This window comes from Rhodnius prolixus, unplaced genomic scaffold, assembly GCF_049639745.1.
Source record: "Rhodnius prolixus isolate KJV_2025 unplaced genomic scaffold, Rpr scaffold_10, whole genome shotgun sequence".
In the NCBI taxonomy this organism is placed as follows: Eukaryota; Metazoa; Arthropoda; class Insecta; order Hemiptera; family Reduviidae; genus Rhodnius; species Rhodnius prolixus.
Window position 1 is genome coordinate 4,315,766 of NW_027411615.1, and position 66,898 is coordinate 4,382,663.

At 34.0% G+C, this 66,898-nt stretch overlaps 1 protein-coding gene and 1 long non-coding RNA gene across 2 annotated transcripts; both read left to right on the forward strand.

The window, feature by feature from the left end:
- Positions 1-10,956: 10,956 nt before the first annotated feature.
- Positions 10,957-12,284, forward strand: LOC141457162 (uncharacterized). Its single transcript, XR_012460223.1, has 2 exons — positions 10,957-11,390; positions 12,084-12,284. It is a non-coding gene; the product is annotated as an uncharacterized lncRNA (long non-coding RNA).
- A 31,709-nt stretch (positions 12,285-43,993) lies between these two features.
- On the forward strand, positions 43,994-60,269 carry LOC141457070 (uncharacterized). The gene is made up of 3 exons (XM_074133584.1): positions 43,994-45,752; positions 59,950-60,057; positions 60,157-60,269. The coding sequence occupies exons 1-3, from the start codon at positions 43,994-43,996 to the stop codon at positions 60,267-60,269; spliced, it is 1,980 nt and encodes a 659-aa protein (XP_073989685.1).
- Positions 60,270-66,898: the final 6,629 nt, after the last annotated feature.

The following is a 66,898-nucleotide window of genomic DNA, read 5'->3' on the forward strand; positions in this document are numbered from 1 at the left end:
CTAATCTAACCTAGCCTAGCCTAGCCTATTCAGCTAAAAACTGGTTAACAAAGCAGCCTGCCAGTTTCGCCGATTAACTAATTGACCAATTAAACTAGCCAGCCAGTAAAACAAATTACCTAGTTAACCAATTTAACGAATGGAACCAGTTAGCCAGGTTAACCGATAAACTAGTTAACCAGGTAAACCAGTCATCCAGTTTAACTGGTTAACTAGTTAATCAGCAGAACCAGTTACCCAGTTCAACCAATTAACTAGTTAACCAGGTAAACCAGTTTAGCTAGTTAACCAGTTGGCTAGTTTGACTAATGAACAGTCAACAAATTCAACCGATCAACTGGTTACCCAGTTATACCTTAACCAGTTAGCCAGTTTAACCGATAAACTAGTTCAAGCAGTTAGCTAATTAAACTAGTTTAACCAGTTACTAGTTAACCAGGTTGACTGGTAAACCCATTAGCCGATTAAACATGATAACTGCGTTAAATAGGTTATACTATTTAATTAGTCAATTGTGTAAACTGGATCAGTTTATCAGTTAACCTTTCTAACAGTTTCAGTTAATTAAATTGGTTAGCTAGGTAATCGTTTTTACTGGTAACAAAATAGTTTATCTAGTCAACTAGTTAATCGGCTAGTTACTTTGTTAACCAGTTTAACTGCTTAAGTACTTAATCGGTTTAACAGGCTAGCTAGTTTAGCTAGTTATTCCGTTAAACTGGTTAATCTCGTTCAACTGGTTACCTTTGCCATTTATCCAATGATTTCTCTTCACCCATCAGTTATTTTCTTCACCTATCAACTTATTGTATTCATCTATCCACTTATCGATCTACCTTCCAGCCTATATATGTGATATAAGTGGATAGGTAAAACAATAAGTGGATAAATGAAGAAAATAAGTTTTAAGGAGAAAAAATGAGTGACAATGGTAACCAGTAAAACCAGTTTAACCGATTAATCAGTTTCAACCGATAAAACCGATTAAGTATTTAGTTTAACCAGTTAACCGAGCATAACTGTTTTAACTGGTTACACTGGTGTAACTGTTTGAACTAGTTAACTAGTAAAAGCAGTTAGCCAGTGTAACCTATAAGAATCTTTAATCAGTGTACCAGTACAGTATAACAAGTATAACCTGTGTTACAGTTAGCTAGATTAACTGGTTAAAAGATTAACTAATTATATTACTTTAGATACTTTATCATACCTGTAACAGTGCATAATAGGCCAATTGTGCTCTTCTGTTTTAAGGCAGTAGTTGGATCCAGTTCTACATCACTTTCGGACCCTGATCTATATTCTGTGTCTTGCCTAGAGGAATATTATGAATAATCAAACAACAATAAATTAGTTTGAATTATATTAATTATAAGAAAAATGATAATCTAAAACTAATTGTAATTTATTGTAGTTGAAAAAGTTATAATAAAAGCTATAATGAACTAATACTTTGTTCTTACTGTTTGTTTCCCTACACCTACTGATTAAGTTACTTCATTAAAAAAAAAAAAAAAAATATTGAGTAAACTGAAATCTTGAGCACTTCAATAAATTGCTCCCATCCCTTCACTAATACATTTTTCTTGGCAAACTTGATGTTTCAAGCATGAGCTGGCATTTTTTTTTTTTTAAATGAAGTAATATTTGCACGTTTGCATGTTATTATTTATTTATATTTCAGGTACTCATTACATTCAAATTATCTTATCCTCGTCAACTCTAATTTATTTCCTTTTCAAGTTAGTTTCCTTATATAATGGAATAGATTGCTAATAAAACATTTAAAACAAAATTTTTAAGCATTGGGTGTAGAAAAATTTCATAAACGAATTCATTTACTTAATTAAGTGAATGAATGAAGCTAATGAATTTTCACACCAAACAGAAAAACCGTCTGATATTCACCCAAAGGGGAAGAAGACCTTCGTTTGTTCATAACGAAAGTTGAAGTAGGTATCAATTATTTATTTCTGAATCTACCCCAAGGATCTACTAATTAATAAGGGGCGAGTTATGATGTAGAGATTCTGAGTTTGGACATAAATATTCTACTTAGAGTCCTATAAAAAGAACTAATTAAAATCAAGACACGTGAGAAAAGGAATCTTTAGAAATTAATTCCAAAAAAACAACATAGGTACACTGGGCCAAAAAAGTCTGTGAAAACTTACCTAAATTTTATTACTTTTCCCACTCAAATGAGATTATACTATTCGGTAGAGAGAAACCAGGGTTGTTTATTTATAAAAAATCTTTTATTTTTTCAACAGGAATATCATAATGAATCGTTGAACAAATCAACACCATACACGATTGCAAAAAAAGTCTGTGAACAACCCCATAAATGTGCACAAAAAAAAATTTTTACATAGATAACAAACAGAAAAACAGTTGAATATAGTTCCAAAGAACCCTATTGAATTGAGAAATCATAACAGTCAGTTTAGAGAATAATAAACTAATTAGTATTATATAACCACTTATATGGAAGTTCCTAGACCGATTCGTGAACTTATTGTGTAGTTGCGAAATGAAAGAAAAAGTATTCGTGAAATAGAGAAGATAGTTTTAAAAAACCCTCATCGGAGCATAATGTAGTCGAAATTTTTACTTAGATAACAAACAGAAAAACAGTTGAATATAGCCCCAAAGAACCCTATTAATTTATGAAACTGTAGAAATCATAACAGTCAGTTTAGAGAATAATAATCTAATTAGTATTATTTAACCACTAATATGGAAGTTCCTAGACCGATTCCTGAACTTATTGTGTAGTTGCGAAATGAAAGAAAAAGTATTCGTGAAATAGAGAAGATAGTTTTAAAAAACCCTCATCGGAGCATAATATAATTAATAAGAACTAAAAATACGGAAGTGTGACTAGTAGGCCAACGCAGTGGACAGCCACCAAAACTTAATTCCGTACATTAAGTAAATTCTGAAGACTATTCGAGAAGAACCCAAAACAATTGCTCAAAAAATTTAAGATACAATTTAAATGAATGTTCAATGAAATTGGGGCTTGATGGAACGTTTGTCTTCCAACAAGAAAACGACCCGAAACATACCGCACTAAAAACTAGGGAATGGCTTTTATATAATACAATCCGGCGCCTAAAAACGCCTAGAACTTTTTGAATGAAATCATTCGCCAAAAAATAAAAGAGAAATAAGAAACTATGAACAATTAAAAAACGCTATTTTAGACGAATGGGATAAAATTCCAACGTTGATGGCTACAAAATTAGTAGGATCGATGAAAGGTCCCTTGTTGGAAGTGGTTAGAAACAAAGAAGGTCCGACAAGTTTTTAAAATTTATAATACATGTACAATGTGAAGGAATAATTTATTATGTTCATGGTGTTCACAGACATTTTATGCATTCGTGTGTGATATTGTTTTGTTTAACGTTTCATTAAGATATTCATGTTAAAAAAAAATAATGAAAGATTCCATCTAAAATAAACAACCCCGATTTCTCCCTACCGAATAGTATAATTTCATTTGAGAAAAAGAAGTTTCTACTAAGATAAAAGTAATAAAATTTAGGTATGTGTTCACAGACATTTTTTGGCCCAGTGTAAACCAAGAATACTAATTTTGAGCTCACAGTCGATTAAAAAGAAAAGATCAAAGAATTCATCAAAAAGTTTTAGAAATCAATTTAAATACTTTTTGTAGTGATCAAAATTAAAGAATTAACCAACACTGAGCATAGTCAAGAGGAAGCAATATTTATTTTTAAGTAACAAGTAAATGATAACATGCTGTTTTCATGCAAGAATAATAAAAATATTATTAAATAATTGTTAATAAAGTCTTACCTTGTTTAAAGAATATCCAAGTTCATCAGCATCTCAATAGATCTCCAGTCCAATAGCACTTGACACTTGACACTATTTAAAATAATTCACAATACTATTTACACTAAAACTATATATCACGCACTAAGTATAACTTAAACTCAATTTATAAAATCGAACTTCACTTTTCCACGCACTAATATTCACCTAAAAAATCACGTAAATAAAGAGACACCACGAACGAGTTAAAGATGGCCGACGGTAACTGGCCAAACTGATCAGCTGGTAAGTGAAGGTTATCTGAACAGCTGATTCCAGCTGTTTTTTTTATTTTCATTCATAATCTACTAAAATAAAATGTAATTAATAAATTAAAAATTTTTAAATCTTACCTACAATAGTTAGGTCTTCTAAAAAAGATAGAATGATTTGAATAATGTAATTAATTCTAAGTCTACCTAATTTTGCACAGCAGTCCAACGTGTCAAAATTGTCAGATTAATCAAGAAATATAGCTGCTGTGTACTTACTTTTTCTACTTTATGCACGATATGTTCAGTTATTCGTTCAACTTGATGTTATTGATAAATACTTTGACCTGAACCCAAATTAGTGAGATGGTATTTTGTGAGTCAGTCAACTAATGTAGTGGATGTTAGCAGATAAATTAGTTCGACCGTAATCATTTAAATTAATAAATAAGTTAATAAATCCGATCTAATATTGCTGCGGATGTACAGATTATATTTTGACATGAAAAGATGAAGGTCCACTCTTGGCATTACAAAAGAAATTACTTTTCTCTTTCTTAATGAACTAGTAATATTTCGTGGATTTCTACTCTTAGACGCTTTCAGTGAACTAAAGAAAACAGAAAAGTTAATTCCTGACATTTTTGAAAATGTTCCAAGTTTCTGACGCTATTTACAAAACCACGAACAAGCCTCAAACTGGATCTGTATAAATGATAAGGAAAGAAAAAGCACAGCGCCAGTAAATTAATAATTAGATTATTTAGCTAATAGCTCGATGTTAGCTATTTGAAAACAGTATAACAATTTCAGAAAAATAATAAAATTCAAATCTTTTTAAGAACTTACAGTTTTGGGATCACTTCTACAGCCTCTTTAGTTCATAATATTATGATTCAAGAAAATTCATTTAAAACAGTCATTAGATATTCTACTATTAAGTCGTTTATGGTAACCGAAAATGAACACATTTCTCAATGAAAGAAAAGAGAACATACCCGAAATCACACAAAATTAAAAAATAAAATAAATTTAAAATTATAATTAACAAAAACACGGAATTAATGCCTGGAATATAGAAATAAGGTCACTAGTACTGGATAGCTTATGGTATTTCAAGTAGTGAAATAGTATTTCAACTGACTTGTGCAGGTTTACTAACTCTTATCTAACTTACTATGTATTCGTGTGTGGTGTTGTTTTCTTTAACGGTTTTATATAAAATAGACAACCCAGGTTTCTCTCTACCGAATAGTATAATTTCATTTGAGAAAAAGAAGTTTCTACTAAGCTAAAAGTAATAAAATTTAGGTATGTGTTCACAGACATTTTTTGGCCCAGTGTAAACCAAGAATACTAATTTTGAGCTCACAGTCGATTAAAAAGAAAAGATCAAAGAATTCATCAAAAAGTTTTAGAAATCAATTTAAATACTTTTTGTAGTGATCAAAATTAAAGAATTAACCAACACTGAGCATAGTCAAGAGGAAGCAATATTTATTTTTAAGTAACAAGTAAATGATAACATGCTGTTTTCATGCAAGAATAATAAAAATATTATTAAATAATTGTTAATAAAGTCTTACCTTGTTTAAAGAATATCCAAGTTCATCAGCATCTCAATAGATCTCCAGTCCAATAGCACTTGACACTTGACACTATTTAAAATAATTCACAATACTATTTACACTAAAACTATATATCACGCACTAAGTATAACTTAAACTCAATTTATAAAATCGAACTTCACTTTTCCACGCACTAATATTCACCTAAAAAATCACGTAAATAAAGAGACACCACGAACGAGTTAAAGATGGCCGACGGTAACTGGCCAAACTGATCAGCTGGTAAGTGAAGGTTATCTAAGCAGCTGATTCCAGCTGTTTTTAATTTTTTCTTTTTTCATTCATAATCTACTAAAATAAAATGTAATTAATAAATTAAAAATTTTTAAATCTTACCTACAATAGTTAGGTCTTCTAAAAAAGATAGAATGATTTGAATAATGTAATTAATAGCGTAAGTCTACCTAATTTGTACAGTAGTCCAATGAGTCAAAATCGTCATATATATATAATCTAAATCAAGAAATATAGCCTCTTGTGTACTTACTGTTTTCTACTTTACGCACGATATGTTCAGTTATTCGTTCAACTTGATGTTATTGATAAATACTTTGACCTGAACCCAAATTAGTGAAATTCGTTAAAGTTGTGCAGGTTTACCAACTTTTATCTGTACACAAGCCAGTCGTTTATTCTACTTAAAATTACTGGAACAATTATATTATTATTATTAACAAGTGATTTCACTGCTAAAAATCTATTCAAATTAATTGGATTTGAAATACTTAGGTGCTATTTGATTCAATGCATCAAGGTTGATAACTAATTGGGAATAGTAAGGTGGGGAGTCAGGTTACTGGGTGGAGAACCGAATTGGTGGAAAGTAGATGGAGACTGAGAGAAAATTGGTAGGGTTTGGCACTGAGTAGAAGCGTGTTAAGGATCAAGTAGTTAGGAAGAAGATACCAAGGTTCGAAGAAGCTTTAAAGGATATAAAAGTGTAAAAAATTATAAAGTATTCGGGTGTTGTCTACCTACTTTACTTAATCAGAAAACGTTTTCGCCACAACCTTTAAATGGAAGTAGAAAATTGTGCAGTGATTGCAATGCTTCTTCTTAGTGAAAGAGATAAGATGAAAGAAACTCTCCGAATGAGTTCTTTCCATTAGCTGAAGTAAAAGGAATGAAATTACGATTACAGTTATTTCCTTATATGTAAATGGTATATATAACATATATACCATTTACATATAAATATATAAAATTGTATATATATACAATTTTCCAGTTCATTTCTTACAATTATCTAGATATTAGAATTAAAATACAATTCTGTAATATATGATTAACAATTGAATCACAATGAAAGCGTTTATTTTTCCATTGGGCAGATGTTTTCCAGTCTTTTCTATTTTGTCTTAAATTGATGAACAGTTTTTTGCAAGCGCTACTCCAAGTACACAATATTGTTTTCTTTGTAAGGTTCTTCGACACGGATAATAGTATTCAATACTGCTCTAAGATTGAACATTTCTTTGTTGTTGCTTTGTGGTTCTAAGTCCACAAAGAACAGAGGCAGCGGGTACTTTGTTATTGGGTGGTAAACTAATGAGACTAATTTCTCACCTTACGTGACATTTCTTGTTTAATATCTTCAGCTGGGACACTTTGGCGAAGGTTACGAATCACCACTCTGAAGAGTTTGTCCTGTTTTAAACTGGTAAGTGTGTTATGTATATTTCTTATCTTTCAGATAATGAACAGTGCTTCTGTAGGATTCTTTAGGTTAGCGCTGTCAAAATGGTTTCTGAGAGGTTCGTTTTGCATGTGTAGTTGCTGGCTCCAACTAAAAGTGTGATTTCTCTACAGAATTCCATTGTAATTCTATAAGTTTTTGATGTAAATTGGAGGAGGTTTGTATTCTTTTTGTGGCTTTTCCGTGGTATTCGTTTCCATAGTGTCGTCGTCTATTAAGTTTTCGAAATTATTTGCGAAGATAATGCCCGGAGGGGCTGATATTGCGGTGGCCGGCAAAGAGGCAAAATTTTAAATAAAGAAATGAAAATGAATACACTATTTGGCCATTTTTCAAGCAAAATCAAGCTATTTGAATTAAAATAGAATGTATTTAAACGTGATTTATGGACGTAGTGTTAAACATAAAGGTAGTACAGTACTAACTTAGTATTAACACTCAACCGCTTCTTTGCAGTGGTAAGTTTGATGCTCGAAGCTTAAGTAACGCTTAAGTTACCCGCATACGTTGGATCTTTACGCGCAATAATTCCCATCCACCCACAAATAAATAAATAAATAAAAGTATAATATAAACCTAAACTCGGATTGAAATTACGAGTATTTTATACACGACGACGTTTTGCCCAATCAGATAGGCCTGTGTCTAGCATTTCGATTATTTTATAGCAGGATACGTTTCAAGGTATATTTAAAACAAATGGAAAACACAATAGCCTCGTTGCAACATATAGAGGAATAAGGCCAGTTCCTAATTAATAAATGCATTTTCATAAACCAAAAAATAATCATTCGTGAGCGTGCTTAAAACATTTGAAAATAATCCAATCCGGCGCCGGCTTTATGCTTTGTCTTGTTTTACATTAAATATGGCATGCTGAAACTCTTATTAGGTTAAAGGCTTATCAAGAAAATGTGGAGTATAATTACTGGAACCTTTATAAAATGACTGGGCTAGTGTTGTTGTATTTATTTAGAGTACTTACATGGGCCCAGAAGGGTTTGGTCTCTCTCTTTCTCTCCAGACCCTATTACAGGAAAACTGGAGAAGGGAGACTGGCCAGACATCCGTCCAAATTGTCATTTTGGAGTTAAAGTAAAAATTTTTAACTAATAAAATACTAACGAAGGTTAAATACGTGAAGTAGCCAAAATTCCGCATTTTAAAGAAAATAACAAGCAGAAAATGTACATTTTCCAAATAATTATTCCGAAAATTGGATGTTACGCTGAAATGGAGCTATCAGTAGATATAGTACCCGTCGTCTAGGTTACACCGGCTTCATTTACAGCATCATCAACCTATGAAGGAACTATTAAATGATAAAACAAAATGTGCCATCATTGCATTGTAGGAAATGTTATGTGCGTACAAATGTTTTATATTTTATATTTAAGAGAACATTCTAATTTCAAATGACATCGTAAGAGTTTGAAACTTATCTGCTATAGCTACTTTGGAGAATAACAAAAAATTTAACTTAATACAAACATATGCCAACTTATGGAATAACGTCACATGTGCAAAAAATGTTACTAAGTTGTAGAAACAGAATTCAGAATGACAACTAACGACACTACAAGCGAATATGCCTCAAGAACCAATTATCAGCTAGCAATCTTGGCAGGTGTATTTGGTATTATAGTAATATTGATAATTTTAAGGTGTGTTTGCTCTGCTTTTATTAAAGTACCATTTTGAATGAAACTGTGACCAGCAGATAATATCTTTTATCCATGGTGAGTTTTTTTTTTTCTTTTTTTGTAAAATTGAATTGAAAGTTCGGTATCGACCTGCATTCGAGAAAATAGGATGCGAGTAGTGCCATTTCTTTCTCCTTCTTCTGGAGTTTAGTGGCATGCATTCGTCTATCCAGTCCGCAGTGCCACGACAACCTGCGATCGACCAAACAGTCTCTTGGCATTGTCGCAGAAATACCGTAGTGAACCAAATTGTTAATAATGAAATTTTCCACACGTTCTTAGACTTGGATTTCGACTACCCTCAGTTTCGACTGTTTGTGGGTTCTCGCTTTGTTGGGATTACACTTATTTTACTTGGTCTTGAACATTTTCCTACGCTGAAAAGCCTTTCTAATCGCTTAACTCTTCTCAGCTCCAACTACTTATGAATTCTCATATGAAATAAAAGAAACCACAAGGGAGTACTTAATGTATGTCTCTTACCAGATGGAAGGAGCACCAATACCATCATATTTTAGCTTCGCCGGAATGCTCGTTGGATTTTTTAGCCTTCGCCAATAGTAGCACATTCGGTGGACAATTTGATTAAAACTGGGATTCTCGATCAGTAATTTCGCACTCATAAATCTTATACGGTTTTTCAGGTCCAATAAACTGACATGGAGGAGAGCATAGTTCCATTCTTCTCAAAGAATCATCTTTCCTCATAGCGATACACTTATTTGGAAAAAACTAAAAAATTTATGGAGTAAAGCAGTTTTTCTTTGCTAACCGATTTTCTTAAAAAGTGTCATATTTAATTTATATATTACAGGTGCTGAACCCACATTACAGTGAAATAGTATTTAGGAGAAAAGCCAGTCCTTAAATTTCCTCCGTAATTGCCCTTAAAATGGTTTTTCTAGGAAAATGTTTCAGATTAAAATGAAAGATCTATATTATTTGATTACTACAAGTTAAAACAAAAAATTGTTAAACCCATTATTGAAAAAGAACTCGATGCATCAAATTCTGTCATCTGATGCAAACAACAAATTTAATCACTCTCTAAGATTTTTAAATTTGCTAATATGCACAATAAGATCAATAATTTGTTAAAAATCCCCCAATTTTTCATAATCATGGAAACTCAAAACTAAAAACAGATGATAACTCAGAATGGAAAATCTGCACGAACGCAATGAACTAGAAATATATTATTTTTTTTCAACTACCAAATTAGTTGCTGTTGGATGGACAATGAACTAATGTACCATTATTTAGGTTAATGCCAATCCACATGACAATTTAGATAGCCAAGTCACCTGTATACAAATATATTTGATTTATAGCAACAGAAAAGAGAATGACCACGAATAAAACCATCGAGGAATACACAGATTTAAAATATAAGCAAGCACTCTTAGCTACATTATTTGGACTGTTCTTGCTAGCAATAATTATTCGATGCATTTATGACCAATGGTCTAAAAAAGCATGTGCAGTGAAATTGAGGCCAGTTGTATAATATCATGGTAAGCATTTTCGTGTCTGCTTATTTTGAATTCTATTCTTTTTCCATTTCATTCTGAAGTGACGAGATTCACTCTTACTCATTACTGGGTTGTAACATGTTTTTGGTTGTTTCAACTTAGATCAGTACAAAAAAGAAGTAAAATACTCTTACTTTAATTTATTATCTAAAGTTTAATAGAATTATTGGCAGTAGTTATGTCTTGTATTTAGCACGAAGGAGGCAAAGAATTCAATAAAATAATTCTTCCATTTCCTATTTCGTATATTTGCCCCGCAATAAAATTAGCAATAGAAAAAAGAAAAGATAAAATGTAATACCATAGTTCAATAATTTTTTCAAACAGTCTGTAGTCTTGACATAAATCTTGTCTGCAGTCTGTTGTTTATCAAACTGCAGACTTTTTTTCTTATCGACTAAAGATGGTTAATTTTCGGCCAGAAGAACATCATAGATCCAATTCAATTGCATGGAACCCTCACGTGATATAGGATAACCAAACAGTTTTCTGGTTACAGTTAGTTAAATTTTTCTTAATAAAAACATATGCCATGTTTTGTAACAAAGTCACATGTGCTTAAAATCATATCAAGTTATAGTAACAGTACACAGAATGACAACAAATGACACGATGGACGAGGATACAGTGAAAAGAATTAGTCAGATTCCAGTCGTGGCAGCTATATTTGGCATTTTAATAATATTGATAGTTATTCGATGTATTTGTAACGCTTGTGTTAAAATACCATTTGCATTGAAAGTGAGACCATTTGCATAATTATTAGTTTCATGGTAAGAAACTATTTATTCTGAACGATAACTAGAATTCTCTATTCTTACCACTTAATTCTGAATTTGTAGTATTTTTCTTTTATAACTATAACTGGGGTTGTAAATAAAATATTTGCGTTCACGTTGCCTAACTTTTTTAGTATACTAAAAAATAGAACACTTAAATTAGTTCTTCAAATCACAATTCCCTTTTTCTTTTTTTTTTTGTCTTAATTTCTCTTTGGTTCTTGGAGAAATTTCCAAAGTTCTTTGGAGGCAAAGAATTCAATATAACCTGCGTTCATTTCCTTCCAAAAACAAATGAGCCAGTTGGATCAGTGATAGTTCAAAGTAGTGTGCTCTGGGTTATAAATAGAACGAAAAAAGAAGTTTGAAATTGCAGTTCATTTTTCGTGGCGATCTGCAGCCCGATTTTGCATTAAAACGCTCTAAAACGTTTCCACACTGAATAAAGAGAGTTACGTATGAAATAGTGTAGGAGTTCAAATAATGTTAGTTCGCCTATCGTTACCAGCTCGAAATGCACGATTACTTGAATGTTCTACCATTATTTGTAGAAAAAAAAAAAATGTCTTGTCATAAGATAAATATTCTTACTTGTTTTTAATAACTTTAAGATATTACTTGGCCTAATTAAAAACACATTTTTAAATAATATTTACTTACTAAAATATTTCTCCTGGACAATTTTAGGTTGACAATAACCGTGAGCCAAATAGTTATTTGCGATTTAGTAGCCAGAGACGGATTGGTATTGTTGAAGAAACGTTTGCAATAATCCATATTGTGTTCAAGAAGGAATCGAGGACAATGCTTTCAATTTTTAGACATGTATCAATAATGTTATTAAAAGAAATGAGTTTTTAATTTTTAATAAACTAAAATAAAAATAAATTTTATTTTCAGTAGCACTAAATAATGATGTAATTAAATAAATAGCGTTGAAACTCAATTTTAGTCATTTAACATTGGTTACTTGGCGTTAAACTTTCAATAACAGTATTTAGACGAGTTTTATAATTGACTTTAAAAATGATAAAATAAGAGAATTTAATTTTGAAATGCGGGCAATATTAAAGCATCAAAAGGATTATTAACAGCAATAGGCGCAGCACAAGAAATTTATAAAATTATGGCAGCGAATGCTTTGTCAATTTGTGCTCCACAGTATTGGTTTAAAATCTTCAGGGAAGAAGTTGTGAGCCTTAAAAATAAGGCAAGGCCATGGCGTCTACAGCCAAACTAGAAGGAACCGATGACTAACAGCCTCATTGAAGTGAAAACAGCCTCGACACCCCACCAGCTATGCGCATAGTCAGCTACACAGGAACTCACAGTCAAAGACCTGGTTTTTAAGAAGGTTCATTTACCTTTTTAAGAAACAGATAACAGTTTTTCTGTATTAATTAAATATCAAAAAGTTTCAAGTTAGTGTCCCAAACTTAAAGTAAGTATCCTACCAGGAATAAGCTACTAACTCTAGATATTCGGTGAACATTTTATCTCTCTCTGCTCTTTAAAGAGAGAGCGAGAGAACAATATCGCTAAGAATATACTTAAGAAGAGAGAGAGAACACAATAACCATGATATGAGGGTGAGACAGACAATAAACTCCGCAAAGATTACAAATGATTTTATTACAATTTATTGCAAAACAGCTCCTGTTTTTCTATTTTTATCAAAATAGAACCTTTAAAATAGAGTGCAATATATCTTCAACAAATATTACCAGCTTTTTCAGTAAATCAAATCTTTTTTTTAGACTAATTCGTCTGGAAAATGTCGCAGTTAAAAATATGAACGAAATCTTGCTTATTTATTTTATCGAATATTGAATTTTGCATGGAATAAATACTTTTGAGAGCATTAAAATATATTTAAACAAGTTAATATTTAGAAAAAACTTAAGTTATCAAATCACTTACTATTTTAAAAAGAAAAAAATCTATGACGTGTTCAAACATTCATCTAAATGTTGGTTAATATCATCTAATTTGCATAATCTATCACAGTTAGGACAATTGACATTTTTATTATTACTATCGTGGTCTCATCTACCGGAATTATAGTAAAATTAGTGAAGATTTCTGTTCGATCCTCGAAGGGAGGTGCGCCCCCCCCCCCGACATAGAATTTATCTTTTAGTGCTTTATTGCCCTGTTGGCAGCACTGGAAAAGAGAACGGAGAGGGGGGCTCCAGCTTGTGCCTGGGAGCTCGAGCCTGTTGCCGTTGGGCATCTCAAGTGAGTAGCGGGTGCATACTGATTTTGTCTGTGTATCCGCCATTGCCAGGTTTTTAGCGTCGGTCTGGCTGGAACTGTTTTCGCCAAGATCTGGACAACCCTTTAGCCGCCCGGTTGAACGATGTACTTTTGTTGTCTTGTGATAAATCAATTTGTGAGTGTTATAATAAGTTTAATTAAGTCAGAAAACCTGTCGGTTTAATTAAGTCAGAAAACCTGTCGGTTTAATTAAGTCAGAAAACCTGTAAGTCTAATTAATTCAGTTTTATGTATTTGGATCATGATCCGTTTTGTATATGTTAAAGAGTCAAATTGAAGATATTTAGTCGGCAGCGGCAGCACTGCAATGTATGCGAGAGTGGGGAACCAATGAGAAGGTGACACGGTGGCGTGCCTTAGCTTTGGCTTCTCTTGGTGAAAAAGAAAAACGTGTCGGTGTGTTGCGAACTGATTTTGTGTAATTTGGTGTTTGAAACAGAGCTTTCCTTTTATATAAAAATATTTACGTATTGTTTAACCATTCTGTGTTTATGTTGTTGCCTTATTTTTCTTCTATTGAGTTTTAGAATCGGACAGATTATTGTCTCTGAGTGGGACCTGGAGATTTATGTATTCAATTGAGTGTTTATAATAAAACTGAGTTAATTAATTTGATTTTTGAGTATTATTCTTGTATATATATTTTTTTATTTTCAGAGGTTAACTTTACCCAGAGTGGGATCAAATTGTAAGTTAACATTATTCAGAAGTGGGATGGACTGAAGGACATTATTTTCTTTCTCTCGTTACCTGTGTGCATTTGTTGTTTTTTTTTTTTCGTTTAAATAGAACTGTAAGTCATTAGTTAATACTTTTTCTCTTTTTCGTGTGTGCGGTCGTTTTTGGTGTTTATTTGAACTTTGTTTGTTTTCTGTTTACGGTATATGATTAATTGTATTTGTATTTTTTTTTTGTTATTGAAAATTTTGTGAAAATAATGAACATGACGGAATTGTGTGGGCGTTGTAGTGAACCTATTACTGACCAACAAAATGCTATTCTGTGTGATGGCTTTTGTGAGAAGTGGTGGCACGTAAAATGTGATCCGGCGCTGTCAGAGGAAGAGTTCAAAATCCTAGGAAGATCTAAAGCGAAGTGGTATTGCCCGAGTTGCAGGGCAAAGAACCAAGGGCATGGTGAGAGAGATTTTTTCTTACGTAAAATTATTGAACAACAGGACTTGATGTTAAAATTAATTGAGCGGCAGACTCCAGAGTATAGGGTTATGCCCGATCTGAACGCAACCATCCCAGAGTTTAATGGTAAGGAGGCGCCACATTTGGCCAAGGATTGGTTAGCCTCATTAGAGAGTGTAGGTGATGTCCATGGGTGGCCTGGGCATTTCAGATTCGCTACAGCTAGGTCCAAGTTGAGTGGAGCTGCAAAATTTTGGTTACTGGGAAATGATATCACGGACTGGAACCAATTTAAAACAAAATTTAAAGAGACCTATGTACATGAAGGAGATAAAATTGGTCGTTGGCACAGAGCGACTTCGCGGACACAAGGAAAGATGGAGCCCACCGCTGATTATTTTCATGAGAAAATTTATTTGTCTAGAGGATTAGGTCTTATTTTCACTGAAGTTAAGGAACTTGTGTTACAGGGGCTGTGGTCTAGAGAGCTAGCCACCCATCTGTTAAGCCAAACTCACACTGATGAAGCAGGGTTACTCACATCAATAATGGAGTATGAACGTCTCAATGCAGGGCGTTTGGCGCGGATTCGCCATATGCAACCTCAGACCACGCAGCGCAGTGAAAAAGGAGGTGAGGAGAAGGTTGGTCAAAAATTCCAGAAGCCAATTGGTGCTCCTAAAAGAAAGGAAGTGCGCTGTTACAAATGTGGAGACTTGGGACATATTTCCCATGACTGCCCAGTAAAAGGTAAGGAACCTGTTTGCTTTAAGTGTAGGAAGCCAGGCCATTTGAAAACCGAGTGCCCTACGACTACGTCAATCTTAGCCCAGTCTGATGGGGCAAAGAGAACAGTACTCAGCTATATGAAACGGGCTATAATTAATGGAAGATATCCTATAGAGGCATTTGTAGATACAGGAAGTAGTGACTGTATCATGAAGGCAAGCACTGCAGTTCAGTCATGTCTCAGAATCGAGACCAGCGAGGTAAGCATTTGGGGTTTTGGTATTAACTCAAAGTCAAAGACAATAGGAAAGGCAAAAACAGATATCGAGATAGACGGAGTGGTGGTGCGAGAGGTGGAAGTGATGATAGTACCGGATGCATGCCAGCCTTATGAATTAATAATTGGAAGAACTTGGCTAGAATCTCCTGGAGTCACTTACAGGAAGGGTAAGGGGACAATTGAGTTCATGCGTACTAACACATTGTTGTTTCAGGATCTTGACCTAGAGCCACGTAGATCAGGCATAGTACTGGCTGCCGAGAGAGCAGAAATTCCTCCATTTACCTCAATGATGCTCAAGGCACAGCTGGATGGAGTGACGGTAGATGCACCTGTCACGAACCAAGGAGGAGAAACGGAACTTGTGGAAGTTGGCAAAGTCTTGGCGAGAGGTGTTGATCTGGAGAAGATCAAAACGGAACCGGAGGTTATGAAGGTGGAAGAGGACAATGCAAGAACCCCCCTGACAAGTCAGCATGTGAACATCGCTGAAGAATTATCTGACAGAGAGCGTGCGCAATTACTGCTACTGTTGAATGAACACAGAGGGTGCTTTGCGCTCGATCTAAGAGAGCTCGGATTGGCAAATTGTACTGAGATGGATATTATCTCCAAACCTGGAAGTCAGCCTGTGGTGAGCAAGCCTTATAAAGCAGGATGGAAGGAAAGAGAGGAGATCCAGGAAATAGTGGACAACTGGAAACAAAATGGCATTGTAGAGGAAACGAAGTCGCCATATGCTAGCCCAGTACTTCTAGTGAGGAAGAAAACCGGAGAAGGAAGACTGGTGGTGGACTACAGGAAGGTGAACCAGCAGACTGTGAGGCAGACATTTCCAATGCCTCAACTTGATGATTTGCTCACAAGCATGGTAAATTGTAAATTGTTTTGTGTGTTGGATCTTGCTCATGGCTATTTACAGGTACCTCTTAAAACCGAGGCAAGAGAGAAAACGGCGTTCGTGACACCGGACGACAGTGGACAGTTCACTAGGATGGTTTTCGGCTTGATGAATGCTCCGTACGAGTTCACGAGGCTGATGCACACCGTGTTGGGAACTTTGAAGCGAAGAACCGCATTATGTTATATGGATGATGTTTTAGTACCAGCGAGAGATTTTGAAGATATGATAGGTAGGCTGAAACTTGTGCTGGAGGCGATACAATCCGCAGGCCTAACTCTGAAGCCTTCTAAATGTTACTTTGGGATGTCAAAGGTGAACTATCTAGGCGTACAGCTGTCTGCGGAAGGGATCAAACCTGGAGCCCAGAAGGTGGAAGCTATCTCCAAATACCCGCCGCCGCACAATGTGCATGAAGTTCGACGTTTTATGGGACTGGTCGGATTTTTCCGGCGGTTCATACAAAATTTCGCTAGGGTGACAGAGCCCATCACCCGCCTGACTAGAAAAAGTGAACCATTTGTCTGGGGATGGCAACAGGAGGACGCTTTCCAGGAACTGAAGGAGGTTCTGGTACGGGAACCAATATTAGCTCTATTTGACCCACGGAAGTACACGGAGTTGCACACTGATGCATCTGCGATAGGTCTGGCAGGAATGCTATTACAAAAAGGAGAGGATAAGAAGATGAGATTGGTCTACTGCGTGAGTAAGAAGACAACGGATGTGGAGAAAACTTACCACTCGTCGAAACTGGAGCTGATGGCCGTGGTATGGTGTTTGGATCGATTACGCTCCCTAGTGATGGGAATACATGTTGTGGTTGTGACCGATTGCCAGGCGCTTGTCTACTTGAACAGTTTCAGGACCAAAAACTCGCAGATAGCGAGGTGGAATGAACTGTTGCAGGAATACGACATAGAAGTCAAACACCGAGCAGGTGAACGAATGGAACATGTAGATGCGTTGAGCAGAGCCCCAGTAAGTGAACCATACGCAACATGGGACGAGATCTTGGAGAACCGCCTAGAAGTAGTGCTGACCATGAGTGAAGAGGACTACGTTTTGGCGATGCAGTACAGTGACCCCGATTTGCGACAAATTATCGAAAAGATGAAGAAAGACGACAGCGAACGGAGTGAAGCACAAAGAACACGCCTAAAGAACTTTCGGCTGAAGGAGGGGATGCTATATCATTGCCACGGGGAGACGGGGCAATTGCGGTGGATGGTCCCCAAAAAGATGCGGAAGGCTATTGTGGTCAAATTTCACGATCTTGCGGGCCATTTCTCGATTGACAGGACCGTTAGTAACATAGCGAGGCGTTACTATTTCCCGGGAATGAGACGTTTTGTGAGGTACCATATACGCACGTGCCCAGAATGTATAATCTACAAAATTCCGAGAGGCAAGAGGCCAGGCGAATTGAACCCTATACCACCGGGACGTCAACCATTTAGTGTAATCCATCTGGATCATGTCGGACCCCTGGTGAAGAGTACAAGAGGTAATAGTTATATTCTGGTGATCATCGACAATCTCAGCAAGTATGTGAAGTTGTATCCTACACCAAATACTTCTGCGCAATACATCTTGAAGAGCTTGAGGTCCTTCGTACTGGCTTATGGATTACCAACTAGAATTGTATCTGATCGAGGAACGGGATTCACGTCGAAAGCATTTGAGGAGTACTGTCGAAGTAATGGGATTGTGCATAGTGTGATATCAGTCCGTCACCCTCAATCTAATGGCCAAGTGGAGAGAGTCAATGCGACCTTGATTCCTGTTATACAAGCCACAACGAAAACTGAGAGGAATTGGGACCGATGCATGGAGGAGGCGGAGTGCCACCTGAACAACTCAGAGAACGCCACAACTAGACAAACACCTTTCGAGACCTTGATGGGGTTCCGGCCTGTTTTCTTCGACGGAGCCCTTAATGTTTTAACCAATACCAATGACGCCACTGCAAGAAAACCAGTGATCCTGCAAGAAGCAGCGAGGAAGAAAATTGAAATGGAGCACGAGAAGTGGAGAAAGCGGTATAACGAGCATCGTTCGAATGTGAAGTATAAGGTGGGGGATGTCGTGTTCATCCGGAGTCCACCAACGTCGACCGGCGAATCCACCAAGTTACAGCCCAAGTTCAAAGGACCATTAGTAGTGATGCAGTCTCATGGTGATGTATATAGAGTAGCAGCATTGCAAGACAAAAGTGGAAGGACATATGCTACCACTGTACATGTGTCTCTGTTGAAAGGTTTTGGCGGAGCAGGACGGGATGAGGAGAATCCAGAAAGCGACCAAGATTCCGAGAGCGACGGAATTAGCGACAACCCAGAAGACGTACCACCGAGTGATGCTGACGAGGGTGAACATGGAGAGCCTTTTACACCGGTTGAGCAAGGGGCAGAAGTAGGCTCAGAAACGCAAAGCAGACCAGTCAGGAGCAGGAAACGCCCAGTTAAGCTCGCTGACTATCACCTGGATGCCTAAGTGGAGAACCCTGAAGCTAAGGAAGATACGGGATTTGAGGACAAATCCCCGCTAGGATGGCCGAATGTTAAAGAGTCAAATTGAAGATATTTAGTCGGCAGCGGCAGCACTGCAATGTATGCGAGAGTGGGGAACCAATGAGAAGGTGACACGGTGGCGTGCCTTAGCTTTGGCTTCTCTTGGTGAAAAAGAAAAACGTGTCGGTGTGTTGCGAACTGATTTTGTGTAATTTGGTGTTTGAAACAGAGCTTTCCTTTTATATAAAAATATTTACGTATTGTTTAACCATTCTGTGTTTATGTTGTTGCCTTATTTTTCTTCTATTGAGTTTTAGAATCGGACAGATTATTGTCTCTGAGTGGGACCTGGAGATTTATGTATTCAATTGAGTGTTTATAATAAAACTGAGTTAATTAATTTGATTTTTGAGTATTATTCTTGTATATATATTTTTTTATTTTCAGAGGTTAACTTTACCCAGAGTGGGATCAAATTGTAAGTTAACATATATAAGTTTAAAATTATAAATATATAAATATATTTGTTCATTTTTATGAAGGTATTGTGAGTGTCAGTGGCGTCCCCACCCATCCATTTCCTTTAGTTTTATTTTATTTCATAGTCATAGATTTTTCAATTTCTAAGTTTTCCTTACTTTTCTGAATCACCACATCCAAAAATAGCTAATCTAATCTGTATAATATAAACTTCGCAACAGAATGAAATCTAAGAAATAGATAATAAAAGAAAAGTCAAACAAGGGATAATCTTTTATTTATTCTATTTTTCTGAATCTCTAAATAAAACAAAAGCCGTTCTACTCAGTTTAACCTGAACGAGTAATAGAACGATAACAATAACTAATAAGATAATTCCAGTCAAACTAGCAATAGTGCCCTGGCATAAGAATTTTGAACTATAGAAGTAGCTAATTAAGAAATTCCGGTAAAACTAAGAAAGATATTGTATTCTCCACTTTCTACTGAAACTCACATCCAAATCTAGCCAATCTAATATTTATGATACACACTTCGCATAAGAATGAACTGTAGAAAGTAGAAAATAAGAAAATTACAGTAAAAGTAATGAAGATTTATATATTTTCTCTTTTTCCTGTACCACTATGTCTAAAATTAGCTACTCTAACGTGTATAAACATACGACTGGCATACAAATTGAATGTTAGAAAGAGGAGGCTAGGAAAATCAACTAAAAGTAATGAAGAATTTGTATATTTTGCTTGGTTCTGAATCTGTAAATCTAAAACTAGGCAACCTAATATGTATAATACACGCTTGGCATAGGAATGAAATGTGAGAAGTAGTAAAAGGAAACTCCAATAAAAGTAATGAAGAATTTGTATATTTTGCTTGATTCTGAATCTGTAAATCTAAAACTAGGCAACCTAATATGTATAATACAAGCTTGGCATAAGAATAAAATGTGAGAAGTAGTAAAAGGAAACTCCAATAAAAGTAATGAAGAATTTGTATATTTTGCTTGGTTCTGAATCTGTAAATCTAAAACTAGGCAACCTAATATGTATAATACACGCTTGGCATAAGAATGAAATGTAAGAATTGAAAAACAAAGAAATTTTTTGTGAAATAAGAGAAGATTTTTTTATTTTTACTTTTTTTCTAACCCGACAAGAGACGCCTTAAGAGACAGTGGCCTCGTGAACTCCTCTCAAGTGAAGAGAGCGACTAATAGCCTAATATTTTGGAGTGTTACCACTGGGTAACTTCTCCACTCGTATACTTCTGTTATTCAATGTTACTTTGTAATCACTGTTACTTATAGCGCCAACGCGCTAATTGTAGCATAAATAAACGCAAACGCATAATCTTTTTTTCTGAAATTCGACATCCAAAAGTAGACGACCTCCTTTGTCTACTTTAGCGAGAACTAGAATGATGAAAAAAGAAGAAGATACTTCTAGCCAAGATTTCCAATTCATTTCACATTTACTTATCGTTCACTCTACAACAAGAACTAGCCGACCACATATGTATGACTTATCCTGGCATACGAATAAAATGTAAGACGCACAAAATAAGGAATTTATAAACATGTAAACACTATAAGCTCATCTTTTTTCTGAATTACTACAACCAAAACTAGCCCGCCTAATGTGAACAATGTAAGCTTCGCAAAAGAATGAAATGTAAGAAGCAGTAATAAGGAAACTCCAATGAGGAAAATAAAGAAATAGCCTCCTAAATTTAATGAAATGCTGCTGTTTCTGCATTTGATAGTTAATATTATGGTCAATGCTAAATTCTACATCTTGAGGCGATCTATTTTGAAAAGTAAGAAGTAAAACCCGAGGGAAAACGTGGAATGTGTACCCTAATTTTACAGCAATGCTGCTTTTTCTGCATTAGATGGTTAATATTAAGGTCAATGCTAGATTCTACATCCTGGGTCTATCTATTTTGAAAAGTAAGAAGTAAAGACTGAGGGAAAAAGTGGAATGTGTTCCCTAATTTTACAGCAATGCTGCTTTTTCTGCATTAGATGGTTAATATTAAGGTCAATGCTAGATTCTACATCCTGGGTCTATCTATTTTGAAAAGTAAGAAGTAAAGACTGAGGGAAAAAGTGGAATGTGTTCCCTAATTTTACAGCAATGCTGCTGTTTCTGCATTTGATTGTTAATATTAAGGCCAATGCATGATTGTACATCTTGCGTTGATCTATTTTGAGAAACAAGAAGTAAATCTTATGGATAAAGTGGAATTTTTTTCCTTAATTTTACAGGATTGCTGCTGTTTCTGCTATTGATATTTCATATTAAGGGCAATGCTAGATTGTACACTTTTCGTCCATCTATTTTATAAGGTAATAAGTAAATACAATTGGAAAATGGGTAATCTGTTCCCTAATTTCATAGGAATACTGCTGTTTCTGCATTTGATGGTTAATATTAAGGTCAATGCTAAATTCTACATCTTAGGTCGATCTATTTTGAAAAGTAAGAAGTGAAAACTTATGGAAAAAGTGAAATTTTTTCCTTAATTTTACAGGAATGCTGCTGTTTCTGCTATTGATATTTCATATTAAGGGCAATGCTAGATTGTACACTTTTCGTCCATCTATTTTATAAGGTAAGAAGTAAATAGAATTGGAAAATGTGGAATCTGATCCCTAATTTCATAGGAATACTGCTGTTTCTGCATTTGATGGTTAATATTAAGGTCAATGCTAAATTCTACATCTTAGGTCGATCTATTTTGAAAAGTAAGAAGTGAAAACTTATGGAAAAAGTGAAATTTTTTCCTTAATTTTACAGGAATGCTGCTGTTTCTGCTATTGATATTTCATATTAAGGGCAATGCTAGATTGTACACGTTTCGTCCATCTATTTCAAAAGGTAAGAAGTAATAACCGTTGGAAAAAAGTGGAATAATTTCTCAGGAATGCTGCTGATTCTGCATTTCATAGTTCATATTAAGGGCAATGCTAGATTCTACATCTTGCGTTGATCTATTTGAAAAGGAAGAAGTAAAAACGATTTAATGAAGTGGAATTTGTTCCTTATTTTCACAGGAATGATGGTGTCTCTGCGTTTGATGGTTATTATTAAGGTCAATGCTAGATTCTACATCTTGGGTCGATCTAAAATAGGTAGAAGTAAAAACGATTTAAAGAAGTGGAATATGATCCCTATTTTCAGAAGAATGATAGTGTCTCTGCATTAGATAGTTAATATTAAGGTTAATGCTAGATTCTACATCTTGGGTCGATCTATTTTGAAAAGTAAGAAGTAAAAACGAGGGAAAAAGTGGAATGTGTTCCCTAATTTTACAGCAATGCTGCTTTTTCTGACTTAGATGGTTAATATTAAGGCCAATGCTAGATTGTACACGTTAGGGCGATCTATTTTGAAAAGTAAGAAGTAAAAACCGATGGAAAAAGTGGAATGTGTTCCCTAATTTCACAGGAATGATGCTGTTTCTCCACTTGATAGTTAATATTAAGGTCAATGTTAGATTGTACATGTTGGGTCGATCTATTTTGAAAAGTAAGAAGTAAAGACCTAAGGAAAAAGTGGAATGTGTTCCCTAATTTCACAGGAATGCTGCTGTTTCTGCACTTGATAGTTAATATTAAGGTCAATGTTAGATTGTACATGTAGGGTCGTTCTATTTTGAAAAGTAAGAAGTAAAAACGAGGGAAAAAGTGGAATTTGTTCCCTAATTTCACAGGAATGCTGCTGTTTCTGCACTTGATAGTTAATATTAAGGTCAATGTTAGATTGTACACGTTAGGGCGATCTATTTTGAAAAGTAAGAAGTAAAAACCGATGGAAAAAGTGGAATTTGTTCCCTAATTTCACAGGAATGCTGCTGTTTCTGCACTTGATAGTTAATATTAAGGTCAATGCTAGATTGTATATGTAGGGTCGATCTATTTTGAAAAGTAAGAAGTAAAAACGAGGTAAAAAGTGGAATGTGTTCCCTAATTTTACAGGAATGCTGCTGTTTCTGCATTTGATAGTTAATATTAAGGGCAATGCTAGATTGTACACGTTTCGTCCATCTATTTTAAAAGGTAAGAAATAAATACAATTGGAAAATAGGTAATCCGTTCCCTTTATTCACAGGAATCTGCTGTTTCTGCATTTGATAGATCATATTAATTTTAAATGCTAGATTCTACATCTTGGGTCGATCTATTTTGAAAAGTAAGAAGTGAAAACCAATGGAAACAGTAGTATATGTTCCCTAATTTTACAGCAATGCTGCAGTTTCTGCATTTCTATTAAGGCCAATGCATGATTGTACACGTTTTGTCCATCTATTTTAAAAGGTAAGAAGGAAATACAATTGGAAACTGTGGAATTTGTTCCGTAATTTCATGGGAATATTGCTGTTTCTGCATTTGATGGTTAATATTAAGGGCAATGCTAGATTGTATATCTTACGTTGATCTATTTTGAAAAGTAAGAAGTAAAAGCCGTGCGAAAAAGTGGAATTTGTTCCCTATTTTCACAGGAATGATGGTGTCTCTGCATATGATAGTTAATATTAAGGTCAATGCTAGATTGTTCATCTTGCGTTGATCTATTTTGAGAAACCAGAAGTAAAGACGCAAGGAAAAAGTGGAATGTGTTCCCTAATTTTAGAGCAATGCTGCAGTTTCTGTATTTGATTAGTTAATATTAAGGTCAATGTTAGATTGTACATGTAGGGTCGTTCTATTTTGAAAAGTAAGAAGTAAAAACGAGGGAAAAAGTGGAATTTGTTCCCTAATTTCACAGGAATGCTGCTGTTTCTGCACTTGATAGTTAATATTAAGGTCAATGTTAGATTGTACACGTTAGGGCGATCTATTTTGAAAAGTAAGAAGTAAAAACCGATGGAAAAAGTGGAATGTGTTCCCTAATTTCACAGGAATGATGCTGTTTCTCCACTTGATAGTTAATATTAAGGTCAATGTTAGATTGTACATGTTGGGTCGATCTATTTTGAAAAGTAAGAAGTAAAGACCTAAGGAAAAAGTGGAATGTGTTCCCTAATTTCACAGGAATGCTGCTGTTTCTGCACTTGATAGTTAATATTAAGGTCAATGTTAGATTGTACATGTAGGGTCGTTCTATTTTGAAAAGTAAGAAGTAAAAACGAGGGAAAAAGTGGAATTTGTTCCCTAATTTCACAGGAATGCTGCTGTTTCTGCACTTGATAGTTAATATTAAGGTCAATGTTAGATTGTACACGTTAGGGCGATCTATTTTGAAAAGTAAGAAGTAAAAACCGATGGAAAAAGTGGAATTTGTTCCCTAATTTCACAGGAATGCTGCTGTTTCTGCACTTGATAGTTAATATTAAGGTCAATGCTAGATTGTATATGTAGGGTCGATCTATTTTGAAAAGTAAGAAGTAAAAACGAGGTAAAAAGTGGAATGTGTTCCCTAATTTTACAGGAATGCTGCTGTTTCTGCATTTGATAGTTAATATTAAGGGCAATGCTAGATTGTACACGTATCGTCCATCTATTTTAAAAGGTAAGAAATAAATACAATTGGAAAATAGGTAATCCGTTCCCTTTATTCACAGGAATCTGCTGTTTCTGCATTTGATAGATCATATTAATTTTAAATGCTAGATTCTACATCTTGGGTCGATCTATTTTGAAAAGTAAGAAGTGAAAACCAATGGAAACAGTAGTATATGTTCCCTAATTTTACAGCAATGCTGCAGTTTCTGCATTTCTATTAAGGCCAATGCATGATTGTACACGTTTTGTCCATCTATTTTAAAAGGTAAGAAGGAAATACAATTGGAAACTGTGGAATTTTGTTCCGTAATTTCATGGGAATATTGCTGTTTCTGCATTTGATGGTTAATATTAAGGGCAATGCTAGATTGTATATCTTACGTTGATCTATTTTGAAAAGTAAGAAGTAAAAGCCGTGCGAAAAAGTGGAATTTGTTCCCTATTTTCACAGGAATGATGGTGTCTCTGCATATGATAGTTAATATTAAGGTCAATGCTAGATTGTTCATCTTGCGTTGATCTATTTTGAGAAACCAGAAGTAAAGACGCAAGGAAAAAGTGGAATGTGTTCCCTAATTTTAGAGCAATGCTGCAGTTTCTGTATTTGATTAGTTAATATTAAGGTCAATGTTAGATTGTACATGTAGGGTCGTTCTATTTTGAAAAGTAAGAAGTAAAAACGAGGGAAAAAGTGGAATTTGTTCCCTAATTTCACAGGAATGCTGCTGTTTCTGCACTTGATAGTTAATATTAAGGTCAATGTTAGATTGTACACGTTAGGGCGATCTATTTTGAAAAGTAAGAAGTAAAAACCGATGGAAAAAGTGGAATTTGTTCCCTAATTTCACAGGAATGCTCCTGTTTCTGCACTTGATAGTTAATATTAAGGTCAATGCTAGATTCTACATCCTGGGTCGATCTATTTTGAAAAGTAAGAAGTGAAAACCCATGGAAAACACTAGAATATGTTCCCTAATTTTACAGGAATTCTGCTGTTTCTGCTATTGATATTTCATATTAAGGGCAATGCTAGATTGTACACGTTTCGTCCATCTATTTTAAAAGGTAAGAAGTAAATAGAATTGGAAAATGTGGAATCTGTTCCCTAATTTCATAGGAATACTGCTGTTTCTGCATTTGATGGTTAATATTAAAGTCAATGCTAGATTCTACGTCTTGGGTCGATCTATTTTGAAAAGTAAGAAGTAAAAGCCGAGGGAAAAAGTGGAATTTGTTCCCTATTTTCACAGGAATGATAGTGTCTCTGCATTTGATAGTTAATATTAAGGTCAATGCTAGATTGTTCATCTTGCGTTGATCTATTTTGAGAAACCAGAAGTAAAAACTTATGGAAAAAGAGGAATGGGTTCCCTAATTTCACAGAAATGATGCTGTTTCTGCACATGATAGTTAATATTAAGGTCAATGTTAGATTGTACATGTAGGGTCGATCTATTTTGAAAAGTAAGAAGTAAAAACCGAGAGAAAAAGTGGAATGTGTTCCCTAATTTTACAGCAATGCTGCTTTTTCTGCATTAGATGGTTAATATTAAGCTCAATGTTAGATTCTACACGTTAGGTCTATCTATTTTGAAAAGTAAGAAGTAAAAACCGATGGAAAAAGTGGAATTTGTTCCCTAATTTTACAGCAATGCTGCTTCTTCTGCATTAGATGGTTAATATTAAGGTCAATGTTAGATTGTACACGTTAGGGCGATCTATTTTGAAAAGTAAGAAGTAAAAACCGATGGAAAAAGTGGAATTTGTTCCCTAATTTTACAGCAATGCTGCTTTTTCTGCATTAGATGGTTAATATTAAGGTCAATGTTAGATTCTACACGTTAGGTCCATCTATTTTGAAAAGTAAGAAGTAAAGACCGAGGGAAAAAGTGGAATTTGTTCCCTAATTTTACAGCAATGCTGCTTTTTCTGCATTAGATGGTTAATATTAAGGTCAATGTTAGATTGTACACGTTAGGGCGATCTATTTTGAAAAGTAAGAAGTGAAAACCCATGGAAAACACTAGAATATGTTCCCTAATTTTACAGGAATTCTGCTGTTTCTGCTATTGATATTTCATATTAAGGGCAATGCTAGATTGTACACGTTTCGTCCATCTATTTTAAAAGGTAAGAAGTAAATAGAATTGGAAAATGTGGAATCTGTTCCCTAATTTCATAGGAATACTGCTGTTTCTGCATTAGATGGTTAATATTAAGGTCAATGACAGATTGTACACGTTAGGGCGATCTATTTTGAAAAGTAAGAAGTAAAAACTGATGGAAAAAGTGGAATTTGTTCCCTAATTTCACAGGAATGCTGCTGTTTCTGCACTTGATAGTTAATATTAAGGTCAATGCTAGATTGTACATGTAGGGTCGATCTATTTTGAAAAGTAAGAAGTAAAGACCGAGGGTAAAAGTGGAATGTGTTCCCTAATTTCACAGGAATGCTGCTGTTTCTGCACTTGATAGTTAATATTAAGGTCAATATTAGATTGTACATGTAGGGTCGATCTATTTTGAAAAGTAAGAAGTAAAGACCGAGGGAAAACGTGGAATTTGTTCCCTAATTTCACAGGAATGCTGCTGTTTCTGCACTTGATAGTTAATATTAAGGTCAATGTTAGATTGTACATGTAGGGTCGTTCTATTTTGAAAAGTAAGAAGTAAAAACGAGGGAAAAAGTGGAATTTGTTCCCTAATTTCACAGGAATGCTGCTGTTTCTGCACTTCATAGTTAATATTAAGGTCAATGTTAGATTGTACACGTTAGGGCGATCTATTTTGAAAAGTAAGAAGTAAAAACCGATGGAAAAAGTGGAATTTGTTCCCTAATTTCACAGGAATGCTGCTGTTTCTGCACTTGATAGTTAATATTAAGGTCAATGCTAGATTGTATATGTAGGGTCGATCTATTTTGAAAAGTAAGAAGTAAAAACGAGGTAAAAAGTGGAATGTGTTCCCTAATTTTACAGGAATGCTGCTGTTTCTGCATTTGATAGTTAATATTAAGGGCAATGCTAGATTGTACACGTTTCGTCCATCTATTTTAAAAGGTAAGAAATAAATACAATTGGAAAATAGGTAATCCGTTCCCTTTATTCACAGGAATCTGCTGTTTCTGCATTTGATAGATCATATTAATTTTAAATGCTAGATTCTACATCTTGGGTCGATCTATTTTGAAAAGTAAGAAGTGAAAACCAATGGAAACAGTAGTATATGTTCCCTAATTTTACAGCAATGCTGCAGTTTCTGCATTTCTATTAAGGCCAATGCATGATTGTACACGTTTTGTCCATCTATTTTAAAAGGTAAGAAGGAAATACAATTGGAAACTGTGGAATTTGTTCCCAAATTTCATGGGAATATTGCTGTTTCTGCATTTGATGGTTAATATTAAGGGCAATGCTAGATTGTATATCTTACGTTGATCTATTTTGAAAAGTAAGAAGTAAAAGCCGTGCGAAAAAGTGGAATTTGTTCCCTATTTTCACAGGAATGATGGTGTCTCTGCATATGATAGTTAATATTAAGGTCAATGCTAGATTGTTCATCTTGCGTTGATCTATTTTGAGAAACCAGAAGTAAAGACGCAAGGAAAAAGTGGAATGTGTTCCCTAATTTTAGAGCAATGCTGCAGTTTCTGTATTTGATAGTTAATATTAAGGTCAATGTTAGATTGTACATGTAGGGTCGTTCTATTTTGAAAAGTAAGAAGTAAAAACGAGGGAAAAAGTGGAATTTGTTCCCTAATTTCACAGGAATGCTGCTGTTTCTGCACTTGATAGTTAATATTAAGGTCAATGCTAGATTCTACATCCTGGGTCGATCTATTTTGAAAAGTAAGAAGTGAAAACCCATGGAAAACACTAGAATATGTTCCCTAATTTTACAGGAATTCTGCTGTTTCTGCTATTGATATTTCATATAAAGGCAATGCTAGATTGTACACGTTTCGTCCATCTATTTTAAAAGGTAAGAAGTAAATAGAATTGGAAAATGTGGAATCTGTTCCCTAATTTCATAGGAATACTGCTGTTTCTGCATTTGATGGTTAATATTAAGGTCAATGCTAGATTCTACATCTTGAGACGATCTATTTTGAAAAGTAAGAAGTAAAAGCCGAGGGAAAAAGTGGAATTTGTTCCCTATTTTCACAGGAATGATAGTGTCTCTGCATTTGATAGTTAATATTAAGGTCAATGCTAGATTGTTCATCTTGCGTTGATCTATTTTGAGAAACCAGAAGTAAAAACTTATGGAAAAAGAGGAATGTGTTCCCTAATTTCACAGAAATGATGCTGTTTCTGCACTTGATAGTTAATAATAAGGCCAATGTTAGATTCTACACGTTAGGTCCATCTATTTTGAAAAGTAAGAAGTAAAAACCGATGGAAAAAGTGGAATTTGTTCCCTAATTTTACAGCAATGCTGCTTTTTCTGCATTAGATGGTTAATATTAAGGTCAATGTTTGATTGTACACGTTAGGGCGATCTATTTTGAAAAGTAAGAAGTAAAAACCGATGGAAAAAGTGGAATTTGTTCCCTAATTTCACAGGAATGCTGCTGTTTCTGCACTTGATAGTTAATATTAAGGTCAATGTAAGATTGTACACGTTAGGGCGATCTATTTTGAAAAGTAAGAAGTAAAAACCGATGGAAAAAGTGGAATTTGTTCCCTAATTTTACAGCACTGCTGCTTTTTCTGCATTAGATGGTTAATATTAAGGTCAATGTTAGATTGTACACGTTAGGGCGATCTATTTTGAAAAGTAAGAAGTAAAAACCGATGGAAAAAGTGGAATTTGTTCCCTAATTTCACAGGAATGGTGCTGTTTCTGCACTTGATAGTTAATATTAAGGTCAATGCTAGATTCTACATGTAGGGTCGATCTATTTTGAAAAGTAAGAAGTAAAGACCGAGGGAAAAAGTGGAATGTGTTCCCTAATTTCACAGGAATGCTGCTGTTTCTGCCCTTGATAGTTAATATTAAGGTTAATGTTAGATTGTACATGTAGGTTCGATCTATTTTGAAAAGTAATAAGTAGAGACCGAGGGAAAAAGTGGAATTTGTTCCCTAATTTTACAGCAATGCTGCTTTTTCTGCATTAGATGGTTAATATTAAGGTCAATGTTAGATTGTACACGTTAGGGCGATCTATTTTGAAAAGTAAGAAGTAAAAACCGATGGAAAAAGTGGAATTTATTCCCTAATTTCACAGGAATGCTGCTGTTTCTGCACTTGATAGTTAATATTAAGTTCAATGTTAGATTGTACACGTTAGGGCGATCTATTTTGAAAAGTAAGAAGTAAAAACCGATGGAAAAAGTTGAATTTGTTCACTAATTTTACAGCAATGCTGCTTTTTCTGCATTAGATGGTTAATATTAAGGTCAATGTTAGATTGTACACGTTAGGGCGATCTATTTTGAAAAGTAAGAAGTAAAAACCGATGGAAAAAGTGGAATTTGTTCCCTAATTTCACAGGAATGCTGCTGTTTCTGCACTTGATAGTTAATATTAAGGTCAATGCTAGATTGTATCTCCTTAACAAAAACTTACAGTTTAAAAAGTTAAGTATAAGGGTTGATTAAACGCCAAAAGGTACACAAATCAGCAAGTACCCAACATTTCATTAATACTTCATTGATATTATTTAAGTAATTTTACCGCATTAATTTTCATTAATATTTTTTAAGAATTTATTAGATGTCACATACTCTTATGCTGGCCATTTTCATCTACAAATTATTTGTTCAAGTAGCACACCATTTAACTTAGATTGACTGTAATATCTATTTATCTATAATAATCAAACTATTAATTACAAATGAAAAAGAAAACGTTATAAAAAATAAAAAATTATGAGGCTAAAAAATTCATAAACTTTTTTAAAAATTGCTCACACCAACATACATCAATGATTTTATTTATTTTTATTTTTAAGTAAAAATCGTCGGTTTAAGTTCATTCTTCGATTAAAGTAATTGTTATTGTATGAAGTAGTCAAACGTTTGTAATAATAGGTAATAATTATCTGGCTTTATCGCAAATAATATAGTTTTCTTCAATTACACTCTCAATGTAGGTGTTCTTCCCACAATGTTGTGTATATGTAATATAAAATAAATAAGATATGCATATTTTTAGGACAGCTAATTATTCCAGTATTTTACCATAAGTAAAATTAGGGGGACTAAATTAAATTACAATTGAGAAATGAATAAATAATGTTGAATAATCTACTTGTTATTAACTGTGTGTTATTTGTCCTCACGAATATTTCGGTAAGACGAATTCAAGACTGAAATATTGCTTTAAATCCTCCGTGATTCAAATTTAAACAGTAGCCGACTCTAAATTTGTCTTTTTCTAATTTAACATGCATGTATATGTGACAACTTCAGAATCAGAAGAATAATTTGGAATAGAGTTAAAATAAAGTACCTATTTAAAAACGAAGATATAATATACATTTTATCACAATTATAACTATTATGAATGAACTGGCCAGCATAAGGGTCTGTGACATCTAATAAATTCTTAAAAAATATTAATGAAAATTAATGCGGTAAAATTACTTAAATAATATCAATGAAGTATTAATGAAATGTTGGGTACTTGCTGATTTGTGTACCTTTTGGCGTTTAATCAACCCTTATACTTAACTTTTTAAACTGTAAGTTTTTGTTAAGGAGATTTTTGTACCTTTTGGACAGATTTTCCTTTTTGTCTATTAGCAAAGTTACATATCTGCTTTACAGATTGGATTTTTTTAAAATTTGGAATAAGCTATTCTATCATTATAACCTGATAAGGTGTTAAATCGGAACCGTAACTACCACTGGAGAGATCTTTTTAAAGAATGGTTATAGTTGCGGTCCCCAAACCATCCTCAATAACAATTTTTTTGAGAAAGCCTTTTTATATAAAATAGGAAGGTATTTGTACGTAAATAGCAAAATTAAACTGCGATTTCAGTACTTCCTTTTAAGAGGAGCAAGAAAAATAAACTGCGATTACAGTACTTCTTTCTAAAAGGCAAAGATTTTGAATCGAACGACAATTCATTGATGTAAATCGGTTCACTCATTGATAATTTTAACGATTGCAGTACTTCCTCTTAGTAGGTGTAAGAGCATGATGGCACTTCACAGCCACGTAGAGGAGCTTTAATCACTTCTACGTGCTAAATTTTATCAAAATCGGGTTAAGCTTTGTAGAAATATTGGTAATAATAGTTTTAGAAAGGGCCTTATTTGGGTGGGGCAAACTCCCCTCCTTATGAGGCATAGCGTCGAGACTTTTAAAGTACAAATCTGTACAAAATTTCGATTCGATTAACACTCCATTCATGAAAATCGGTTCACGTGTCGATAATTTGAAACGATTGCTATACTTCCCCTTAACAAGTGTAAGAGCAGATCGTCGCTTTATTGTTAGGTAGGGGAGCCCTAACCCTATCATCCTACCAAATTTTATCAAAATAGGGCCAAGATTTACAGAGTAATTAGTAATAATAATTTTGGAGGGGGCCTTACATAAAGGGGGCTAACTCCTCTCCCATTCGATGTACAGGGCCGAGACCCCGAAAAGGCACATCTACATAAAGTTCCGAATCGAATGACACCTCATTCATGAAAATCGGTTCACGCGTTTAGGCGCTACGTTGTTTACAAAAAAGGTAACAACAAGAACAAGAACATTTTTTGAAAAAGCCGTTTTTGCTCATTTTCGGTAACTTTTTTCTCGAAACCTATTAGATCTGGGTGGTTGCAAAAAAATTATAGTTATAAAGGAGAATTTGGAGTAAGATTTAAAGAAAATTTGGGAATTTTATCTTTTATAGAAAAATAGAAAAAAATTGTCAAAGTTGGGTGTTTTTCAACGTTACACTTTTTCGTGCAGTTTTTGATGGTCAACCCTTATACAACTGTCCTACCGGACAGTTTTAACATGTAGGGTCGATCTATTTTGATAAGTAAGAAGTAAAGACCGAGGGAAAAAGTGGAATGTGTTCCCTAATTTCACAGGAATGCTGCTGTTTCTGCACTTGATAGTTAATATTAAGGTCAATGCTAGATTGTACATGTAGGGTCGATCTATTTTGAAAAGTAAGAAGTAAAAACGAGGGAAAAAGTGGAATGTGTTCCCTAATTTTACAGGAATGCTGCTGTTTCTGCATTTGATAGTTAATATTAAGGGCAATGCTAGATTGTACACGTTTCGTCCATCTTTTTTAAAAGGTAAGAAATAAATACAATTGGAAAATAGGTAATCCGTTCCCTTTATTCACAGGAATCTGCTGTTTCTGCATTTGATAGATCATATTAATTTTAAATGCTAGATTCTACATCTTGGGTCGATCTATTTTGAAAAGTAAGAAGTGAAAACCAATGGAAACAGTAGTATATGTTCCCTAATTTTACAGCAATGCTGCAGTTTCTGTATTTCTATTAAGGCCAATGCATGATTGTACACGTTTTGTCCATCTATTTTAAAAGGTAAGAAGGAAATACAATTGGAAACTGCGGAATTTGTTCCGTAATTTCATGGGAATATTGCTGTTTCTGCATTTGATGGTTAATATTAAGGGCAATGCTAGATTGTACACGTTTCGTCCATCTATTTTAAAAGGTAAGAAATAAATACAATTGGAAAATAGGTAATCCGTTCCCTTTATTCACAGGAATCTGCTGTTGCTGCATTTGATAGTTAATATTAAGGTCAATGCTAGATTGTTCATCTTCCGTTGATCTATTTTGAGAAACCAGAAGTAAAGACGCAAGGAAAAAGTGGAATGTGTTCCCTAATTTTAGAGCAATGCTGCAGTTTCTGTATTTGATATTTCATATTAAGGGCAATGCTAGATTGTACACGTTTCGTCCATCTATTTTAAAAGGTAAGAAGTAAATAGAATTAGAAAATGTGGAATCTGTTCCCTAATTTCATAGGAATACTGCTGTTTCTGCATTTGATGGTTAATATTAAGGTCAATGCTAGATTCTACATCTTGGGACGATCTATTTTGAAATGTAAGAAGTAAAAGCCGAGGGAAAAAGTGGAATTTGTTCCCTATTTTCACAGGAATGATAGTGTCTCTGCATTTGATAGTTAATATTAAGGTCAATGCTAGATTGTTCATCTTGCGTTGATCTATTTTGAGAAACCAGAAGTAAAAACTTATGGAAAAAGTGGAATGTGTTCCCTAATTTCACAGCAATGCTACTGTTTCTGTATTTGATAGTTCATATTAAGGTCATTGCTAGATTCTACATCTTGGGTCGATCTATTTTGAAAAGTAAGAAGTAAAAACGAGGGAAAAAGTGGAATGTGTTCCCTAAATTTACAGCAATGCTGCTTTTTCTGCATTAGATGGTTAATATTAAGGTCAATGCTAGATTCTACATCCTGGGTCTATCTATTTTGAAAAGGAAGGAGTAAAGACTGAGGGAAAAAGTGGAATGTGTTCCCTAATTTTACAGCAATGCTACAGTTTCTGTATTAGATGGTCAATATTAAGGTCAATGCTAGATTCTACATCCTGGGTCTATCTATTTTGAGAAACCAGAAGTAAAAACTTATGGAAAAAGTGGAATGTGTTCCCTAATTTCACAGCAATGCTGCTGTTTCTGTATTTGATAGTTCATATTAAGGTCATTGCTAGATTCTACATCTTGGGTCGATCTATTTTGAAAAGTAAGAAGTAAAAACGAGGGAAAAAGTGGAATGTGTTCCCTAAATTTACAGCAATGCTGCTTTTTCTGCATTAGATGGTTAATATTAAGGTCAATGCTAGATTCTACATCCTGGGTCTATCTATTTTGAAAAGGAAGGAGTAAAGACTGAGGGAAAAAGTGGAATGTGTTCCCTAATTTTACAGCAATGCTACAGTTTCTGTATTAGATGGTCAATATTAAGGTCAATGCTAGATTCTACATCCTGGGTCTATCTATTTTGAGAAACCAGAAGTAAAAACTTATGGAAAAAGTGGAATGTGTTCCCTAATTTCACAGCAATGCTGCTGTTTCTGTATTTGATAGTTCATATTAAGGTCATTGCTAGATTCTACATCTTGGGTCGATCTATTTTGAAAAGTAAGAAGTAAAAACGAGGGAAAAAGTGGAATGTGTTCCCTAAATTTACAGCAATGCTGCTTTTTCTGCATTAGATGGTTAATATTATGGTCAATGCTAGATTCTACATCCTGGGTGGATCTATTTTGAAAAGTAAGAAGTGAAACCCCATGGAAAACACTAGAATATGTTCCCTAATTTTACAGGAATTCTGCTGTTTCTGCTATTGATAATTCTTATTAAGGGCAATGCTAGATTGTACACGTTTCGTCCATCTATTTTAAAAGGTAAGAAGTAAATAGAATTGGAAAATGTGGAATCTGTCCCCTAATTTCATAGGAATACTGCTGTTTCTGCATTTGATGGTTAATATTAAGGTCAATGCTAGATTCTACATCTTGGGACGATCTATTTTGAAAAGTAAGAAGTAAAAGCCGAGGGAAAAAGTGGAATTTGTTCCCTATTTTCACAGGAATGATAGTGTCTCTGCATTTGATAGTTAATATTAATGTCAATGCTAGATTGTTCATCTTGCGTTGATCTATTTTGAGAAACCAGAAGTAAAAACTTATGGAAAAAGTGGAATGTGTTCCCTAATTTCACAGCAATGCTACTGTTTCTGTATTTGATAGTTCATATTAAGGTCATTGCTAGATTCTACATCTTGGGTCGATCTATTTTGAAAAGTAAGAAGTAAAAACGAGGGAAAAAGTGGAATGTGTTCCCTAAATTTACAGCAATGCTGCTGTTTCTGTATTTGATAGTTCATATTAAGGTCATTGCTAGATTCTACATCTTGGGTCGATCTATTTTGAAAAGTAAGAAGTAAAAACGAGGGAAAAAGTGGAATGTGTTCCCTAAATTTACAGCAATGCTGCTTTTTCTGCATTTGATGGTTAATATTATGGTCAATGCTAGATTCTACATCCTGGGTGGATCTATTTTGAAAAGTAAGAAGTGAAAACCCATGGAAAACACTAGAATATGTTCCCTAATTTTACAGGAATTCTGCTGTTTCTGCTATTGATATTTCATATTAAGGGCAATGCTAGATTGTACACGTTTCGTCCATCTATTTTAAAAGGTAAGAAGTAAATAGAATTGGAAAATGTGGAATCTGTTCCCTAATTTCATAGGAATACTGCTGTTTCTGCATTTGATGGTTAATATTAAGGTCAATGCTAGATTCTACGTCTTGGGTCGATCTATTTTGAAAAGTAAGAAGTAAAAACGAGGGAAAAAGTGGAATGTGTTCCCTAAATTTACAGCAATGCTGCTTTTTCTGCATTAGATGGTTAATATTGTGGTCAATGCTAGATTCTACATCCTGGGTGGATCTATTTTGAAAAGTAAGAAGTGAAAACCCATGGAAAACACTAGAATATGTTCCCTAATTTTACAGGAATTCTGCTGTTTCTGCTATTGATATTTCATATTAAGGGCAATGCTAGATTGTACACGTTTCGTCCATCTATTTTAAAAGGTAAGAAGTAAATAGAATTGGAAAATGTGGAATCTGTTCCCTAATTTCATAGGAATACTGCTGTTTCTGCATTTGATGGTTAATATTAAGGTCAATGCTAGATTCTACGTCTTGGGTCGATCTATTTTGAAAAGTAAGAAGTAAAAACGAGGGAAAAAGTGGAATGTGTTCCCTAAATTTACAGCAATGCTGCTGTTTCTGTATTTGATAGTTCATATTAAGGTCATTGCTAGATTCTACATCTTGGGTCGATCTATTTTGAAAAGTAAGAAGTAAAAACGAGGGAATAAGTGGAATGTGTTCCCTAAATTTACAGCAATGCAGCTTTTTCTGCATTAGATGGTTAATATTATGGTCAATGCTAGATTCTACATCCTGGGTGGATCTATTTTGAAAAGAAAGAAGTGAAAACCCATGGAAAACACTAGAATATGTTCCCTAATTTTACAGGAATTCTGCTGTTTCTGCTATTGATATTTCATATTAAGGGCAATGCTAGATTGTACACGTTTCGTCCATCTATTTTAAAAGGTAAGAAGTGAAAACCCATGGAAAACACTAGAATATGTTCCCTAATTTTACAGGAATTCTGCTGTTTCTGCATTTGATGGTTAATATTAAGGTCAATGCTAGATTCTACGTCTTGGGACGATCTATTTTGAAAAGTAAGAAGTAAAAGCCGAGGGAAAAAGTTGAATTTGTTCCCTATTTTCACAGGAATGATAGTGTCTCTGCATTTGATAGTTAATATTAAGGTCAATGCTAGATTGTACATCCTGGGTCGATCTATTTTGAGAAACCAAAAGTAAAAACTTATGGAAAAAGTGGAATGTGTTCCCTAATTTCACAGCAATGCTGCTGTTTCTGTATTTGATAGTTAATATTAAGGTCATTGCTAGATTCTACATCTTGGGTCGATCTATTTTGAAAAGTAAGAAGTAAAAACGAGGGAAAAAGTGGAATGTGTTCCCTAAATTTACAGCAATACTGCTTTTTCTGCATTAGACGGTTAATATTAAGGTCAATGCTAGATTCTACATACTGGGTCTATCTATTTTGAGAAACCAGAAGTAAAAACTTATGGAAAAAGTGGAATGTGTTCCCTAATTTCACAGCAATGCTGCTGTTTCTGTATTTGATAGTTAATATTAAGGTCAATGCTAGATTGTACATCCTGGGTCGATCTATTTTGAGAAACCAAAAGTAAAAACTTATGGAAAAAGTGGAATGTGTTCCCTAAATTTACAGCAATGCTGCTTTTTCTGCATTAGATGGTTAATATTAAGGTCAATGCTAGATTCTACATCCTGGGTGGATCTATTTTGAAAAGTAAGAAGTGAAAACCCATGGAAAACACTAGAATATGTTCCCTAATTTTACAGGAATTCTGCTGTTTCTGCTATTGATATTTCATATTAAGGGCAATGCTAGATTGTACACGTTTCGTCCATCTATTTTAAAAGGTAAGAAGTAAATAGAATTGGAAAATGTGGAATCTGATCCCTAATTTCATAGGAATACTGCTGTTTCTGCATCTGATGGTTAATATTAAGGTCAATGCTAGATTCTACATCTTGGGACGATCTATTTTGAAAAGTAAGAAGTAAAAGCCGAGGGAAAAAGTGGAATTTGTTCCCTATTTTCACAGGAATGATAGTGTCTCTGCATTTGATAGTTAATATTAAGGTCAATGCTAGATTGTTCATCTTGCGTTGATCTATTTTGAGAAACCAGAAGTAAAAACTTATGGAAAAAGTGGAATGTGTTCCCTAATTTCACAGCAATGCTACTGTTTCTGTATTTGATAGTTCATATTAAGGTCATTGCTAGATTCTACATCTTGGGTCGATCTATTTTGAAAAGTAAGAAGTAAAAACGAGGGAAAAAGTGGAATGTGTTCCCTAAATTTACAGCAATGCTGCTTTTTCTGCATTAGATGGTTAATATTAAGATCAATGCTAGATTCTACATCCTGGGTCTATCTATTTTGAAAAGGAAGAAGTAAAGACTGAGGGAAAAAGTGGAATGTGTTCCCTAATTTTACAGCAATGCTACAGTTTCTGTATTTGATAGTTAATATTAAGGTCAATGCTAGATTGTACATCCTGGGTCGATCTATTTTGAGAAACCAAAAGTAAAAACTTATGGAAAAAGTGGAATGTGTTCCCTAATTTCACAGCAATGCTACTGTTTCTGTATTTGATAGTTCATATTAAGGTCATTGCTAGATTCTACATCTTGGGTCGATCTATTTTGAAAAGTAAGAAGTAAAAACGAGGGAAAAAGTGGAATGTGTTCCCTAATTTTACAGCAATGCTGCTTTTTCTGCATTAGATGGTTAATATTAAGGTCAATGCTAGATTCTACATCCTGGGTCTATCTATTTTGAGAAACCAAAAGTAAAAACTTATGGAAAAAGTGGAATGTGTTCCCTAATTTCACAGCAATGCTGCTGTTTCTGTATTTGATAGTTCATATTAAGGTCATTGCTAGATTCTACATCTTGGGTCGATCTATTTTGAAAAGTAAGAAGTAAAAACGAAGGAAAAAGTGGAATGTGTTCCCTAAATTTACAGCAATGCTGCTTTTTCTGCATTAGATGGTTAATATTAAGGTCAATGCTAGATTCTACATCCTGGGTCGATCTATTTTGAAAAGTAAGAAGTGAAAACCCATGGAAAACACTAGAATATGTTCCCTAATTTTACAGGAATTCTGCTGTTTCTCCTATTGATATTTCATATTAAGGGCAATGCTAGATTGTACAAGTTTCGTCCATCTATTTTAAAAGGTAAGAAGTAAATAGAATTGGAAAATGTGGAATCTGTTCCCTAATTTCATAGGAATACTGCTGTTTCTGCATTTGATGGTTAATATTAAGGTCAATGCTAGATTCTACATCTTGGGACGATCTATTTTGAAAAGTAAGAAGTAAAAGCCGAGGGAAAAAGTGGAATTTGTTCCCTATTTTCACAGGAATGATAGTGCCTCTGCATTTGATAGTTAATATTAAGGTCAATGCTAGATTGTTCATCTTGCGTTGATCTATTTTGAGAAACCAGAAGTAAAAACTTATGGAAAAAGTGGAATGTGTTCTCTAATTTCACAGCAATGCTACTGTTTCTGTATTTGATAGTTCATATTAAGGTCATTGCTAGATTCTACATCTTGGGTCGATCTATTTTGAAAAGTAAGAAGTAAAAACGAGGGAAAAAGTGGAATGTGTTCCCTAAATTTACAGCAATACTGCTTTTTCTGCATTAGATGGTTAATATTAAGGTCAATGCTAGATTCTACATCCTGGGTCGATCTATTTTGAAAAGTAAGAAGTGAAAACCCATGGAAAACACTAGAATATGTTCCCTAATTTTACAGGAATTCTGCTGTTTCTGCTATTGATATTTCATATTAAGGGCAATGCTAGATTGTACACGTTTCGTCCATCTATTTTAAAAGGTAAGAAGTAAATAGAATTGGAAAACGTGGAATCTGTTCCCTAATTTCATAGGAATACTGCTGTTTCTGCATTTGATGGTTAATATTAAGGTCAATGCTAGATTCTACATCTTGGGACGATCTATTTTGAAAAGTAAGAAGTAAAAGCCGAGGGAAAAAGTGGAATTTGTTCCCTATTTTCACAGGAATGATAGTGTCTCTGCATTTGATAGTTAATATTAAGGTCAATGCTAGATTGTTCATCTTGCGTTGATCTATTTTGAGAAACCAGAAGTAAAAACTTATGGAAAAAGTGGAATGTGTTCCCTCATTTCACAGCAATGCTACTGTTTCTGTATTTGATAGTTCATATTAAGGTCATTGCTAGATTCTACATCTTGGGTCGATCTATTTTGAAAAGTAAGAAGTAAAAACGAGGGAAAAAGTGGAATGTGTTCCCTAAATTTACAGCAATGCTGCTTTTTCTGCATTAGATGGTTAATATTAAGGTCAAAGCTAGATTCTACATCCTGGGTCTATCTATTTTGAAAAGGAAGAAGTAAAGACTGAGGGAAAAAGTGGAATGTGTTCCCTAATTTTACAGCAATGCTACAGATTCTGTATTTGATAGTTAATATTAAGGTCAATGCTAGATTGTACATCCTGGATCGATCTATTTTGAGAAACCAAAAGTAAAAACTTATGGAAAAAGTTGAATTTCTTCCCTAATTTTACAGCAATGCTGCTTTTTCTGCATTAGATGGTTAATATTAAGGTCAATGCTAGATTCTACATCCTGGGTCTATCTATTTTGAGGAACCAGAAGTAAAAACTTATGGAAAAAGTGGAATGTGTTCCCTAATTTCACAGCAATGCTGCTGTTTCTGTATTTGATAGTTCATATTAAGGTCATTGCTAGATTCTACATCTTGGGTCGATCTATTTTGAAAAGTAAGAAGTAAAAACGAGGGAAAAAGTGGAATGTGTTCCCTAAATTTACAGCAATGCTGCTTTTTCTGCATTAGATGGTTAATATTAAGGTCAATGCTAGATTCTACATCCTGGGTATATCTATTTTGAAAAGGAAGAAGTAAAGACTGAGGGAAAAAGTGGAATGTGTTCCCTAATTTTACAGCAATGCTACAGTTTCTGTATTTGATAGTTAATATTAAGGTCAATGCTAGATTGTACATCCTGGGTCGATCTATTTTGAGAAACCAAAAGTAAAAACTTATGGAAAAAGTGGAATGTGTTCCCTAATTTCACAGCAATGCTGCTGTTTCTCTATTTGATAGTTCATATTAAGGTCATTGCTAGATTCTACATCTTGGGTCGATCTATTTTGAAAAGTAAGAAGTAAAAACGAGGGAAAAAGTGGAATGTGTTCCCTAAATTTACAGCAATACTGCTTTTTCTGCATTAGATGGTTAATATTAAGGTCAATGCTAGATTCTACATCCTGGGTCGATCTATTTTGAAAAGTAAGAAGTGAAAACCCATGGAAAACACTAGAATATGTTCCCTAATTTTACAGGAATTCTGCTGTTTCTGCTATTGATATTTCATATTAAGGGCAATGCTAGATTGTACACGTTTCGTCCATCTATTTTAAAAGGTAAGAAGTAAATAGAATTGGAAAACGTGGAATCTGTTCCCTAATTTCATAGGAATACTGCTGTTTCTGCATTTGATGGTTAATATTAAGGTCAATGCTAGATTCTACATCTTGGGTCGGTCTACGAGTATTTTGAAAAGTAAGAAGTGAAAACTCTTGGAAACAATAGAATATGTTCCCTAATTTTACAGGAATGCTGCTGTTTCTGCATCTGATTCTTAATATTAAGGTCAATGCTAGATTGTTCATCTTGCGTTGACCTATTTTGAGAAACCAGAAGTATAAACTTATGGAAAAAGTGGAATGTGTTCCCTAATTTTACAGCAATGTTGCTTTTTCTGCATTAGATGGTTAATATTAAGGTCAATGCTAGATTCTACATCCTGGGTCGATCTATTTTGAAAAGTAAGAAGTGAAAACCCATGGAAAACACTAGAATATGTTCCCTAATTTTACAGGAATACTGCTGTTTCTGCATTTGATGGTTCATATTAAGGTCAATGTTAGAATGTACATGTTGGGTCGATCTATTTTGAAAAGTAAGAAGTAAAGACCGAGGGAAAAAGTGGAAAGTGTTCCCTAATTTTAAAGCAATGCTGCTTTTTCTGCATTAGATGGTTAATATTAAGGTCAATGCTAGATTCTACATCTTGGGTCGATCTATTTTGAAAAGTAAGAAGTAAAAACCCATGGAAAACACTAGAATATGTTCCCTAATTTTACAGGAATTCTGCTGTTTCTGCTATTGATATTTCATATTAAGGGCAATGCTAGATTGTACACGTTTCGTCCATCTATTTTAAAAGGTAAGAAGTAAATAGAATTGGAAAATGTGGAATCTGATCCCTAATTTCATAGGAATACTGCTGTTTCTGCATTTGATGGTTAATATTAAGGTCAATGCTAGATTCTACATCTTGGGACGATCTATTTTGAAAAGTAAGAAGTAAAAGCCGAGGGAAAAAGTGGAATTTGTTCCCTATTTTCACAGGAATGATAGTGTCTCTGCATTTGATAGTTAATATTAAGGTCAATGCTAGATTGTTCATCTTGCGTTGATCTATTTTGAGAAACCAGAAGTAAAAACTTATGGAAAAAGTGGAATGTGTTCCCTCATTTCACAGCAATGCTACTGTTTCTGTATTTGATAGTTCATATTAAGGTCATTGCTAGATTCTACATCTTGGGTCGATCTATTTTGAAAAGTAAGAAGTAAAAACGAGGGAAAAAGTGGAATGTGTTCCCTAAATTTACAGCAATGCTGCTTTTTCTGCATTAGATGGTTAATATTAAGGTCAGAGCTAGATTCTACATCCTGGGTCTATCTATTTTGAAAAGGAAGAAGTAAAGACTGAGGGAAAAAGTGGAATGTGTTCCCTAATTTTACAGCAATGCTACAGTTTCTGTATTTGATAGTTAATATTAAGGTCAATGCTAGATTGTACATCCTGGATCGATCTATTTTGAGAAACCAAAAGTAAAAACTTATGGAAAAAGTTGAATTTGTTCCCTAATTTTACAGCAATGCTGCTTTTTCTGCATTAGATGGTTAATATTAAGGTCAATGCTAGATTCTACATCCTGGGTCTATCTATTTTGAGAAACCAGAAGTAAAAACTTATGGAAAAAGTGGAATGTGTTCCCTAATTTCACAGCAATGCTGCTGTTTCTGTATTTGATAGTTCATATTAAGGTCATTGCTAGATTCTACATCTTGGGTCGATCTATTTTGAAAAGTAAGAAGTAAAAACGAGGGAAAAAGTGGAATGTGTTCCCTAAATTTACAGCAATGATGCTTTTTCTGCATTAGATGGTTAATATTAAGGTCAATGCTAGATTCTACATCCTGGGTCGATCTATTTTGAAAAGTAAGAAGTGAAAACCCATGGAAAACACTAGAATATGTTACTAATTTTACAGGAATTTTGCTGTTTCTGCTATTGATATTTCATATCCACAAATTGTAAGTAAAAAAAACTTTTAAATACCCAGTTACAAATCTACTACCAAAATGCAAATAGAATAAGAACGAAATTATGTAAACTAAAACAGTTTGCCAACTCCTGTATATACGATATAATTTTATTGACTGAAACTAACTTAAATACCGATATAAATACTTCTGAACTTGGATTGGATAGATATAACGTTTATAGGATGGACAGAACATGTGATACTAGCTGTAAAAAATCTGGTGGTGGTGTCTTAATTGCTGTTAGGAAGAACATACAATCGTTTGAGTTAAAGCTATGTTCGAACACTATAGAGCAAAAATTTGTATCACTTAAGTTTGAGTCAGAATGCATACTGATTGGTGTAGTCTACATTCCTCCTGCCTCACCTCTGCAAGATTATCAACAACATTGCATGACGATCGAACATATACTTCAGTCAACTAATTTCAACAAAGCGTTCATTGTAGGTGACTACAATATTCCTTCTGTTAATTGGTTAAATGTAACTGATAACACCTGTGAATCTCTGCCTCCAGCGGGACAACTTGTCGTGGATACTTATGTTTACGCTCAAATGCATCAAATAAATGGCATAACAAACTGTCTAGGTGAATTCCTTGATTTAGTGTTCTCTACTGATAAAAACATAGCAGTTAATTTGGCTCATGACAGCATCTTTAAAAAGGAAGGGTATCACCCGCCACTTCAGTTTAGCTTTAATCTAGGCTGTGAGAAAAATGTGTTTAAAGAACCTTATCTAGTCTTTGATTATAGAAATTGCGACTTCAAGACAATTTCGAGTTATCTAGTCAACTACGACTGGGATTACGTGCTAGGTACAGCTGATGTAAATACTGCCTTTGATTTGTTTGGACGAGTTGTGACGGAATTAATCTCTGAATTTACTCCGCGCAAGAAAATTTTCGAGTCAGACTACCCGAATTGGTTTTCAAAGGAGTTAATAACGTCAACTAAGAAAAAGAAAGCAGCACATCAACAATATAGAATCTCTCTACTTCGTAAGGACTATGAGCACTTCTCTAAGGTACGTGCGCAATGTAAAAAATTAACTAAACGGGATTATGCATTCTATATACATGATGTAGAATCAGCAATAAATGAAAGTTGTGATATAAAGGATTTCTGGAACTATATCAACAGGCAAAAAAACAATAATGCCATTCCAGATGCTGCCCACTTCAATAACACTTATTCTTCGAGTAACCAAGATACGGTAAACCTGTTTGCTGAGTATTTCTCAAGTGTATATAATAAGTCTGTTCTAGATACCGCAACCAATAAAGATGTGATATCTTTGAATTCAGTGAACATCTCAATGATAGAATTCAGCACCGAAGATGTACTAAGACAACTGTCTAATGTCAACATCAGGAAAGGTACAGGACCTGATGGAATACCATCTGCAGTATTAAAAAATTGTCAACTTGCTCTGGCTCCGATTCTGGCCTCATTATTTACCAAATCCGTAAAACATGGGATTTATCCGGACATGCTAAAAACAAGTTTTGTAGTTCCGATTTACAAATCTGGAGATAAGAGGGATGTTACAAATTATAGACCAATTTGCATTCAATCAGCAATTGCGAAAATATTTGAAAAGTCTGTAATTGACATTCTTCGACCTTTACTCGACAACCTCATCCTCAGTGAACAGCATGGCTTCCATTCTGGTAGATCGACGCTCACTAATTTGTTACTATTTGAGGACTATCTGCGGAGAGCCTTAGTTACTGCCAAGCAGGTCGATGCTGTATATCTCGATTTCGCCAAAGCTTTTGATCGTGTCAATCATTCCAAACTAATTCATAAACTATCCCATTGTGGAATTCATGGATCACTACTTGACTGGTTTTACTCCTACCTCACCGCAAGACATCAATCTGTTAAATACAAATCACTAATGTCAGAAGAATTTCTTGTATCATCTGGTGTACCTCAAGGTTCTATTCTTGGCCCTTTTTTATTCAAAATTTTTATCAATGATATATCTACATGTCTCAATTCAGTAAACTTTCTGCTTTTTGCTGACGATTTAAAGATTTATACTGCCATTAACTCTGCGGATGACTTTCTCCTCCTCCAAAACTCTCTTCATAGACTGAGTGTTTGGTGCGATGAAAATGATATGAGCCTAAACATCTCTAAATGTAAGGTAGTATCCTATCATCGTAGTCGGACGTGTACAAACTTCGATTATTCTCTTCATGCTGCAACTCTAAGTAGATCTAATGTAGTGAAGGACCTTGGTGTTACGTTCTGTGCTAACCTTTCATTCAACCTCCACATGAACTCCATAGTCACAAAGGCAAATAAAATGCTTGGCTTTATATCTAGATCTACTCGAAACTTTAAAGATGTCAGAACCATAATTATCCTTTACAAAGTAATGGTGCGACCTATTCTTGAGTACTGCTCTGCTTTATGGTCTCCTTATCAGAAAACTTACGTCAACAAACTTGAATCACTTCAAAGAAGATTCCTAAGATTGCTCTGGTATCGAGAGACAAAAGTCATGACGGAGGTACCGTACGATGACGTAATGGAATTTACTGGTTTGAGTACTTTACAGTTTCGTAGACAAGCCACAGACTTAAATTTTATTTTCAAAATTCTAAATAATAATATAAACTGCCCTGAACTTTTATCATTGTTAAATTTTCACGTGCCAACAAACGGTACTAGACAAAAACAAGTGTTTTCTAAAGTGTGCCATGGTACCAATTATCGTAAGTTCAGTTATTTTCCAAGAGTTGCGGATCAAGTTAATCATCTACCCGCTGATTTTGATATATTTAACACCAACATGATCGAGTTGAAACATTTGTTAAATGGCTGATTTTGCGGTGATTGGTACTAGGGAAAACTTACCGGTTATTTGTGATATAAAGATTTATTAATTGAGTAAAGTTTCTATTTTTAAAGTATATTTTATAGTACATATTTTGAAGTATTTTGTTTATCTATTAAGTAAATTATGTGTATATATTATTTCTATTTTATCTTTATTTCTATTCTACGATATATATATGTATAAATGTATGATGTATGTATATTCTATAATTATTACATATTGAGTTATTATTAAATGTTATTTTAAATTATATTTCTTTGTAACTGGGTGATTGCCCGTCTTGTAAATAAATAAATAAAATAAATATTAAGGGCAATGCTAGATTGTACACGTTTCGTCCATCTATTTTAAAAGGTAAGAAGTAAATAGAATTGGAAAATGTGGAATCTGTTCCCTAATTTCATAGGAATACTGCTTTTTCTGCATTAGATGGTTAATATTAAGGTCAATGCTAGATTCTACATCCTGGGTCTATCTATTTTGAGAAACCAGAAGTAAAAACTTATGGAAAAAGTGGAATGTGTTCCCTAATTTCACAGCAATGCTGCTGTTTCTGTATTTGATAGTTCATATTAAGGTCATTGCTAGATTCTACATCTTGGGTCGATCTATTTTGAAAAGTAAGAAGTAAAAACGAGGGAAAAAGTGGAATGTGTTCCCTAAATTTACAGCAATGCTGCTTTTTCTGCATTAGATGGTTAATATTAAGGTCAATGCTAGATTCTACATCCTGGGTCGATCTATTTTGAAAAGTAAGAAGTGAAAACCCATGGAAAACACTAGAATATGTTACTAATTTTACAGGAATTTTGCTGTTTCTGCTATTGATATTTCATATTAAGGGCAATGCTAGATTGTACACGTTTCGTCCATCTATTTTAAAAGGTAAGAAGTAAATAGAATTGGAAAATGTGGAATCTGTTCCCTAATTTCATAGGAATACTGCTGTTTCTGCATTTGATGGTTAATATTAAGGTCAATGCTAGATTCTACATCCTGGGTCGATCTATTTTGAAAAGTAAGAAGTAAAGACTGAGGGAAAAAGTGGAATGTGTTCCCTATTTTCACAGGAATGATGGTGTCTCTGCATTTGATAGTTAATATTAAGGTCAATGCTAGATTCTACATCCTGGGTCGATCTATTTTGAAAAGTAAGAAGTGAAAACCCATGGAAAACACTAGAATATGTTACTAATTTTACAGGAATTTTGCTGTTTCTGCTATTGATATTTCATATTAAGGGCAATGCTAGATTGTACACGTTTCGTCCATCTATTTTAAAAGGTAAGAAGTAAATAGAATTGGAAAATGTGGAATCTGTTCCCTAATTTCATAGGAATACTGCTGTTTCTGCATTTGATGGTTAATATTAAGGTCAATGCTAGATTCTACATCCTGGGTCGATCTATTTTGAAAAGTAAGAAGTGAAAACCCATGGAAAACACTAGAATATGTTACTAATTTTACAGGAATTTTGCTGTTTCTGCTATTGATATTTCATATTAAGGCCAATGCTAGATTGTACACGTTTCGTCCATCTATTTTAAAAGGTAAGAAGTAAATAGAATTGGAAAATGTGGAATCTGTTCCCTAATTTCATAGGAATACTGCTGTCTCTGCATTTGATAGTTAATATTAAGGTCAATGCTAGATTCTACATCCTGGGTCGATCTATTTTGAAAAGTAAGAAGTGAAAACCCATGGAAAACACTAGAATATGTTACTAATTTTACAGGAATTTTGCTGTTTCTGCTATTGATATTTCATATTAAGGGCAATGCTAGATTGTACACGTTTCGTCCATCTATTTTAAAAGGTAAGAAGTAAATAGAATTGGAAAATGTGGAATCTGTTCCCTAATTTCATAGGAATACTGCTGTTTCTGCATTTGATGGTTAATATTAAGGTCAATGCTAGATTCTACATCCTGGGTCGATCTATTTTGAAAAGTAAGAAGTAAAGACTGAGGGAAAAAGTGGAATGTGTTCCCTATTTTCACAGGAATGATGGTGTCTCTGCATTTGATAGTTAATATTAAGGTCAATGCTAGATTGTTCATCTTGCGTTGATCTATTTTGAGAAACCAGAAGTAAAAACTTATGGAAAAAGTGGAATGTGTTCCCTAATTTCACAGCAATGCTGCTGTTTCTGTATTTGATGGTTAATATTAAGGTCAATGCTAGATTCTACATCTTGGGTCGGTCTACGAGTATTTTGAAAAGTAAGAAGTGAAAACTCTTGGAAACAATAGAATATGTTCCCTAATTTTACAGGAATGCTGCTGTCTCTGCATCTGATTCTTAATATTAAGGTCAATGCTAGATTGTTCATCTTGCGTTGACCTATTTCGAGAAACCAGAAGTATAAACTTATGGAAAAAGTGGAATGTGTTCCCTAATTTTACAGCAATGATGCTTTTTCTGAATTAGATGGTTAATATTAAGGTCAATGCTAGATTCTACATCCTGGGTCTATCTATTTTGAAAAGGAAGAAGTAAAGACTGAGGGAAAAAGTGGAATGTGTTCCCTAATTTTACAGCAATGCTGCTTTTTCTGCATTAGATGGTTAATATTAAGGTCAATGCTAGATTCTACATCCTGGGTCGATCTATTTTGAAAAGAAAGAAGTGAAAACCCATGGAAAACACTAGAATATGTTCCCTAATTTTACAGGAATTCTGCTGTTTCTGCTATTGATATTTCATATTAAGGTCAATGCTAGATTCTACATCTTGGGTCGGTCTACGAGTATTTTGAAATGTAAGAAGTGAAAACTCTTGGAAACAATAGAATATGTTCCCTAATTTTACAGGAATGCTGCTGTTTCTGCATCTGATTCTTAATATTAAGGTCAATGCTAGATTGTTCATCTTGCGTTGACCTATTTTGAGAAACCAGAAGTATAAACTTATGGAAAAAGTGGAATGTGTTCCCTAATTTTACAGCAATGTTGCTTTTTCTGCATTAGATGGTTAATATTAAGGTCAATGCTAGATTCTACATCCTGGGTCTATCTATTTTGAGAAACCAGAAGTAAAAACTTATGGAAAAAGTGGAATGTGTTCCCTAATTTCACAGCAATGCTGCTGCTTCTGTATTTGATAGTTCATATTAAGGTCATTGCTAGATTCTACATCTTGGGTCGATCTATTTTGAAAAGTAAGAAGTAAAAACGAGGGAAAAAGTGGAATGTGTTCCCTAAATTTACAGCAATGCTGCTTTTTCTGCATTAGATGGTTAATATTAAGGTCAATGCTAGATTCTACATCCTGGGTCGATCTATTTTGAAAAGTAAGAAGTGAAAACCCATGGAAAACACTAGAATATGTTACTAATTTTACAGGAATTTTGCTGTTTCCGCTATTGATATTTCATATTAAGGGCAATGCTAGATTGTACACGTTTAGTCCATCTATTTTGAAAGGTAAGAAGTAAATAGAATTGGAAAATGTGGAATCTGTTCCCTAATTTCATAGGAATGATGGTGTCTCTGCATTTGATAGTTAATATTAAGGTCAATGCTAGATTGTTCATCTTGCGTTGATCTATTTTGAGAAACCAGAAGTAAAAACTTATGGAAAAAGTGGAATGTGTTCCCTAATTTCACAGCAATGCTGCTGTTTCTGTATTTGATGGTTAATATTAAGGTCAATGCTAGATTCTACATCTTGGGTCGGTCTACGAGTATTTTGAAAAGTAAGAAGTGAAAACTCTTGGAAACAATAGAATATGTTCCCTAATTTTACAGGAATGCTGCTGTCTCTGCATCTGATTCTTAATATTAAGGTCAATGCTAGATTGTTCATCTTGCGTTGACCTATTTCGAGAAACCAGAAGTATAAACTTATGGAAAAAGTGGAATGTGTTCCCTAATTTTACAGCAATGATGCTTTTTCTGAATTAGATGGTTAATATTAAGGTCAATGCTAGATTCTACATCCTGGGTCTATCTATTTTGAAATGGAAGAAGTAAAGACTGAGGGAAAAAGTGGAATGTGTTCCCTAATTTTACAGCAATGCTGCTTTTTCTGCATTAGATGGTTAATATTAAGGTCAATGCTAGATTCTACATCCTGGGTCGATCTATTTTGAAAAGAAAGAAGTGAAAACCCATGGAAAACACTAGAATATGTTCCCTAATTTTACAGGAATTCTGCTGTTTCTGCTATTGATATTTCATATTAAGGGCAATGCTAGATTGTACACGTTTAGTCCATCTATTTTGAAAGGTAAGAAGTAAATAGAATTGGAAAATGTGGAATCTGTTCCCTAATTTCATAGGAATACTGCTGTTTCTGCATTTGATGGTTCATATTAAGGTCAATGTTAGATTGTACATGTTGGGTCGATCTATTTTGAAAAGTAAGAAGTAAAGACCGAGGGAAAAAGTGGAATGTGTTCCCTAATTTCACAGAAATGATGCTGTTTCTGCACTTGATAGTTAATATTGAGGTCAATGTTAGATTGTACATATAGGGTCGATCTATTTTGAAAAGTAAGAAGTAAAGACCGAGGGAAAAAGTGGAAAGTGTTCCCTAATTTTAAAGCAATGCTGCTTTTTCTGCATTAGATGGTTAATATTAAGGTCAATGCTAGATTCTACATCCTGGGTCTATCTATTTTGAGAAACCAGAAGTAAAAACTTATGGAAAAAGTGGAATGTGTTCCCTAATTTCACAGCAATGCTGCTGTTTCTGTATTTGATAGTTCATGTTAAGGTCATTGCTAGATTCTACATCTTGGGTCGATCTATTTTGAAAAGTAAGAAGTAAAAACGAGGGAAAAAGTGGAATGTGTTCCCTAAATTTACAGCAATGCTGCTTTTTCTGCATTAGATGGTTAATATTATGGTCAATGCTAGATTCTACATCCTGGGTGGATCTATTTTGAAAAGTAAGAAGTGAAAACCCATGGAAAACACTAGAATATGTTCCCTAATTTTACAGGAATTCTGCTGTTTCTGCATTTGATGGTTAATATTAAGGTCAATGCTAGATTCTACATCTTGGGACGATCTATTTTGAAAAGTAAGAAGTAAAAACTTATGGAAAAAGTGGAATGTGTTCCCTCATTTCACAGCAATGCTACTGTTTCTGTATTTGATAGTTCATATTAAGGTCATTGCTAGATTCTACATCTTGGGTCGATCTATTTTGAAAAGTAAGAAGTAAAAACGAGGGAAAAAGTGGAATGTGTTCCCTAAATTTACAGCAATGCTGCTTTTTCTGCATTAGATGGTTAATATTAAGGTCAATGCTAGATTCTACATCCTGGGTCTATCTATTTTGAAAAGTAAGAAGTAAAGACTGAGGGAAAAAGTGGAATGTGTTCCCTATTTTCACAGGAATGATGGTGTCTCTGCATTTGATAGTTAATATTAAGGTCAATGCTAGATTGTTCATCTTGCGTTGATCTATTTTGAGAAACCAGAAGTAAAAACTTATGGAAAAAGTGGAATGTGTTCCCTAATTTCACAGCAATGCTGCTGTTTCTGTATTTGATGGTTAATATTAAGGTCAATGCTAGATTCTACATCTTGGGTCGGTCTACGAGTATTTTGAAAAGTAAGAAGTGAAAACTCTTGGAAACAATAGAATATGTTCCCTAATTTTACAGGAATGCTGCTGTCTCTGCATCTGATTCTTAATATTAAGGTCAATGCTAGATTGTTCATCTTGCGTTGACCTATTTCGAGAAACCAGAAGTATAAACTTATGGAAAAAGTGGAATGTGTTCCCTAATTTTACAGCAATGATGCTTTTTCTGAATTAGATGGTTAATATTAAGGTCAATGCTAGATTCTACATCCTGGGTCTATCTATTTTGAAATGGAAGAAGTAAAGACTGAGGGAAAAAGTGGAATGTGTTCCCTAATTTTACAGCAATGCTGCTTTTTCTGCATTAGATGGTTAATATTAAGGTCAATGCTAGATTCTACATCCTGGGTCGATCTATTTTGAAAAGAAAGAAGTGAAAACCCATGGAAAACACTAGAATATGTTCCCTAATTTTACAGGAATTCTGCTGTTTCTGCTATTGATATTTCATATTAAGGGCAATGCTAGATTGTACACGTTTAGTCCATCTATTTTGAAAGGTAAGAAGTAAATAGAATTGGAAAATGTGGAATCTGTTCCCTAATTTCATAGGAATACTGCTGTTTCTGCATTTGATGGTTCATATTAAGGTCAATGTTAGATTGTACATGTTGGGTCGATCTATTTTGAAAAGTAAGAAGTAAAGACCGAGGGAAAAAGTGGAATGTGTTCCCTAATTTCACAGAAATGATGCTGTTTCTGCACTTGATAGTTAATATTGAGGTCAATGTTAGATTGTACATATAGGGTCGATCTATTTTGAAAAGTAAGAAGTAAAGACCGAGGGAAAAAGTGGAAAGTGTTCCCTAATTTTAAAGCAATGCTGCTTTTTCTGCATTAGATGGTTAATATTAAGGTCAATGCTAGATTCTACATCCTGGGTCTATCTATTTTGAGAAACCAGAAGTAAAAACTTATGGAAAAAGTGGAATGTGTTCCCTAATTTCACAGCAATGCTGCTGTTTCTGTATTTGATAGTTCATGTTAAGGTCATTGCTAGATTCTACATCTTGGGTCGATCTATTTTGAAAAGTAAGAAGTAAAAACGAGGGAAAAAGTGGAATGTGTTCCCTAAATTTACAGCAATGCTGCTTTTTCTGCATTAGATGGTTAATATTATGGTCAATGCTAGATTCTACATCCTGGGTGGATCTATTTTGAAAAGTAAGAAGTGAAAACCCATGGAAAACACTAGAATATGTTCCCTAATTTTACAGGAATTCTGCTGTTTCTGCATTTGATGGTTAATATTAAGGTCAATGCTAGATTCTACATCTTGGGACGATCTATTTTGAAAAGTAAGAAGTAAAAACTTATGGAAAAAGTGGAATGTGTTCCCTCATTTCACAGCAATGCTACTGTTTCTGTATTTGATAGTTCATATTAAGGTCATTGCTAGATTCTACATCTTGGGTCGATCTATTTTGAAAAGTAAGAAGTAAAAACGAGGGAAAAAGTGGAATGTGTTCCCTAAATTTACAGCAATGCTGCTTTTTCTGCATTAGATGGTTAATATTAAGGTCAATGCTAGATTCTACATCCTGGGTCTATCTATTTTGAAAAGGAAGAAGTAAAGACTGAGGGAAAAAGTGGAATGTGTTCCCTAATTTTACAGCAATGCTACAGTTTCTGTATTTGATAGTTAATATTAAGGTCAATGCTAGATTGTACATCCTGGGTCGATCTATTTTGAGAAACCAAAAGTAAAAACTTATGGAAAAAGTTGAATTTGTTCCCTAATTTCACAGCAATGCTGCTGTTTCTGTATTTGATAGTTCATATTAAGGTCATTGCTAGATTCTACATCTTGGGTCGATCTATTTTGAAAAGTAAGAAGTAAAAACGAGGGAAAAAGTGGAATGTGTTCCCTAATTTTACAGCAATGCTGCTTTTTCTGCATTAGATGGTTAATATTAAGGTCAATGCTAGATTCTACATCCTGGGTCTATCTATTTTGAGAAACCAGAAGTAAAAACTTATGGAAAAAGTGGAATGTGTTCCCTAATTTCACAGCAATGCTGCTGCTTCTGTATTTGATAGTTCATATTAAGGTCATTGCTAGATTCTACATCTTGGGTCGATCTATTTTGAAAAGTAAGAAGTAAAAACGAGGGAAAAAGTGGAATGTGTTCCCTAAATTTACAGCAATGCTGCTTTTTCTGCATTAGATGGTTAATATTAAGGTCAATGCTAGATTCTACATCCTGGGTCGATCTATTTTGAAAAGTAAGAAGTGAAAACCCATGGAAAACACTAGAATATGTTACTAATTTTACAGGAATTTTGCTGTTTCCGCTATTGATATTTCATATTAAGGGCAATGCTAGATTGTACACGTTTCGTCCATCTATTTTAAAAGGTAAGAAGTAAATAGAATTGGAAAATGTGGAATCTGTTCCCTAATTTCATAGGAATACTGCTGTTTCTGCATTTGATGGTTAATATTAAGGTCAATGCTAGATTCTACATCCTGGGTCGATCTATTTTGAAAAGTAAGAAGTAAAGACTGAGGGAAAAAGTGGAATGTGTTCCCTATTTTCACAGGAATGATGGTGTCTCTGCATTTGATAGTTAATATTAAGGTCAATGCTAGATTGTTCATCTTGCGTTGATCTATTTTGAGAAACCAGAAGTAAAAACTTATGGAAAAAGTGGAATGTGTTCCCTAATTTCACAGCAATGCTGCTGTTTCTGTATTTGATGGTTAATATTAAGGTCAATGCTAGATTCTACATCTTGGGTCGGTCTACGAGTATTTTGAAAAGTAAGAAGTGAAAACTCTTGGAAACAATAGAATATGTTCCCTAATTTTACAGGAATGCTGCTGTCTCTGCATCTGATTCTTAATATTAAGGTCAATGCTAGATTGTTCATCTTGTGTTGACCTATTTTGAGAAACCAGAAGTATAAACTAATGGAAAAAGTGGAATGTGTTCCCTAATTTTACAGCAATGTTGCTTTTTCTGAATTAGATGGTTAATATTAAGGTCAATGCTAGATTCTACATCCTGGGTCTATCTATTTTGAAAAGGAAGAAGTAAAGACTGAGGGAAAAAGTGGAATGTGTTCCCTAATTTTACAGCAATGCTGCTTTTTCTACATTAGATGGTTAATATTAAGGTCAATGCTAGATTCTACATCCTGGGTCGATCTATTTTGAAAAGAAAGAAGTGAAAACCCATGGAAAACACTAGAATATGTTCCCTAATTTTACAGGAATTCTGCTGTTTCTGCTATTGATATTTCATATTAAGGGCAATGCTAGATTGTACACGTTTAGTCCATCTATTTTGAAAGGTAAGAAGTAAATAGAATTGGAAAATGTGGAATCTGTTCCCTAATTTCATAGGAATACTGCTGTTTCTGCATTTGATGGTTAATATTAAGGTCAATGCTAGATTCTACGTCTTGGGTCGATCTATTTTGAAAAGTAAGAAGTAAAAGCCGAGGGAAAAAGTGGAATTTGTTCCCTATTTTCACAGGAATGATAGTGTCTCTGCATTTGATAGTTAATATTAAGGTCAATGCTAGATTGTTCATCTTGCGTTGATCTATTTTGAAAAGTAAGAAGTAAAGACCGAGGGAAAAAGTGGAATGTGTTCCCTAATTTTACAGGAATGCTGCTGTTCCTGCACTTGATAGTTAATATTAAGGTCAATGTTAGATTGTACACGTTAGGGCGATCTATTTTGAAAAGTAAGAAGTAAAAACCGATGGAAAAAGTGGAATTTCTTCCCTAATTTTACAGCAATGCAGCTTTTTCTGCATTAGATGGTTAATATTAAGGTCAATGTTAGATTGTACACGTTAGGGCGATCTATTTTGAAAAGTAAGAAGTAAAAACCGATGGAAAAAGTGGAATTTGTTCCCTAATTTCACAGGAATGCTGCTGTTTCTGCACTTGATAGTTAATATTAAGGTCAATGCTAGATTGTACATGTAGGGTCGATCTATTTTGAAAAGTAAGAAGTAAAGACCGAGGGAAAAAGTGGAATGTGTTCCCTAATTTCACAGGAATGCTGCTGTTTCTGCACTTGATAGTTAATATTAAGGTCAATGTTAGATTCTACATGTAGGGTCGATCTATTTTGAAAAGTAAGAAGTAAAGACCGAGGGAAAAAGTGGAATTTGTTCCCTAATTTCACAGGAATGCTGCTGTTTCTGCACTTGATAGTTAATATTAAGGTGAATGTTAGATTGTACATGTAGGGTCGATCTATTTTGAAAAGTAAGAAGTAAAAACGAGGGAAAAAGTGGAATTTGTTCCCTAATTTCACAGGAATGCTGCTGTTTCTGCACTTGATAGTTAATATTAAGGTCAATGTTAGATTGTACACGTTAGGGCGATCTATTTTGAAAAGTAAGAAGTTAAAACCGATGGAAAAAGTGGAATTTGTTCCCTAATTTCACCGGAATGCTGCTGTTTCTGCACTTGATAGTTAATATTAAGGTCAATGCTAGATTGTACATGTAGGGTCGATCTATTTTGAAAAGTAAGAAGTAAAAACGAGGGAAAAAGTGGAATGTGTTCCCTAATTTTACAGTAATGCTGCTGTTTCTGCATTTGATAGTTAATATTAAGGGCAATGCTAGATTGTACACGTTTCGTCCATCTATTTTAAAAGGTAAGAAGTAAATACAATTGGAAAATAGGTAATCCGTTCCCTTTATTCACAGGAATCTGCTGTTTCTGCATTTGATAGATCATATTAATTTTAAATGCTAGATTCTACATCTTGGGTCGATCTATTTTGAAAAGTAAGAAGTGAAAACCAATGGAAACAGTAGTATATGTTCCCTAATTTTACAGCAATGCTGCAGTTTCTGCATTTCTATTAAGGCCATTGCATGATTGTACACGTTTTGTCCATGTATTTTAAAAGGTAAGAAGGAAATACAATTGGAAACTGTGGAATTTGTTCCCAAATTTCATGGGAATATTGCTGTTTCTGCATTTGATGGTTAATATTAAGGGCAATGCTAGATTGTATATCTTACGTTGATCTATTTTGAAAAGTAAGAAGTAAAAGCCGTGGGAAAAAGTGGAATTTGTTCCCTATTTTCACAGGAATGATGGTGTCTCTGCATTTGATAGTTAATATTAAGGTCAATGCTAGATTGTTCATCTTGCGTTGATCTATTTTGAGAAACCAGAAGTAAAAACTTATGGAAAAAGTGGAATGTGTTCCCTAATTTCACAGCAATGCTGCTGTTTCTGCATTAGATGGTTAATATTAAGGTCAATGCTAGATTCTACATCCTGGGTCTATCTATTTTGAAAAGGAAGAAGTAAAGACGCAAGGAAAAAGTGGAATGTGTTCCCTAATTTTAGAGCAATGCTGCAGTTTCTGTATTTGATAGTTAATATTAATGTCAATGCTAGATTCTACATCCTGGGTCGATCTATTTTGAAAAGTAAGAAGTGAAAACCCATGGAAAACACTAGAATATGTTCCCTAATTTTACAGGAATTCTGCTGTTTCTGCTATTGATATTTCATATTAAGGGCAATGCTAGATTGTACACGTTTAGTCCATCTATTTTAAAAGGTAAGAAGTAAATAGAATTGGAAAATGTGGAATCTGTTCCCTAATTTCATAGGAATACTGCTGTTTCTGCATTTGATGGTTAATATTAAGGTCAATGCTAGATTCTACGTCTTGGGTCGATCTATTTTGAAAAGTAAGAAGTAAAAGCCGTGGGAAAAAGTGGAATTTGTTCCCTAGTTTCACAGGAATGATGGTGTCTCTGGATTTGATAGTTAATATTAAGGTCAATGCTAGATTCTACATCCTGGGTCTATCTATTTTGAAAAGTAAGAAGTAAAAGCCGTGGGAAAAAGTGGAATTTGTTCCCTAGTTTCACAGGAATGATGGTGTCTCTGGATTTGATAGTTAATATTAAGGTCAATGCTAGATTCTACATCCTGGGTCGATCTATTTTGAAAAGTAAGAAGTGAAAACCCATGGAAAACACTAGAATATGTTCCCTAATTTTACAGGAATTCTGCTGTTTCTGCTATTGATATTTCATATTAAGGGCAATGCTAGATTGTACACGTTTAGTCCATCTATTTTAAAAGGTAAGAAGTAAATAGAATTGGAAAATGTGGAATCTGTTCCCTAATTTCATAGGAATACTGCTGTTTCTGCATTTGATGGTTAATATTAAGGTCAATGCTAGATTCTACGTCTTGGGTCGATCTATTTTGAAAAGTAAGAAGTAATAGCCGTGGGAAAAAGTGGAATTTGTTCCCTAGTTTCACAGGAATGATGGTGTCTCTGGATTTGATAGTTAATATTAAGGTCAATGCTAGATTCTACATCCTGGGTCTATCTATTTTGAAAAGGAAGAAGTAAAAACCCATGGTAAAAGTAGAATATGTTCCCTAATTTTACAGCAATGCTGCTGTTTCTGCATTTGATAGTTAATATTAAGGGCAATGCTAGATTCTACGTCTTGGGTCGATCTATTTTGAAAAGTAAGAAGTAAAAGCCGTGGGAAAAAGTGGAATTTGTTCCCTAAATTTACAGCAATGCTGCTTTTTCTGCATTAGATGGTTAATATTAAGGTCAATTCTAGATTCTACATCCTGGGTCTATCTATTTTGAAAAGGAAGAAGTAAAAACCCATGGTAAAAGTAGAATATGTTCCCTAATTTTACAGCAATGCTGCTGTTTCTGCATTTGATAGTTAATATTATGGTCAATGCTAGATTCTACATCTTGGGTCGATCTATTTTGAAATGGAAGAAGTAAAAACCGATGGGAAAAGTGGAATGTGTTCCCTAATTTTACAGCAATGCTGTTGTTTCTGCATTTGATAGTTAATATTAAGTTCAATTCTAGATTATACATCTTGGGTCGATCTATTTTGAAATGTGAGACGTAAAAAGAATTGGAAAATTTGGAATCTGTTCCCTAATTTCATAGGAATACTGCTGTTTCTGCTTTTGATAGGTAATATTAAGGCCAATGAATGATTCTACATCCTGCTTTGATCTATTTTAAAATGTAAGAAGTAAAAACCCATGGTAAAAGTAGAATATGTTCCCTAATTTCATAGGAATACTGCTGTTTCTGCACTTGATTGTTAATATTAAGGTCAATACTAGATTCTACATCTTGAGGCGATCTATTTTGAAAAGTAAGAAGCAAAAGCCGAGGGAAAAAGTGGAATGTGTTCCCTAATTTTACAGCAATGCTGCTGTTTCTGCATTTGATAGTTCATATTAAGGTCAATACTAGATTCTACATCTTGAGGCGATCTATTTTGAAAAGTAAGAAGCAAAAGCCGAGGGAAAAAGTGGAATGTGTTCCCTGATTTTACAGGAATGCTGCTGTTTCTGCATATGATAGTTAATATTATGGTCAATGCTAGATTCTACATCTTGCGTTGATCTATTATGAAAAGTGAGAAGTATAAACCGATGGAAAATGGTGAAATAGTCTCCTAATTTCTCTTTATTTCCACTGATTCAGCTTTCGATAGCTAATATTAAGGACAATGGTTGATTCTACATGTTGGGTCGATCTATTTTGGAAAATGAGAAGTAATAACCATAGGAAAATGAGGAAATAGTCCCCTGATTTCTATGGAATTCTACTGTTTCTTACTCTGATAGGTGGACGAAGGAAATATTCGGAAATTTGCGCTATTTATGGTGCATAAATTGTGTTTTCTTTTAAGATCAACTATGTATGCCAACTGTAGGTGTAAGAAACAATGTAGATCTGTTCTTCAACTTTGATGCGTGTAGCAGGGAATTAAAAGAAATTGTGCGAGAAATAGGTCAAGGTAAAGTTGGTTTCCTGTAATGAAAACAACTATGGCGCTTAGAAAAGATGTTGCAATTAATGTTGATCTATTTCTACGCACTAAATGTTTAAATCAAAGGTAATAATAGAAACTGGATGCTATTTTTGGCAGAAAAAGGTTCTACTCCAGGCCCGAGAACCACGATACAATCTATTGCTGGCTTAGAGTACAGCAATAGAGTTTGTAAATGAGGCAGATATATTTCTACTTATTCAATGCGAAGAATGAATGAAGGAAATACTAGGGCAGAACAAAATGCTTTTCCGGGATTGAGGCCAGCAATAGATTTTAGAAATAAGATCGGTCTTTCTTTACCCATTCAATGCCAATAACAAGGGAAATAAAAGGAAATTCGAGAAAAATAGCACAAAAATAAGGTGGTTTCCGTCAATGAGAACAGCGACACTGGCCAGCATTAGATGTTACATCTAAGGTACATACTCCAAGTAAGAAACGAAGTAAATGGAAGACACTATGAACTCTTTTAGATTAAAGTAAAAGACGGGTGCTTTCCGGCAATGAGAACAACTATGCATGTCAGCAGAACATGTTGGAAATAAGGAGGTTCTTTTTCTATTCGGGAAAAACAAATAGAAGAAAGGGATATGTGAGCTAGTTAGTGCAGATAAATTGGGTTTTCCAGAAAGATGAGCAATGATACAGGCCAGCCCAAGATGTTAGGAATAAGGTGGATATATTTTTACTCATTCAATGCAAAAAATTAAAGGAAATTGAAGGAAATGAGAGCTAAGAGGGTTTCCCAGTAAGAAGAACAGTCCATGCTGGCCAGTACTAGTTGTTACATTTATGGTTGATCTTTTTTCTATACACTCAATGCGAAAAACGCATGAAAATAGTGGAAAAAGAAAAGTGAACTAGTTAGGCCAGGTAATTGATGTTTTTCGGTAAGAAGGACCAATAAATAGGGTGACGTTAGATATTAGAAATTATTTACATAGTTTTTTACAAACTATAAAGGGAGTTTCCGGTAAGGAGAGGAACTATTCCGGCCAGCTCGAAGGCTATACAAAAACTAGGATTGATATTATTCATTTAATACATTGGGAAAAATTAGAAACTAGAATCTGATTGGAGCGGAAAAGGAGAAAAAGACAACTTCTACGTAAACCAGTAGTATCGTATAATTTAGGAAAGTTGTAGACCTTATTCAGTTCACCTTTTACGAAAAACTAGAAAATATTTGGGAAAATCCGCTAGTTTTAACAGGAAATAGTGTGCTTTGTGGCAGAAACAACACCTATTTAGGGCAACACTAAATATTGAAACATGGGTTGTCCTTTTTCGTTTCATTCATTGCGAAAAACGAAAGAATGAATCAGCTAACTTGGATAGGAAATTAGTGTAAGACGGCGGAATTTAAATCAAGCACGTTTCACATATAATTAATATCTAAGCATTTAATAATTGAAACATTAATTTTCTTTTACCGTTAGAATAAGCACAGTACGTCTTAAATATACTCTATGCTTAAGTTGTTTTCATTCAAACATTCAGATTTCTTAACATTAGTTAATATTAACACCGATCTATGCGTAATAACATTTTGTCGAATTTAAAGAAACGCCAAAGAAAAAGTTAGCGCATGAAAATCATTTACGAAAATTTGCTGCTTTTCGCGATATATCTTTGATATTACTTGCAATAAAAGAAAGATATAAATGAGTTTTTGGATGGGGTCTACAATCTGGCAACATTCAGTTGAATGATAGTCGAAGGAGAAGATCTGCTCTTGACGACATGAGCTCTATAACAGCTTGACAAACCTTTGGACTAGTATCAGATCCAAAGGCTGCAAAGACACCTTAGGAAATCTGAGACGATATAGAAACTGGCTCTGTTAGCCTGCTCAGAGGAGCAGTTGCCCGGGGGGCACCACGTGGAGGTAGAGCTCAGAATTTGGCCCCCCAAAATAATACCATTCTTGCCTATATAAAACCGTATTCCAGCCAGTTTTGACCCCCTTTAAAGCAGGTTTATTAGCGAATGCCAATATTATTATTGGCATCCATCACCTGCGAAGGTAGGAGGGTGAAAACCAGTGATTTTGGAATACGGTTAGCCGCGGAAAAAATTTGGCATGAATGGCGGAAAATAGATTATTCGCGTTTTGGGGGAAACAAAAGAAGAAGAACAAGAAAAACCAACAATACAACCAACAACAACAACAACAAACAACTGAAAATCGAAAAACGAGAGGAATGAAACAACAAAACAATTGAAACGAAACCAACCAACAAAATACAATAAAAACCTGAAAATACATAGTAAAAATACATAATTTATATAAATACATAATATATAAATATGAATAAATATTTAAATTAATCATGTAGAGAAAGAAAGCATGCTTAGTAACAAAAGAAACAAACCTTTGCTGCTCTACTTGGACTTGAAGTTCCGAAGAAGGATATTAGTAGTGGCCATATAAATGAATAATTATGATTCCATTTATTTATAAAATGACTAGTGTCATTTTGTCATGCACTAATAATATATCATGCACTAGAGTGATTGGCTGGTTGATGTGTAGCTGAAAACCTTAACTAAAAAGCAAACTCTAAACTTTAATTTTGATATTACTTTAACTATCTAATGTGTTGTTCCTTTCCAAAGTAGCTGGTTGATGTGTAGCTGAAAACCTTAACTAAAAAGCAAACTCTTAACTGTAATTTTGAAATTACTTTAACTATCTAATATATTGTATTGGTCCACCTGAAAACCCTAACTAAAAAGCAAAGTCTAAACTTTAATTTTGAAATTACTTTAACTATCTAATGTGTTATGTCATCCTTCTTCTTGAAGTTCCTAACATGCCCTAATAAATGGAATCATAATTATAAATAAATCCGAAGTATTTATCGTTGACGGAAAAGATAGTTAACAAAGAATAGAAACTACTAAGTAGAGTTTGGCCAAATATAAAAATGTTAAAATTTTGAATGAGGAGATTTTAGCGTGTCACTCGCTCTAGAGCGAGTCACACGCTAATAATCGCGCCCGAACGTCATCGATATAACCACTATAACTCCCCAGCCTACCTGGTCTGCTGTAGGTTGGGATTTGTAACAATATCTTGCAGTTACATATCCATCGATGTTGCTTCTTCTTCTTCTGCACCGCATCAGCGTAACACAAAAATTTAACGCAAAAAATGATAGCGCATTACAAAGCGGAATTTAGAAAAATATAAATAAATAAAATAATAAAAGAAATGAAAGCAGTTTCCGGTAAAAACACTCCCGGAATTTTAACACTCCCGGAACTTTAACACTCCCGAGCTGAAACAGAGAAAACAAAAAAAAACAGCCTCCCTTTGGAGAAGGCAAGTGGTTTTTGTCATGTCTGCAATTGTTATATTAATTTTGTTATTTTTAATCTACTATTTTACCGAAGAACAAATGGTAATCTTTTGCAACGAATATTAAAGGAATTCTATTCTACTATTTCCGGTCTGCAATAGTTGGTTTAAAACAGAATAGTGGACAATATGGACCTGGAAAGCTGGAGTGAAGTATATCCTTTATCTATTCACAGCTCTTCTGTTGGCAGTCCAGGTTGAAATTCCCGGAGCAGGACTTCAGGACTGTACCGGGTTTAAAAAAATAAAAACCAGTCCATTAACCCATCTCACCAAAACCACCTAATTCAGATCATCATTTAGTAATGTAAATCTATTTATGATCGTACAACTGAACTCTTCGCTTTGAAAAACACAAGATACCAACAATGAAATTCCCAACAAGTTAAGTATCAATGAAATAAAAATAGAATATTTTTTTAAATTTAAAAGGTAATTAAAATTACGAATGTAACTTTTTGTTTATAACACCTTCTAAATTATACATTTACTTTTAATTGCAAATTTAGGGTACCGGCCAAACCGTAATGGGTTTAACTATTAGATGCTTAATCTTAGTTTGAAATGTGAAAAGTCTAAAAGCCGTTTGATACCAAAGCATCAAGTCTATAAAAAATTAAATAAAATGTTAGTAAAAAAATGCTTCAGGAAATCTGTTACAAAAAGTGTAAAAGAATGGGATAGAATTCAGCTTCGACTAGAGTTAAGTTCAAAAGAATAAAAGAGACATCACTTCAAAAATAAATATAAGTACCATTTTTGTTCTACTGCAAACAAAACGATACTCTGAACGATTATTCCTATCAAATCTAATCCAGTTCCTTTATCCCATCAAATCAAGTTCATATATTCCATCAAATCCAGTTCATATATCCCATCTAATCCAGCTCATCTATTCCATCTAATCCAGTTCATCTATACCATCTAATCCAGCTTCTCTATCCCATCTAATCCAGTACATCTATCCTCTCTAATCCAGTACATCTATCCTCTAATCCAATACACCTATCCCATCCACATCATCTATCACATCTAACCCAGTTCAAATATCCCATTTAATCCTTCATCTATCCTACATCCAAATCGGATACATCTATGCCATCCAACCCAATGTTTCTATCCCATCTAATTAAGTACATCTATCCCATATAATCCAATACATTTATCCCATCTAATCAAGTTTATCTATACCTACTTAATCTCTAAACTCTAGTCATTGTATACTTTAAAATAAAATTTACCAGACGTGAAAAATGATTATTCCAAATTATTTACAACTTAAATTTAATATTTAGCCTATTAGGATGCAAGTCTTCAGCCTTAAATGTGTGCACTAATCAAGCTTTCTTTGTAATAGGCAAGCATGATTAGGTTAAACACAATTAGGCCTTGCTTTTCAAAAATAATGAAGGTAAAATTAAATGAACTCAAATTCCAAACTAGAATGCATTTTCGTAAATTATGTGACTATCAGAAAACCAAAAATAGTATATTTAGTTATAGCATATTTATAGTTTTAGTATATTTCCGAGACAGTTTGTCTGTGTATTAGTTAGACAGTTTTCTGTTTGAATGTGAAAAAATTAATAACGACTGAATTTGTAGGACAATTTTTGCATAAATATTGGACGTGATCTTTTATTTCATATTTAAACCAAAATTTATTATTGCTACCAGATTGAAACTTGTATTTATTCTTTTAAATAAAACACTTTATAGAATTTTCCTAATATGCCTTCTTATTAGGCTGGGCCTAAATGAACAAGTACTAACGCGATCAATTCAGTACGGAACGGAAGATCGCAGAACGGCGTATAACGGTAGCATGCTACCCCTAGAAGAATTGCGAAACGAATAAAGCGACTAGATACGTGTAAATCGACCGGCCCCTCTTCACGAGCGACGCGTTTTTCTCCGACGAGCTAAAAGCCGAAGCGATTTAAATTCGTCGTTCTTTTAAAAGTATCGCCGCGCGGCAAGTAATCACAAATTATGCGCCGTATCTCGTCGAACGATAGACCCATCTTTAGGTTTACAGGGATTTCTCAATTTCATTATCTTTGAATTCGATCTCAGCAAATAAGATTCTCAGAGTCATATTAGAACTTACAGAACGGTTAAATCAGATTATATGTGAAGTTTTAAGATATAGTTTTTCTAATAGTTATTATTGCTGTTCTTACTTAGTGATTTCCACCCACTTTTGTGAAAAACCTGTAGTAAAAAGTGCGTAAAGGGTTCATCAATTCAGGACCACATTTTTAAAGGAACGCAGCTTATGAACAAGTTGATACAAAGCACAATTTTATCTCTTAACGATTTTTCTATTTAGAGCTTTAAAAAATTATCCATTTATTTTTACTCCAACACGAGTAACAAACAGTTAACGGTGGATGTCTTTAGATGGAAAAACTTCTAGTCGAATTCGACAAAATATTTGTTTCCATAATCATGAACAGTTCAAAGATCAAAATGCTGAGCAAATGATAAATTATTTTAAAAAATATTATTTTGAAATTGTTTCTCTTAAATTAAAATATTTGTGTCTATTTTATTAACTGAAACCACAATAGTTTTTTTTATTTAAACTTGAAAGTTTATTTTTCGTAGTTATATTGCAAACTACACTAGTGCCGACTTCTAATAGCTTTTCGAAGAACGGCAATTCTTGTAGACTGACTTTAAGATTACAACAAAGTGATCTTGATTTTATTGAAAAGTAGAATAATATTCAATAAAAATTAATAAGAAAAATGCAATTTAGCATCATTGCAAGAAGAATTTGCTTATAAGCAAATTAAGATAATATAATAAAGCATTTTGAGATAAAAATCGAACTTAAATTCAGTTAAGTTTCACGACAAATAAAACAGAAAAGTAAATGACAGTACTTAACATTAAATGAATTTTAATAAAATAAATTGAGCTCATTTCATTGACATAAAACTTAAAATACAAGATTAAATCAATAATTGCATTTTGTCAAGACGAGCTTTGTTAGCAGTAAGTGGTCATAGCTTAATCTTGAATGAGCAAATAATGGATAGATTTTACAAAAAGTGAAGGTACAAGCATGAGCGATCTTATTCCGGTAGAATGTTTAATGTTTGGCTCTTTGTTGTGTATTATTTTAGATCCAGTCGAGTAAATTCTGCTGAATATGTCCCAATGACTTGTTTAGTTTTTTTGTTAAGTATTTATTATTACTGGATAAATTGTTAACCATTGTTTTATTGCGTAGTCTTGAGTTCATTCAGAATTATAGATTTATCGGAAGTGAAGTTGCGTGCCCAAAAGGTTATTTTAAATCACAAATTTTGTGTTTGAATATTCTAATTTTTAAATGTTGTTACATCTTACCAACGTATACTGTGAACAATTATCAGAACCTTTTATTCAACAATCCTGATCAACTCAATCGCACTGCTTTGATTTCATGTT

Coding starts and splice junctions, on each gene's coding strand:
- LOC141457070 (XM_074133584.1), top strand. CDS start 43,994: ATGGACAGAACATGTGATACTAGCTGTAAAAAATCTGGTGGTGGTGTC. Junction 45,753..59,949: donor ATCATCTGGTGTACCTCAAG/GTTCTATTCTTG, acceptor TTTTCTTTTAAG/ATCAACTATGTATGCCAACT. Junction 60,058..60,156: donor TGTGCGAGAAATAGGTCAAG/GTAAAGTTGGTT, acceptor TTTAAATCAAAG/GTAATAATAGAAACTGGATG.